The following is a 58,653-nucleotide window of genomic DNA, read 5'->3' as shown; positions in this document are numbered from 1 at the left end:
GGGAAATAGTCATCAACTGTTGAGAGCACACAACTTCCCTTTCCTATATATGTCCATGCCTCTCCACTCCTCTCCAGTACAAGAACCAGATTTCAGCTCTTTGATTACTGGCAGAGGAGAACCATGAACTTAAAAACAAGAAACAAGACTGGTTCCATGTCCTAGAGGTTAAAGCTTTAGATGACTTAGGTTTGACTTCTGGTCACCTGAGCTTGAGTTTTGGTTCTGCTCACTTGAGTTATGGCAGGGGGCCAGGAGCACTCTGCAAAGCTGTGCAGAAGTTGTGGGCTCAATGGCTTGTCCTAGTGTGTCACTCCTGAGGCCAGAGGGAATGTGCATGATGCATTGTAGTTTTAATGCAGCATACTGCCTATAAAATACAGCTGCTTTATGCCAGTCTATGGTAAAATCCTATCAAACGTGCCCCCGCAATCCACTCATTCTTGTGCTAAGTGAATGAATAGAAAGATTCTTCATAACCTGCTAAACTCCTACCCCATCACCACAGTTCTTGCTTCTGCTTTAACAAAGAAGAAAACTGTGGTCATTTTCTTAACGCATTAGTGGCAAAGTCCACAGCAGAATATCACATGCATCCAACATCTCTGCTCTCAGTCAAGTGGGATGCAATTAACAGGAGAACCTTGTTGTTACATGTCTAGAGTGTTTCCCCTGCTCCCCAGCAGAAGGCACAGATCATAGAATCATAGAATATCAGGGTTGGAAGGGACCTCAGGAGGTCATCTAGTCCACCCCCTGCTCAAAGCAGGAGCAATCCCCAGACAGATTTTTGCCCCAGATCCCTAAATGGCCCCCTCATGGATTGAACTCACAACCCTGGGTTTAGCAGGCCAATGCTCAAACCACTGAGCTATCCCTCCCCCCTACTACAGTGTAGAAACTACCATTTTGGGGGATAATGTTACAGGACAGTTGTACCTTGACACAATTGAAACATGGTTTTATCTTCTCCAGAAATACATCTAAACAAAGGCTGTATTCCCATCTCAGGCAGAGGACAATCTTGTCAGATCTGATGACCTGAGATCTGTTCTTGGAGCTTATGATTTCCTCCAAATGCTGTGTTGGGATTATAACCGCATGATGTAAAGTTGGGGAGACCACATTCCTGATCTACGCACTAACAAGAATGTCTCAGAGCATGCTTACAATCTAACCTACTCTACAAATTACTAATGTGCCCATTATTGTAATCTCTAAGAGCATGCACAGTGCTTGTTTTTTTACCTCAGTTTGTCCCCCTCATTCTCATTTCCAGCTCCTCTTGCCCCATTTTCTTCCTGTTCAGCATTTGCTACCTGGCTTTCAATATCATGCAAGGCTGTCATCCAGTGAAACTGCACAAAAGAGCCAACAGAGGTGAGGATCACCCAGCAAAGGTATCAATGCGCCAAAGACTAGACCTGGGCTGTGAGCTGTCTACCTGCCTCTGGTTCACCCAGACCTCACCAGAACATATCTAGAACAAATCCTGTTGCCTACATAACATAAGACAAGAATAGTGGCTCTTTACTTCTTAATACCTATTTTAATAGCAAATCGGCCAGTGAGAAAAACTCTAATCTTAGGCCTGTACGTCATATCCTCATCTCACCACTGCTGTCTCACAGTTCTGTGGCTTTACAATTGTTTCAGGACCTTTCTCAACATCTCAGACACCTCCTCTTGCTCCTCCCCTTTCTCGGAGGGGGTAAGAAATGCTTCAGATTCCTGAATTTAGAAGGACGTGGGGGCATTCTTCTTACTCAGCAAAGGGATAAAGCTGAGAAGAGCAGAATAATATCCCTTCCCAACCTCCAACTCCCCCACTCCCCCATCATGTTTATGGAATTGGGATGGCAAACAAACTTGCCTGCCTTAACAGGACACTGAGAAAAATGACAGACTCTAAAGTAATTGTAAGTTCCAGCTAAGTGCTGCTTCTCTCTCTCCAGCCTGGTTGGGCTATGTGGAGATTTCTGTCAGAGCCACTACCTTCCTTTCCAGGGATCCAGGCTGAGTCTTGGATGAGGTAAAATGCAGCACAATAAGTCTAGTCACTAGACTGGGAGACTCAGAAAATAGACTAAAGTGGTGCAATTTGGCAGATATAACTCTGCTCTTTCTAGTCCAACAACCCAGTAACATGAATGGTGTTTAACTATTTCTTACATTGTTTTGGTGCTTTTAAGTCTCGATTATTTTCTATGGGCCTCTGACTGAAAGGCTAAGTAAGGCATCTAATTGGAGACTGGTTTCAAAGTAGCAGCCGTGTTAGTCTGTATCCTCAGGCCCTACGCTACCAGCACTCCCAGCTATCTTCGAGACACCACTGACTTCCTGAGGAAACTACAATCCATAGGTGATCTTCCAGAAAACACCATCCTGGCCACTATGTATGTAGAAGCCCTCTACACCAACATTCCACACAAAGATGGACTACAAGCCATCAGGAATAGCATCCCCGATACCATCACGGCAAACCTGGTGACTGAACTTTGTGACTTTGTCCTCACCCACTACTATTTCACATTTGGGGACAATATATACCTTCAAGTCAGCGGCACTGCTATGGGTACCCGCATGGCCCCACAATATGCCAACATCTTTATGGATGACTTAGAACAACGCTTCCTTAGCTCTCGTCCCCTAACGCCCCTACTCAACTTGCGCTACATTGATGATATCTTCATCATCTGGACCCATGGAAAAGAAGCCCTCGATGAATTCCACCATGATTTTAACAATTTCCATCCCACCATCAACCTCAGCCTAGACCAATCCACACAAGCGGTCCATTTCCTAGACACTACTGTGCTAATAAACGATGGTCACATAAACACTACCCTATACCAGAAACCCACTGACCCCTATACTTACCTACATGCCTCCAGCTTCCATCCAGGACACACCACACGATACATTGTCTACAGCCAAGCTCTAAGATACAACCACATTTGCTCCAATCCCTCAGACAGAGATAAACACCTACAAGATCTCTATCAAGCATTCTTAAAACTACAATACCCACCTGCTGAAGTGAAAAAACAGATTGACAGAGCCAGAAGAGTACCCAGAAGCCACCTACTACAGGACAGGCCCAACAAAGAAAATAACAGAACGCCTCTAGCCCGCCACCTTCAGCCCCCAACTGAAACCTCTCCAGCGCATCATCAAAGATCTACAACCTATCCTGAAAGATGATCCCTCACTCTCACAGATCTTGGGAGACAGACCAGTCCTCGCTTACAGACAGCCTCCCAACCTTAAGCAAATACTCACCAGCAACCGCACACCATACAACAAAAACACTAACCCAGGAACCTATCCTTGCAACAAAGCCCGATGCCAGCTCTGTCCACATATCTATTCAAGTGACACCATCATAGGACCTAACCACATCAGCCACACCATCAGGGGCTCGTTCACCTGCACATCTACCAACGTGATATATGCCATCATGTGCCAGCAATGCCCCTTTGCCATGTACATTGGCCAAACTGGACAGTCTCTACACAAAAGAATAAATGGACACAAATCTGACATCAGGAATCATAACATTCAAAAACCAGTGGGAGAACACTTCAACCTCTCTAATCACTCAGTGACAGACTTGAAGGTGTCAGTTTTGGAACAAAAAAACTTCAAAAACAGACTCCAAAGAGAGACTGCTGAACTTGAATTAATATGCAAATTATACACAATTAACTTAGGTCTAAACAGAGACTGGGAATGGTTGGGTCATTACACTAATTGAATTTCCCCCCCCCATGTTAAGCTCTCCTCACACCTTCTATGGGTCATCTCGATTATCACTTCAAAGTTTTTTCTTCTGCTGCTACTGATAGCTCATCTCAATTGATTGGCCTCTTACAAGTGGTATGCGTACTTCCACCTTTTCATGTTCTCTGTATGTATAAATATCTTCTGTCTGTGTGTTTCACTCTATGCATCTGAAGAAGTGAGCTGTAGCCCACGAAAGCTTATGCTAAAATAAATTTGTTAGTCTCTAAGGTGCTACAAGTACTCCTGTTCTTTTTAATTGGAGACTTTTTTTTAATTTTTGTTTTGTTAATCTCTTTTCTTTCTTCCCAAGGTTCAAACAGTGGGAGCAAAGGAAAATAAGTTAGTCCTGGGATTCAGTGGGGTGGAAGGAAGGGTGCCCCCAGGTTTGGTATGGCACTTCTCCTTTCTTAGATTGCCATATGACCATTTGTTCTGTTAATACTGCCTTCCCAGTTAACATTAGGTTTGGTGTTTGCCTTGGGCTTAACCTTCAGTGGTAATTAAGACCAAATATTTGCTCACATTAAAATGGCTCTGTGGTTTTCATTCTACCCTATTGAGAACAAAATGAGACTAGCCTGAAATATTCTAGTGTGCCCCAAAGGTCCCAGGAGTGAGGAATTTTCCAATATTGTAGGAGTCATTTCGAGCATTATCATGACATTGCTGTCATGCTGGGGATCATAACCTTGGTAGTTTACAGCTATCCTCAATTAAAGAGACTGCCTCTGGCTGCCAGCAATCAAACTGGTCCAATCAAAACCATTCTTTTTGGCTTTGGGTATAGTACCAAAGGTGGAGCTACAGCTCTGGTAACCGATGAGTGTCTCTGTGTGGAGGGGTGGTTCAGTATTCCTTCCCAGTAAGTATTCACCCTCATCTGTGGGAATTATTTAAGATGCATTCTTTATCAGTGGATGCTACATACTTTATGCATGCAGCTCAACTGCTTATGCTGCAGGTCTTGTAAACACACCCACCAACACTTGGTATTACACATTGCAAGCTTTATGCATCTGGAGTCACTACATGCTTTGTTCAAGTATCCCACCTGCTTCTCTGCCAAGATTCCCTCCCACATCTGGGACTTTTCTTCTGCTCTCTAGCAAGCCTCCTCTAATCTCCTACCACATTGCCAGCTTCTCCTGCCTCCCACTATCAGCTTGGACAATTCTATACTGCCCAGCCATCTATTCCTCTCCCTCCCTTCCTTCTGAAACACATGGCCAGAGCGGGGAGCTGAGTACAGCTGAGCTGAGGCAACTGTTCCTTGTTCTCTTTAACTCGTGTGTGCTGTCAGATGTGCAGAGGCAGCCTGGGGACAACAGATGCTTGAACTGACAGTATTGCCACCCAAGGCAGAGGCATTAGCACTGTGCGAGGTGGAAAGATAGCTTTGGAGACCCACTGAGGAGTTATCACTTTAGGAGGTAGGTGATATTGATGGAGATATACCGAGGTGTCTTCCCTGCAGGAAGTTATCTTTCAGCAGAGAGGCTGATAGAAGCTCCAGTTAAATCACCTGACCTTTTAATTCCATTTATCAAAGCACCTGCGGCTTCCATTTCCAGCGATAAGCCTAGAATGAAGAAAGCATCCTGAGTGTTTTAATAAACACACAGCCCCTGTAAAGAGTAGTGAGGCACCCATTGGCCCCTGGGCTGGAAGAGCCTGGGGCTGGCACCAATTCCACATGTATTTCTCAGATATCAGGAAGTATGAGACTGTTGGATGAACCAAGGCCACAGAAAAGATGGAGTCAGGGGCCTTTTGTTGGTCTTGGGACATTCCACAACTTGAAGTGGGGGAAGCAGGTGAATGGATTCCTGCTGGACCAAGGTCTGCTGCTTTTCTACTCTGGTTTATTAGAATTATAAAGGTGTTTTGGAAGATTATTATTGGGGCTAAGAAAAATGTGGTGAAGATGCAAAACACAAATAAAAAGATAAGCCAATTCCTCTCCACCCAGTGAATCAATAAACCTAAGTCAGGAAATATTCTTGTCCACTCCCTCTTTCCATTGTCTGTTTATTCATAACTTAAATGTATGTAAAGCATGCTGAAACCACTTGTTATTTTGCTGCTCTGCTTCCTATAGATGCAGTTTAACAACTATGAAGTCTAAGTACCTGCATGGTTTGTTAGTTCACAAAGGCCTATGCTGCTCTTTGAGTCTTCATAAATGAATGTAGATGTATAAAGACCTATTGTCTTGCTGCACAGCTTTTGAATTTCAAAAAACTACCCCTTTAGATGTGGGAGGGAAGAAGCAGAAAGATGAAAACAAGTGATTCAACTTTCCCGCAAAGATTCTCCTACCAAACACCACAATCCAGAAAAACATCTACAGCCCCCCCCCTCCCCCCCGCGCGCGCACACACACCCCACTGTGTGATTTCCTACACATCACAGATGAGCCTAGTGTTAAACGGGACCCGCAAGAGACATTTAAACATTGGGGTTGTGCCATTTTTTGCTTAAGAAAGCAAAGGTCTAAAAGGATTCTTCCTCCCCTGCAAAAAAAAAAAAAAAAAGAAAGAAAAAAGTGTGTGTGGATTCCGCTTCTTTTTTTACCTTAGGAATATTAGGAATGCCGAGGCTGTGATCTGGTTTCACTAGAGCAGTGGTTTTCAACTTTTTTCCATTTGCGGACCCCTACAAATATCAAATGGAGGTGCAGACCCCTTTTGAAATCTTAGACATAGTCTGTGGACCCCCCAACGGTCTGCGGCCCACAGGTTGAAAACCATTGTGCTAGACAATCTCTTGGATATTTTGGAGCATGTTCAGGTGGGGTGTGGAACCTCTAACAAGGCTTCTTTGTGGAGTGTTAATTAGGCACTGGAATTAACAAATACCCAAAGACTCTTAAAAAGTGTCCTTTCCCCTCTTAATAGCTTAACTTAGACTTTCTTGTCATGCCATTATGCCACTAGTCCTCCACGCACCATAGAGCCTCCAAGGGCAGACAAGACCGGGATTTGTAATGTAAAAATCAAGCAGAAAAAGAAAGGACAGAAAAATTCCCTTTTGCAACATAAAGAAGCACAAAAGGATTCAGGTTCTTTGCAGGCCACCTTTAAAAGTCTCCTTTCAAAAGAGGATCCTGATTTTGTGTTTCCTGGGATGGGTTCTGTGGGGAAGGGAAGAACCTGAACTGGATTTCTGTGCGCCTGGGATGGACTCTGGGTGCAGCCCCCTGGGAGGAGAGGAAGAAAGCTAAGGGTGGCTGAGAGCTGTGACCCCTCCCATCACGCTCTATTCATTTGGCTGGTAAGGCAGAGTGCCCTGCTTGGCGCCCAGTGTATTCCTTTCATCTTCCCTGCTCTCTGAGTGGCTGCTCAGAACGCCTTCAGGCACACAGCAGCAAAGAGCTCCAGCAGGGAAAGGAGTGGCCTCTGCCTTCCCCCTGCAAACTAATGCTTAATCCTGATAACCAAGGATGACCTCACCGTTTGGCACCAGACCGTCTAAGGAGAGAAGTGCCAGACACACGCACATTAGCACCTCCCCTCCCTCCAAGGGAGTTACTGGGCTCACAGTGGTGCAGAGGGTGGGGCTGCCTGTGGGCTCAAAGGGGATTTTTCCTCCCCTCACCTGAAAGCAGTGCCCTGCTGCAGTGACTCCAAAGCCAGGAAACCCGGATGAAAGTAGCTAATGCTAGGTGTATTCCAACCTTGGTTTATGAGGAAAGGTGGAGTGATGCCCTTTGACCCAGAATCATGAGGAAGCCGCTTCATGATTCAGTCAGGAAGAGAGGACGTGTAGCACCACACCCTGCTTCCCAACTCCTCTGAGGACACGTTTCCAAAGACTCCTGTATGTGGGTGCCCCAAACAGCACAAGTAGATGCAATGCGCCCACATCTGAGTTTTTGGGCTCAAAAAGTTCCCTTTGCATCCATGCAGCTGCCCAGAAAGCAGGGGAGGAGTGAGAGAGAGAGAGAATGTGTGCGTGTACACAACATTCAGCACAATAGGGCCTTCAGCCTGTTTAAGGACACTGGGTCATAATAGGGTCTATGGCTTCTGGACTGCAAGAGGATATGGAAAGGATTCTTATTTAAGGATAGGGCAAACCCATCGTCCACAACATCAGAACTCCCAAGTAGAAGCATCCTTATCCTTCCCTCTAGTTGGGGTGTGTCCCTTGTGAACATCCCTGCCTTTGCCTGAGCAGAAGGTCAACCCACTGCCTCCCCCTATCAGGAGCATTCCCATTCCTCCTTGTATTAGGGCACCTATGACAGGAGCACTTCTGTCCCTGCTTGTAGTATTATATGTATTACACTAGCATCTAGAGACCCTCCAGCAAAGATCAGGGCCCCATTGTGCTCGGTGCTGTACAAACAGTGAGGGAACAGTCCTTCCCCAAAGAGTTTACCGTCTAAACAGACAAGACAGATAAAGGGTGTGAGGAGAAACAGCGGCACAAAGAGTGGAAGTGACTTGCCTTTGGTCACACAGCAAGACATAAGTACAGCTGGGAATACCACCCAGGTGTAACAGTGTCCTGATCATGGGACACACATGCATGTGACCCAGCGGCCTGGTCAAGGCTCTGACTGACTGGCTGAGTGAGGTAACCAGGGGTCACATGACATAGGGTTACCATACGCCCGGATTTTCCCGGACATGTCCGGCTTTTTGGGCTCCAAATCCCCGTCCGGGGGGGAAATCCCAAAAAGCCGGACATGTCCGGGAAAATCGGACATGCAGTGCCGGGCCGGGGGCTCGGGGGCCTGGCCGGCCGGGCCGGGCCGGGGGCTCGGGGGCTCGGCCGGCGGTGCTCGGGGGGGCCCGGTGCCGGGCCGGGTCGGGGGCTCGGGGGGCCTGGCCGGCGGTGCCGGGCTGGGCCGGGGGCTCGGGGGCTCGGCTGGCGGCTCGGGTGCCGGGTGCCGGGCCGGGGGCTCCGCCGGCGGTGCTCGGGGGGCCCGGTGCCGGGCCGGGCCGCGGGCTCGGGGGGCCTGGCCGGCGGTGCCGGGCCGGGCCAGGGGCTCGGCCGGCGGCTTGGGTGCCGGGTGCCGGGCCGGGGGCTCGGGGGCTCGGCCGGCGGTGCTCGGGGGGGCCCGGTGCCGGGCTGGGCCGGGGGCTCGGCTGGCGGCTCGGGTGCCGGGTGCCAGGCCGGGGGCTCGGGGGCTCGGGGGGCCCGGCCGACGGTGCCGGGCCGGGCCGGGGGCTCGGCCGGCGGCTCGGGGGCTCGGGTGCCGGGCCGGGGGCTCGGCCGGCGGTGCCGGGCCGGGCCGGGGGCTCGGGGGACGGGCTGGGGACCTGCGGTGCCGGGGGCCGGGGGTGGGCCGCGCCTCCTCCCCCCACACCCCCCGCTTACCTGCTTCAGGCTTCCCGCGACTCAAATGTTCACGTGAAGCAGGGGAGGGGGCGGAGACTTTGGGGAGGGGGCGGAGTTGGGGCAGGGATGGGGGCGGGGCTGGGGGCAGGGCTGGGGCCCCTTTCGGAGGCACTAAATATGGTAACCCTACATGACAGCTTGGTGGCAGGGAGATGCAGAGCTGGGGTAAGGATCCAGAAGAGCTTTTGGAAAGATCAGGCAGCAGGCCCTGACTTTCAGGGAGGAATTAGAAAGCCTAGTAAAGATTTCAGAGTAGCAGCCGTGTTAGTCTGTATCCGCAAAAAGAACAGGAGTCCTTGTGGCACCTTAGAGACTAACAAATTTATTTGAGCATAAGCTTTCGTGGGCTACAGCCCACTTCGTCGGATGCATAGAATGGAACACACAGAAAGAAGATATTTATACATACAGAGAACATGAAAAGGTGGAAGTAGCCATACCAACTGTAAGAGGTCAATCAATTGTGATGAGCTATCATCAGCAGGAGAAAAAAATTTTTTTGAAGTGATAATCGAGATGACTTATAGAAGGTGTGAGGATACTTTACATGGGGAAATAGATTCAATTAATGTAATGACCCAATCATTCCCAGTCTCTGTTTAGACCTAAGTTAATTGTATCTAATTTGCATATTAATTCAAGTTCAGCAGTCTCTCTTTGGAGTCTGTTTTTGAATTTTTTTTGTTGCAAAATTGCCACCTTCAAGTCTGTCACTGAGTGGTTAGAGAGGTTGAAGTGTTCTCCCACAGGTTTTTTAATGTTATGATTCCTGATGTCAGATTTGTGTCCATTTATTCTTTTACGTAAAGACTGTCCAGTTTGACCAATGTACATGGCAGAGGGGCATTGCTGGCACATGATGGCATATATCACGTTGGTAACAGGGCCGGCTCCAGGCACCAGCCGAGCAAGCTGGTGCTTGGGGTGGCAGCTTGTAGGAGGCGGCATTCCGCCCAATCCTAGGGCGGCACGGATACTTTTTTTTTTTTTTGGTGGTGGTGTTCCACTCTGGCCACCTTGTAGGGGGCGGCAGCGCGGAGGACGGGAGCGCCCTGCAGCAAGCCCCGCAGGGCAGCATGCACCCTTCCCTCCCAGCCGACCGGAGCAGCGCAGAGCCCTCCCGGCAGGCCGCGTGGCCGCCCCCCTTCTCTCTCTCTCTCCCCCATGCTCCCTCCCCCTCCCCCCGCTAGCCGGGGCACAACTGCAGTGCAGGGAGTCCCCCTGCACCCTGGATCTGGCTGCGCCACACGTTTTTTTTTGTTTTTGCTTTGCCATTCTGGCCGCCCCGTTTTTATTTTTGCTTGGGGCGGCTAAAAAGCTAGAGCCGGTCCTGGTTGGTAGATGTGCAGGTGAACGAGCCCCTGATGGTGTGGCTGATGTTACCACACAATTACCGGGGCCCGGAGGTCCAGAAGGGGGCCTGGGGCCCGGCGGTCCAGAAGGGGGCCCGGGGCCCGGCTTCCCGCCCCTCTCGTCAGCCCTGTTTAGCCGGTCTGCCCTTGCTGGAGGACCCCAAATTTTTTTTTCACCGGGGCCGAACCCGCTCTCGGCGGCCTGACTGCTACCATAGCATCCAAGTGCCTCGCAATCTTTAGTGCCTGTCTCCTCACAACACCCCTGTGAAGTAGGGCAGTGCTATTAGCCCATTTTACAAATGGACAACTGAGGATAAGTGACTTGCCCAAGGTTACACAGGACATCTGTGGTACAGCAGGGATTTGAACAATTTCCCAGGCCCAAGGCTACTGCATTAACCACTGGACCATCTTCTTTATTGGAGTGTGTCCTTCCATGCATATAGGAGGTCTTCTCTGTACTTGGCCACCCCTACCAGGAACACACTGCATCTTCAAAACAGGGATAAGCCTTTGGGGAGCATATTTTCCTCTGCAGGACTTAAGGGCTTGTTATTCTCTCTCTCTCTCTCTTCTCTGCTGTTTAATTTTGTGCCTGCTGAGCTTTTTCCTTTCTCTTCCTGTCCCCTCCCCCACAAGTAAAACAGCTCACTTAAAGAACAAAAGCGCCATCCTTGCCAGTGGCGAAAGGGCAACAGGCACGGCAGCCGCTGAATAAAAACACAGTAACCCTGTGAGAGAGTGGGAGCCTGAGTCTCCACGTTATCGTATTGACCCCAGTGCGCCTGCTGATTTGGTAGCGTTTTAAATCTACTTTGCTCTGTTGTAAATGATTGCACAAGGCAAAGAGAACAGAGAATCAGGCTCTGTGTGTGTGTGTGTGTGTGCGTGTGTGTGTGTGTGTGTGTGTGTGAAATGATTGCACAAGGCGAAGGGCACAGAGAATCAGGCTCTCTGTGTGTGTGTGTGTGTGTGTGTGTGTGAAATGATTGCACAAGGGGCACAGAGAATCAGGCTCTGTGTGTGTGTGTGTGTGAGAGAGAGAGAAATGGATTGCATAAGGCAAAGGGAACAGAATCAGGCTCTGTGTGTGTGCGCGTATAGACATCCATGCTATTTTGGAAAATACTATCTTCAGGGAACATGGGTGGGGAGAGGAGACTAGGTCACTCCTAGGGTGACCAGATGTCCCGATTTTATAGGGACAGTCCTGATTTTTGGATCTTTTTCTTATATAAGCTCCTATTACCCCACACCCCCATCCCGATCCCGATTTTTCACATATTCTGTCTGGTCACCCTAGTCACTCCAGACAGGAAGGAGGACCTGACTTGCAAAGGTGCCCTGGTTAGTACATACTCATGAGGCAGCAGGTAATGACAACACAACTATTCATGGTTCTTTGTGACAACTGTAGCCTTATATGGGCAATGGAGATTTTCACAGAGCTCAGCAGAGGCGGAGCCGCGAGGGCCGCTATTTGTACATGTTGCTCCCATGCTACATGCTTGAGAAGCCCACTGACCTCGTTCCCGGGAGAAGCCCTGGGAACCCTCACTGAATCCAGCTGTTCAAATCTCTGAAAGTACAAAGAAACCACCCACCCCTACTTCCCCTCCTTCTTCCCCCACATACCTCTGACAGACTGCAGCTACATAGCAGCAAAATGACCTCATCTGTGACCTGCACAGTATCTGGGGAAGTGGGTTGGAGAGCCCCCAGCATCAGAAATTGGAAACCAATTCCCATCCGGTCGTGATACTGGGTTAACAATCAGAAGGAAAACTTTACTCTTTAGATACTAGCAACAGCGTGCAGAGCTGCAACTGGCAATCTGATCACATACCCGCTCTCTAGTGATCCACCCCTCCCGGCACATGCCTGCAGAGTCCTCATGATCTCCCCGGCCAGATCTGCCATTATGCCCACTTTGACCCTGTTCCTGCTGGCCGACCAAACTGTGTTAAAGACTAGTTACAAATAAATACAAAGACAACAGTCATAGCGAAGCAGGTACTGTTGCTACACGCAGAACATGCCTGACTAGGGTTGCCAACAGTCCCCCATTACAAGGGACGTCCTTTATATTTTTATCTCTGTCCAACAAGATCAGGAGTTGCTGAGTGCTGCAAAAAGCAGCAAGACATACTCCTGGCAAGTGTAGGTGAGGACTGCTTATTCATTAATTCATTATGATTATTATCATGGGTGGTGGAGCCCCTTCCCCCTGGCCGGGGGCCGCAGCAGCAACGTTCCAAGCTCGGAGCCCCTCCCCTGTTCTGCCCCTTCCCTGTGGCCCCGCCCCCGTTCTGCCCCTTCCCCTGTGGCCCCGCCCCCATCCCATCCCCCTCTTCCTCCTCCTCCCCCTCAGGGCCCTCCCTGCTGCAGCCCTGAGACTGGAAAAGCTCTGTGTGAGAGCTCCTCCAGCCCCAGGGCTGTGGCGAGGGGAGATTTTTCCAGGGCTCCCAAATTGGGGCCTGTGCGGTAATCTGCCACTGCCCCGCCCCTAGCGGTGCGAGATTTGGGGAGGCTTGGCTACCCCGCACCTTCATTACACATTGCCCATTATTATTATTAATAATATAATATCCGGCGGCGGTGTGGGATGGGGGTGCTATGAAAACAGTCCCTTATTTTTGAAATGCAATGTTGGCAACCCTGTGCCTGGCACAAAAGCAAAGACTGAAAAGTTAAACCACCTCAACAGTACATACTCTCTACTCCTCCACCCGCAGGCACACACCTACCATAACTATTGTATACTATAAACCTCACACTGCAGCCTTAACTCAGCCCCCTAGCTGTACCAAATGACCCTCTCCCAGCCTACACTAGTACACCAAACACCCACAACTTAATGTGTAGGGGGGGTAGAGTGGTGAAAAGCTTGTGTAGAAGGGGAGTCTGAGGGTGGTCTAGTATGTTTGGTGGGGATACTTTAGTAAAGGCAGTAGGGGAAGGCCAGCTGAAGGACGGAGTTAAAGTTCCAGCCAAAGTGCTTTACAAACATTCATTGATCCTCAGCACCCATGTTGCAGATGGGGAAACTGAAGCACAGTAAAAGTGCTATCATAGACTTCTCTTCTAGCTACCTCAACACTACATCTGTCCAGGACTTGCTCTTATGATACAGGCTGTAGCCTTTAATGCAGGGGTAGGCAACCTATGGCACGTGTGCCGAAGGCGGCAAGCGAGCTGATGTTCAGTGGCACTCACACTGCCCGGGTCCTGGCCACTGGTCTGGGGGACTCTGCATTTTAATTTAATTTTAAATGAAGCTTCTTAAACATTTTAAAAGCCTTATTTACTTTACATACAACAATAGTTTAGTTATATATTATAGACTTATAGAAAGAGACCTTCTAAAAAACGTTAAAATGTATTACTGGCACGTGAAACCTTAAATTAGAGTGAATAAATGAAGACTCGGCACACCACTTCTGAAAGGTTGCCGACCCCTGCTTTAATGGATACCCGGGTTTACACGCCACGGTTGCAGATAATCCAGATTGGTTTAAATTTAAACCAATGAATCTGTGCCTCAAGTGTTCTAACAAATAAAGGCTAAGAGGCACCTGCAGTGGATACACTACGGTGGCATGCCTTCTAGAGGCATCATGAGTAAATACCTTCAAACAGTGCTGTTACCGATGACGATAGAAAGAGTCACATTCTGCAGGTGGAAATGTGGATTGTAGCCCCAGAGCTGTTCATGGAAGCATTGGAGTGGAAAGGTATTTGAGACCCATATCTGAATTAAGGAAAGTCTAATGCCAAACAGATGGGGCTAGAGAAATATAAGGACCATTCTGCGAGAAGAGAAAACGAGAGAAGTGGCACAAATCATTTTTGGTATACATCCCCTCTTGCCTAACAGCATATGTGTCTGTATATGTGCATGAGTGTGTCTTTGTGAATATGTTTGAATGTGTGCATACACAGTATTTGTATGTGTGTATGTAGATGTGTTTCTTTATGTGTTTATATTATACAGGTGTCCGTCTTGATATAGTAGGAGTCTGTGCTTGTGGATATACTGTAAATCTTGGGCCAGATCTTCAGCGGCTGTAAAAGGGCACAGCTCCATTGAAGTCAGTGGAGGTATGCTGGTTTATACCAGCTGAGGCGTTGGCCGTATGGGTGCTGTGAATCCATTCGGTATTTCAGTATGTGCATATATGAATGTCCGTGCATATTGTTTCTTTTCAGGCTGTTCTGCAGCTGAACACACAGAGATCCAGTTCTCTTTTGTTACCTGTGGACATGTTTCCATGCGGGCTAAGATCTAGTCAGGTAACTTCTCAATTACTCAACTGTCAGTTATTACTGTGGTCCAACAACTATGAAGCTCAGAGAGACAGATCATGCCATACTGTGGCTGGGAGGTGGGATGGGGGGAGAGAGAACAGTCTTCCCTGCATGGTGTCACTGGAGAGTGACACATCACCGCTGTGATGTCATAGAAGACACACAAATGATTCATGAAAAGTACAGGAGTACGTGTGGCACCTTAGAGACTAACAAATTTATTTGAGCATAAGCTTTTGTGGGCTAAAACCCACTTCATCGGATGCATGTAGTGGAAAATATAGTAGGAATATATATATATATATATATACACACAGAGAACATGAAACAATGGGTGTTACCATACACACTGTAACGAAAGTGATCAGTTAAGGTGAGCTATTACCAGCAGGAGAGAAAAAAAACTTTTTGTAGTGGTAATCAAAATGGCCCATTTTCAACAGTTGTCAAGAAGGTGTGAGGAACTGTAGGGGGGAAAAATAATCATGGGGAAATAGTTTTACTTTGTGTAATCACCCATCCACTCCCAGTCTTTATTCAAGCCTAATTTAATGGTGTCAAGTTTGCAAATTAATTCCAATTCAGCAGTCTCTCCTTGGAGTCTGTTTCTGAATTTTTGTTGTTGTAATATTGTGACTTTTAGGTCTGTAATCGAGTGACCAGGGAGATTGAAGTGTTCTCCAACTGGTTTTTGAATGTTATAATTCTTGAGGTCTGATTAGTGTCCATTTATTCTTTTACGTAGAGATTGTCTGGTTTGGCCAATGTACATGGCAGAGGGGCATTGATTCATGGAGTAACTAATAATTTAAATGCCATTATTTTAAAAGAAAGAACCCAGAACTTGTCCCAGGTTCTAACTCAGTGGGCGGGAAGGCTGTGGGATAAATAAATGCAAAGCAGTTGTGCTTCCTGTGATGTCCTGGTCCCAGCAGCACAGAGAATGAGCTACTACTGATCACTGTCTGAAAAGCAAACACTTACAACGTCATCGTAAAGATTTTTCTCTCATTTCTCTAGCAGAATCCTAGGCAATTTGACCCCAGGGAAGCTAAGGATGGGAGGGACTTGGTGTTAGTGAAAAGAGCTCAAGGGAAGGGGAAGGATGTGGGATCATTGGAGAAAGGCTTCGGGTCAAGGTTCTGGGCAAGAGAGGACAAAGTGGGGAACTGGGAAGGCTGAGAAGAGCTCAGAGCTGGAACTCAGGGCAAGGGAAGCACAGGCTGAGAAGGACAGAGGGAGTGCAGAGTGGGGATTGTAGGCTGTTAGATACTATGGGGATGGACATGGCATAGAACTAGACAGATGGTACAGATTGTCTCTCCAAGTGAGCAGAGGCTGGACAGGGGCAGGGAGACTACAGGTCTCAGAATACGTGGAGTTTGGAATCAGAGCAAACTGGTACCAAAGTGCTGGCAAGGGGATTGTAGGAATAGAGGGTCCTGGGGTAGAGAGTATCAGAGGGGTAGCCGTGTTAGTCTGAATCTGTAAAAAGCTACAGAGGGTCCTGTGGCACCTTTAAGACTAACAGAAGTATTGGGAGCATAAGCTTTTGTGGGTAAGAACCTCACTTCTTCAGATGCAAGAAGTGAGGTTCTTACCCACGAAAGCTTATGCTCCCAATACTTCTGTTAGTCTTAAAGGTGCCACAGGACCCTCTGTTGCTTTCTGGGGTAGAGAGGTTACCTGGAGCTCAGAGCCAAGCAGAAGCGGGGACCATTTAAAAATGAGAACCAGGTTAAACTGGCCTCTATAAGGATGCAGGGACGCAGTTCTTCGGAGCGCAAGGTGGGGTATGTCAGGCTCTTGGCCAGTTCAGACCTAGGAAGATTGAAAAGAACAGATAGGAAGCTTCTGTAGAAGAAAAACAATAGTGCAATAAAGCTAAGTCACATGCCCCTGGTTTTACATGTGACTCAGGGAAGTTCTTCAGGGTGCAGGCAAACAGCTTCATTCTAGTCTGATCCGGACATGTTAGAAACACTGGCAGCTGAATTTGTGGCAGCTCAGCTTGGGTGGATAGGGAGGAGTAACAACGCAGTTCAGGTGTGAAATGCCAATGTGAAACTGTGGCCATATACCTCACACCAAGAACCTTTAACCGGCAACAATGTGGGGCACAGAGGGAATTCCTAGCTCCAAACGCCCATGCTGTCCCACGTCTTGGATCAACCAGGTCCACTGTGTTTGGTGGAGGGCTGGATCAATGCAAGACTTCAGGCCACAGTGAGCCACCTTGGGCAACTTCTGTTGCAGAAAATGGACGGCAGGAGCCAGAGTATTTGCACAATAACCACAAACCAGGGGAACCCTTGCAGAGGGTGACTACACCAGGATGGCAGTTTGGGAGAGAGAGGGCTGCAGCCACACACCCACCCAGCCATCAGAACCAGTCCTTGGAAGTCATCACCAGAACATTTGACGGTGCTGATTCCCTGTCCTGGGGAGGGGGTCAGGAGCTAGGGCCAACCCCTTCCAATTCTGCAGCTCAGGCAGTAACAGTGGGTGCTGTCCAGCTCGCCCACCCTCTATCCGAGAGCCAGATTCCCCTTCTCCCAAATTCCCGTTGTTGTTATTATTATTATTATTTAAAAGCCAAGCTCCATTGCCTCTGTTTTGATTTTCACTGAGGTTAAAGGGAGGTCAGAGTCGACATCTGTGCTGGAGATGACATTCCTATCTAATTAGTGGGCTGCCAGCAGAGAGGGCCTTCCTGTCCCATCCCCCAAACACAGGAGAGGGCAGAGCCATCTCAGACAAGGGGAGGAGGGAGGGAGACGGACACTCATTCACGGTGGAATTCCCCATCCCAGGGTCTCTTGTTTCCCACAGTCAGGGTGAGGCACAAGTTTGCAACTGTCATTTAGAAATGCACTCAGACAGGAGGGCTAGTAATAAAAGGGAGTGGAAACTAAGAGCTCCTAACTCTGGCTTTGCCACAGATCTCTCCAGCCCGACTCTTCAAAAGCTGCCACTATTTTTGGGTGTCCAACCAGGGCCAGCTCCAGGCACCAGTGCAGCAAGCAGGTGCTTGGGGCGGCCAACAGAAAGGGGCAGCACGTCCGGCTCTTCGGCGGCGGGTCCCTCAGTCCCTCTCTGAGGGAAGGGCCTGCCGCCGAATTGCCGCCGAAGAACAAAGCGGGGGTGGTAGAGCTGCCGCCGAATTGCCGCCGAAGAACAAAGCGGTGGCGGTAGAGCTGCCGCTGAATTGCCGCTGATCACGGCTTTTTTTTTTTTTTTTTCCCTGACGCTTGGGGTGGCAAAATCGCTGGAGCCAGCCCTGGGTCCAACTTAAGACATTTGTGGCCAACTCTTCAAATGCTCACTACCCACAAGTAGGGTCAGATTTTTAAAAGAGCTCCAGTCCCTTTAAGGTACCAAAATAAGGGCCACATTTCCAAAAGTGCTCAGCTCTCAACATGCTGCTCTGTTCTGGAAACCTGACCACGCCTTTGGGTGCCTAAAAAGGAGCTGAGCTCTTTGGAAAATTCTGGCCTCCGGGTGTGTATAGAGACCTTTGCATGTCTATTCCAGTCACGGCACAGCTGCAGGGGCACTACGCACTAGTTCAGACAGGGCCAAGGTTAATTTTCCAATCATGGCACAAAAATCTGAGCAGATTTGTATGACATGGTGGCAGAAGTACCTGAGGCTTTTCTACACTAATGCTAACACGAGTGTCGTTGCCCCATTCCTGGACTAGAGGGACACTAGTGTATACATGGTACTAAGGCCTGATTTTCCACGTTGCTGAGCACCTGCAGCTCCCATTGACTTCAGCTAGTGCTCAACACCTCTGAAAATCAGGTCTGAGGGCTCACATTTTTGCAAGAGTGGCCACCAATTTTAAGCGCCTCAGGCCATGTCTGCACAAGAAAATTTAACCAATTTAACTAAGTCGGTTTAAAATGTGATTCAGTTGAATCAGTGCAACCCACCTATGTGAATGCTCTTATTTCTGTTCAGCAATGCTTTATCTGTTTAGCATAAGCTGATTCCTTACTGAGGTAAGCGAAACTGATATGAGGCACTCTGGAACCAAAATAAGGCCTTGGCTACACTGGCAATTCACAGCGCTGCAACTTGCTGCGCTCAGGGGTGTGAAAACGCCCCCCCCCCCCGAGCGCAGCGAGTGCAGCGCTGTAAAGTGGCAGTGTAATCAGAGCTTGCAGTGCTGCACGCTCGCTCGCAGCGCTGCGAGCTATTCCCCTCGGAGAGGTGGAGAACATACAGCGCTGCAAGAGAGCTCTCGCAGCGCTGGCGGCGTGACTACACTCGCGCTGTAGCCAAGGCCTCAGAGCCTTCACGCAAGTGGGATGCACTGAGTTAACTAAATGCATCTCTAAACCAATTTCACTGAATTGGTTCAGGTTTCTCGGGTAGACAAACCCTTTGTTTCTGGGAGCACAGCTTGAGAGGCACTGAGCCTAATTCTCAGAAGTACTGTCCACCCACCACTTTGGGAGGAGCCGCTTGGCACCTCCGAAAATCAGATCTCTGAGTTGTCTCAAGCTGGTCACCCAGAACCAAGGCTCACTTTGAAAATCTTGGTCTTTGTGTCTCCAGTGGGGCATCCAAAACTGGACATGCCCAAAGTGAGCGGAGACTTCTAAAAATCGGGGCCTTAATCTCTCTGTGCCTCAGCCTACCGGACAGGAGTGTTTGGGGGGATTAGTGGGTGATACTGCACACCACTGGTCAGTGCTAAATGTTATTTTATCACCTCCCTCCTTTCATGGAGAAAACAGGTTTAATTTATCATTTAACAGGAGAGGGAGAAAAGGCCCCTTCTGGCTCTAAATAGCTGTTTTTGTCCTTAGAATGGATCACTCGTGTCCTGAAGAAAACAAGAGAAACAAGAGACATTATTTTGATGGGGTCTGCAGAAACCCAATGTGCAGTGGACCCCTATTGGTTCTGCATGAACGAGGACTGAGGGTGGGAGGGCAGGGTTTCCCGTGATTGGGCTGATCTCATTAGGCTGTACCTAAGAGACCGTTTTACCATCCTCTCCTCCCCCTTCTCTCTCATCTGCTCCCCTTAGAGATAACAGTTAACGTTTCTGTATCGCCATCCAGCTCAATGTACAGTAGCAACTACAGAGACACACCTGGAGGAATGACTCCATTGATCAGTGTAGCACAGGCACCACTGGGGGTGGTAGGAGAGAAGGCAGCTGTGTAACTACCTACAATAACAGCACACACAGGGAGAGACCACCACCGGATCCACAAGCACTTGCATTTAGGGAGGCAGGATCTAAATAGCCACATTGAAACTTAGCCACGGCGACAAGGTTAACACAAAAAGAAGAACAGGAGTACTTGTGGCACCTTAGAGACTAACAAATTTATTAGTCTCTAAGGTGCCACAAGTACTCCTGTTCTTCTTTTTGCGGATACAGACTAACACGGCTGTTACTCTGAAGGTTAACACACCCACCTCTTGCCAAAAAAATGTCACAGGGGCTGTAACAACTGCAAGTGGTCACAGGTCCCTGTTTTTATGACTCATTTGAAGCCTGGCACCCCATGCAGGGTAGGGCACATCAGCACCATGCTGGGACATAAGTACTGACTCAATAGGGAGAGATGCTCCTACTGAATCACCCGCATTTCCTGCAGCATCTGAGTTTTCCTTGCAGATCTTCCACCAAGTATTGGCTAGGCTCAGCCTCAGATTACAAAACCCAGTGAGATCACAGGTGAGTTAGGAGCAGTCAGCCCCAGAAGGCTGAATTCGCGCCAGGGATTTGTGTGTGGGATTACAACAGCCTGGTCCCTGCTGATATCCAGTGTCCACAAACCACCTGGCTGACACATTTAGCCATGTCCATCCCCTACAATCCTATGTGCACTGCACGCCACCGATGGGGTGGGAATCTTAGCAGAAGGAAGGTGGGCACATTGGTGAGGCAGACGCCCTTCCCAACAGCCAGCGTTGCCTCTATCACAGGAAACAAAACTGCATGGCCATTCCTTAGAAGGGAAGTGACCTAGGTTCCTGTCCTTGGGTGTGAACACTCTAGTTCCTCAATAGGGATGGGGAAAAGGAGGCACAGAAACAGACTCAGGAGTGAAAACTGCTGGGGGCAGAGATTGCTTTTTTCAGCCAAGATGCCCCCCAGTGCACTTGCTGTGCTGGGAAGAACAGGGCTGGAGGTTGTGCTGTTGGATCACAGCTACGTTTCGCTCCCACCCACAAACAGGAAGCAGCAGGCAGATCCTTCCCCAAGGCTGTGGAAAACATTGCCAGTGAAACAGCAGCAAAAGCAAGGAGTCAGGAGAGAAGAGATACAGGGAAGAGAGAGTGATTGATGGTATCTGCTTGTGACACATTTTGTGCCACTTCCCAGGGGGACTCTGGGGACCTCACTACCATCTGCCCTTAGTGTGAAGAACCAATGTCTGTGCTGGCCTTGGTTCTGTTCCCCAATATCACCAGCCTCTGGCAACACAAGCACTCCTCTCTAGGCCTCTGCAGGCCCTGCTCATTCTTCACAGATTAGCAATAGGCTCACTCTAACTCCAGTGTCCTCCAAGCATCTCCAGCCCCTGGGCCACTGGACACTCACGGAATCCACAGATCTGCTACTCCCAGAGGAAGAATAGTACACTCCAGTTTACCAGTTCCACCACAGAGCTCCGCTTAACACACAGCACTGAGATTTGTTTATAGCAAAAACAAGTCTACGTTTATTTAACAAAGAACAGAGATTCATATGACAGCAGCAGAAATACTGGAAATAAAGGATTACCGTATATACTCCTTCATAAGCCAAATATTTTTGGTAAAAAAGTGAAGCATCAAAGAGTGGGGGTCAGCTTATCAATGGGTCTACACCAAAATTTGATGATTTTAAGCTCTATGGAAGTATTGAATTGAATATCTAATACATTGTCATTTTGTTTACCTGGAGCATCCGCAGACATGGAGCCCCTCAGCTCCCAGTGGCTGCGGTTCGCCATTCCCAGCCAATGGGAGCTGCGGGAAGTGGCAGCCAGCACGTCCCTCGGCTCACACTGCTTCTTGCAGCTCCCATTGGCTGGGAACGGCAAACCCTGGCCACTGGGAGCTGAAGGGCTCTGTGCCTGCGAACGCCCCAGGTAAACAAACTGTCCAGGCCCGTTAGCAGCTTACTCTAACGGGCCAGCAGCCAAAGTTTGTGAACCCTGAAATGTAGGGTCAGCTTACGAAAGGGTCATACAGTTTTTGCTATTTTTATCTATCCATCTTGGGGAATCGGCTTATAAACAAGTGGGCTAATGAACGAGTATATACGGTACATATAAAAGAATAACATGTACATTAGAGCCTACACTTAACTAACAAGGCATTCCCCTCTCTGGTAAAGGTTAACTCACCCGAAGTTCCTTTCCCAGCGTCAAACAGCCAGACCGGCTGTGATCCACCTTTTATAAAACAAGCCAGCTGGCAGTTTGACCCCCGGGGGAAGCACACCAGGGTGGTCCTTTGCAACCCCAGATATGTCAAAACAATCCTGTGCTCTTTTATCCATAAACCAGCACGGTCCTGTTTTTTTTGCAATCGCTTGTTAATTACTTAATTTTGATTAGGTGGTGGCTCCGTATGTACATAGGTATCCACTGTGAGGTAGACCAGTGGCTCTCAATCTTTCCAGACTACTGTACCTCTTTCAGGAGTCTGATTTGTCTTGTGTACCCCCAAGTTTCACCTCACTTAAAAACTACTTGCTCACAAAATCAGACATAAAAATACAAAAGTGTCACAGCCATTATTACTGAAAAATTGCTTACATTTTCATTTTTACCATACCATTATAAAACAAATCAATTGGAATATAACTATTGTACTTACATTTCAGTGTATAGTAGATAGAGCAGTATAAACAAGTCGTATGAAATTTTAGTTCGTACTGACTTTGCTAGTGCTTTTTATATAGCCTGTTATAAAACTAGGCAAATATCTAGATGAGTTGATATGCCCCCTGGAAGACCTCTGTGTACCCCCAGGGGTACACGTACCACTGATCGAGAACCACTGAAGTAGACACTGCTCAGTTTCAATATAACTAGGTAGATAAATGTCTCCTGCCTGTCTGAAAGGAAGATGTTTGTCACCTCTTGGTGACCTGATTTAACTCACTGACTTTAAGAACATAATTTCTAGTATAGGTACATAACTCCTCACATACTATCCGTACATACGTTTTGCAGGGATTATGATGCCCAGTGTGTTACTGGCTCTCAGCAGAGACCTCTATGCCACCCTTTAGTGAATTAGTATGTATATAACTGACCAAGGGGTTCCCTGTAAAACTCTATGCACCCCATGTCCTCTGCCAGTTGGCATCAAGAAGAGATTTCCAGGTCACGCCCATACAGGCAGCCGCTCATGTAATTCCCTGCCGCTGAGTGGGTTTGGGGTATTTTTTAATGGAGCTCTGAGGGTCCCCCTCAAAAGGGCTACATCCTTCTGGCCAAGGACCTCATCAATATTAGTCTACAACCACCCCAGCTGGAGAAGAATCACCTCCCCCCAGCATGCTCTCTGTGCAGCACTCCCACCTCCTGCCAAAGAGAGCTGGACTGGGAATAAAGCCTGAATCGGCCTGCATAGCAGTGCTGAGTCCTAACCCCAAGACTATTGGGCCTTCCCAGTGCAGCAGGCCAAGCCCCTGCTGGCCTTGGGAGGAAGAGATCAGACCTAGAAAATGACTCTAGATCTCCTTCATGGCAGCGCAGAGCACGAACGCTAGACTGCAGCTAGGCCTGAGACCTGTGGCTGAAGCCCTGCTAAGAAGAAAGCAGAATTAACAGGAGATTTTATTTGGTTGTTTCCTGCCACTGGCCAGACTGTAAAAATCATAACGCAGAACAATAACCCCTCACGTCTCAGCAGCTACCTGAGGAATTTCCGGCAATCAGTGAGTTGAAGGACAAGGACTGTGCATGTTTTTTTCTGGGTGTTTTTTTTTTATCTGCACGATTTACATGGTGGATAATCCCGTGTCCCCTGCAGAGCTGAGCTCTTGCCGTCAGAGAGGAGGATGTGCTAGCCTCTTATGCTGTGTGTTCTCATTTTTCAGATAACTTGCTCCGAGCAGCAGGAGGTGCTTTGCTGTAGGAATCCTGAGTCACTCTTAGCCTCCTGCAGAGAATATTTCACCCATGTTTGTCATTGCCTTGCGAAAACACTCACCCTACACCCAAGTTACAATGTTGCTGCAGGACAGATTGCCCAGCCAGGAAATTATTTGATTTGTAATAGCCCCATTCAGGACGAAGCGGCCACTGATCACGCTTGTAATAGTTAAGGTTGCAAAGTAGTTTGCATTATATCCCCCCCCCCCCCCCACACACACACATACGTCTTCTTTTCAGATAAAAATTTTCCAAAACATTCATTTTATGGGCAGAAATTTGCTATGCTTGGTTTTTCCTCACAGGTGAATATTGATGGAAAGTTTGGGCCAAAACAATTCAGTCATTTCTGAGTTATGGCAGGGTGAAAACAAAAAGCCATTTTTGCACAACTATATATAAAACAAAATGTTGGACTGTTACAACTGTTTCTTTTCCAGCATCACTCAACACTTGCTAAACTTTGAAAGATTAAACTTGGCATAAGAAGCGGCCCTAATGAGCAGAAAGGGCTCTGGCAATTTGCTTAAAAATTCAGATAAAAGAAACAACAGTTATATAAACATTAGAAAATACGTTCCAGCATGTGCGCCGTATAACACTCCAAGAACAGTGACTCTGCCCTGTTAGCCAGGACTGTGGAGCCAGTTATCTGTGCAGGGCCATGCGCTCTGAACCAGTGGTTAAAGCTGATCAAAGCCAGAGTGGGAGCTTACCCACTCTCTTGTCACCACAGGTCTGGGTGTTAAGTGTTGAAGCAGCAGTGGGAAAGAGAACATATGTAGCCAAAAGAAGTTCCTGCCCTCCCCCTCCCCCCAGGAGGCCCCATCAGGCTGTGCTCCTTGTGCAGAACTGGTTTGGGAACATCAGTAGTTTTCCAATCTCTGTGTCCAGCAGGATAGAGAATCTGTGTTGATGTAACATAAACAAGCCTAGGAAGTCTGCGGGCATTGTCCCTGGAAAGTGCTGATGCATTTTAGACAATGTTAAGTTGATTTAAAAAAAAAGTTTTATGCAAAAACCTTGTTTGATGTATTCCTTCTCTGTCCTTCTCCCTGGGGGAGACGTAGCTGGTGTACTGGAGGGGAGTACGGTTCTCCCACAGAAGACGAGCTGGCAGGAGATGGATCTTCCCACAAGAAAGGAGGCAAATAGGATGGGGTCACCTCTTCTTTTCCCATCAACTGCAGCTGCTCTACGCACTGGTAGAAATGGCTGTGCGCTTCCCCATAGTCACCAATGTTTAAAAGAGAGCTCTAGGGACACTCCTCCATAAAAGCAGAGGGCCATGAGCTGCCAGAGGGATGTGGGCAGAGACTAATGCATTTTAATTTAGTTTTATGACAAATATCTTAATCATCGGGGTCTCAGGTTTGGCTCAGTAGTTAGAAATTGACATGTTCATCTGAAGCTGTAGGAGCAGCACCACAATCCCCCGTGACAAATTCCCAAACTCCCTCCTACCTGAAGATAGGAAGCAGCTGCCCAGTGGGCTGCTAGTGTTATTTCCTTACTCCAGCATCTCCCTGGAAGGACGGCAGGCCTGGCTCCCTCCCCAGCATCCTTAAAGGGCATTTCTTCCCAAGAACGAGGTGAGATGGAGGGATGCATGCAGCCTCTCCCCAGCACTCTTGCTCTCTGGGGGGGTGGGTGTGGGTGTGGATAGGGGGGGGAGAAGCACATTCTGAGGCTTGTCTCCCCTCCTCGAGGCCTCACATTTCCACCATTCATTTCCTCTAGCTGGAGGGGAGGGCTGGAGGCTTTCCTCTTTGGTGTTGCCATTCTACCTGCCTTTCCCTCCTCCTATCCCATTGGGTCCCCCTGGCTCCCATGACCCTGACTGCTGAAGCTGCATTGAATGACAAGACAGAGGCAACTGCTTACTACTCTGATTTATCTCCTCTGACCTCACAAGGGAGCAGCAGATGTGGGGGAAATGAGCCACACTCCCAGACACAGCAGCTCCTTGTGGCAGGACACCATAACTGCAGGTGAGCTTTCAGGTGGCCCCAGGCCACAGGCTAGAACGGTAATTTCCAGGACAGGTTAGTAAAAGGCTGAGGTCCTGGCCAAACAGTAGCTGTTTTCCAATCTGTAAAATGGGGATAATATTTATTTACCTACATCACAGGACAGATTGCAGAGTTTTGCAAATGGTGTTGGTCTCTTCTGTTGAGCCTTTGCTTTGTAACCACAAAGTACTAAGTGTTATTACTAGGTGGCAGGAATGCTGAGAGGATAAACATCTCCCTGTCCTGCAGCCTCCCACCGAGCCCAGAGGGGGTGGAAGATGACCAGGGGACAACGTTTAAAGAAGGGAAGGACAGAAACATTTTATGTAAAGAGAGACACTCATGTAGGGTTTAATTTAAAGTCCATGACTCCTGTATTTTAAATATATCTGTATAGTTATAGTACATACACACACGACTGTGGTGCAGCCACTGGTAAGACAGAGCACAGCAAAGGTTTAAGAGAACAGAGCAACACCCGGCATGTTTCAAAACAGGAAGTGAAGAACACAGCAGCCCTGCTGCAATAGAAACAAAGGGAAGCATTTGAACCACGGATATGGCGAAAGCTGTTAGTGCTGTGGAACAGCCTTTTGCATTAGCCCCATTGCAACAGACCATCATGTTTAGTGTGTGTGAAAACTGCCATAGAACTCCCTGAATCAGACCATGTGCAAACCTTCCTGACGACACCAACGTAGGGAGATTATTATTAGCACGTAACAGAGACAATAAAAAAGGGATTAAAATTAAAGTCCTAGACCCAGATCTTCAAAGGTATTTAGGCTCCTAACTTGCCTCAATGTCAATGGAAGTTAAATACCTTTGGGGTCAGGCCCTGCTGCCTAAAACATCTTTGCACTTCTCTGTCCCTTTCATTATTTTTCTACTGTGTCAGAGGTGTGCCCAGGCATTTTGGGACTCCAAAGGGGAATGAGATGCACATAAAACACTACCCTCTTCCTGCCACTAAAAGTGGTGTTTCTTAGGGATGGCTAAAGAGGGAAATCTCTGAGCACATCAAATACTTGGGTACTCAGCAGTCATGTTACAGAAGCAATTGTACATATACCCCCATCTTAAAGTTTGCCAGTAACTCTGTGCTTTGATACTGGAATACCACAGAAACCCTAAGCTAGACTTTTCCCTTGGAAGGAAGCGATAAAATAGCTAATTTATACTGTCTCCTATACACACAATGCAAAGTCACACTTTGTTCAAGTCTGTTTTTTCCTGTTCTAGGGTGATGGTAAGGCATGAAAGTTAACTATTGTCGGAACATATGATGTTGCTCCCCCATTTTTCCTGCATATGCTAGCAAATGGACAGTCTTTACTAGAAGTGAAAATACTGTAGTGAATTGCTAGGGGAATTTAAGGAAGCATGGCACTATTACCAGGATTACCTTCCATTTCAAAAAGTTGGCAGGGGCTCTTTAATGAGCATAATTGGTTAAGAATTGTTTTAAATCTCCTTCAAAAGATGTCAGATCTAGCAGCAGAGCTATAGAGCAACACAGCAGAGCATTACTTCAGCATTGGCCCAAAGCGAAGAGTGCCCCCTACTGGGCCACTGGTATCACTTCCTATGGTGGATCAGCCAGTGTTGCCCAGCTTTGAGATAAGAACAAAACTGCCAGCAGTATTGTGGCTACAGCCCAGCACTTACAGACTTTGATCACCCCTCCTTAAAATTTACTGCTGGTTATAAACTGTAATGACACAACTGGAGGAAAATGCCTTATCCGGCTGTAATAACATAAGTGTGCTGGGAGAAGATGGAGTTCAGAGCCAAGGCAGGGTAAGGGAGACTGAAGACAAACAGAAACAAAACGCATATAAAGGCATTAAATATTGATAGTATTCTGAGGGGCATGGCATAAATGCACTGAAATTAAGCCTGTCTGATATAAAGGAAAAGCCAGGCTGCGGCAATGGGTTTCACCCATTCACTGATAACACTAATGTGCAGTTGTTCCAAGGCGTGTTGGATGGGAGTAGTTGAGGGGAGAGGTTAGGGAAGGTGGCAGCAGCTGCTGCTAAGCAGGTAGGATGGAGGCAGGTGTAAGGAACAAGCAGAAAGGGCAGGCAGGGTGGGGAGAGGCAGCTGGGAGGAACTGCACTCAACTAGTTATGAATGTATAAACTCACTACCATCATTTAAAGGCCAGGCTAGTTAAAATCCAAAGGTAGAGACCCCTCATAGCTTCCCTCCACACCGCCAACCTTTTTCTCAGCACCTAATCCCTGCAGCCTCGTGAACCAGAGTTCAGTGGTAAGAACAGCTTCAATTATGCAATCAGGAGTGGAAGCTCTCACAGATTGCTCATGAGATGGGGAGTAGAGGAGGGGTGAGAACAAGCTGTGGTTCATTACTGGCAGGATCCAATGTTCCTCCTCAATCAGGAGATGTATCAACTTTCTGGGTCTCAGAATCCAGCAGCACCTGAAACAAGTCAGACTAGTCCATAAGCCAGAGGAGCTGTGCTGGGAGCTGCACAGAAATAATGGTATTAAAACAAGCAAGTGCATTAAGTTTTAATACTGATGAGACACTCCCAACATTCTTAAATCCCACCTTGCACTCCTGCCCCACTGTTTCCACCTGGGGAGCCCCCTTGTCTATGCTCAGCTATCACAGTAGCAGCACCCCTTACGATTCCTCCCTCCTTGGTGGGCAGGTGAGAGTTGCCCCACGATTTCAGAGACGGGGTTTTTCTACAGAATTACACAGAAGTGATTAATAAAGTTCTCTTTATTACAGACCTACAACCCCCCCAGCCCCCCCAAAAAACAAAAAAATGTTTCTCTTCATAAATCAGCAGCAGGGGAGAGTGTGGCATAGGCTCAAGGAGCCACAGAGGATTCGGACTTGTCCCAGCAACAGGAGGAAAAGGATGCAGGTATCATGGATGAAGTGGAGCAATCCCCGATTTTAACAAACCCACCCAGAGCAAATATGTGTCCACATCCTGCAGAGAGTAACCACCCATTGCTCTGGGTCTGGATAGGACAGACACTGATAAACACACCTCTAATTCAGCAGTCATCCTGCTTTCCCCACTGCCAGTTCTTTGCAGACAGATGGAAGCCCAATTCCAGCTTCTCCCACCCTCAGAATTGCTCAGGACTACTGCTGCCCAAGAGAAGAAGGTGGGCCACACACAAAAAAGGGCACAGGTTCTACAAGGCAGTTCAGTTTTGCTTCATGCCTCTCCTGGCAAGAGAGCATGCAACATGACCAAATCCAGAGGCCTGGGTGCAGGTTTCTCATGTTCAGGCTCCAATGAGTTTCTTAAGGAAAGCCTCCAGCTGATCCTCATCCTTTATCCCCACAAACTTATCCACAACATCTCCGTTCTTCATAGCCAGCACAGTCGGCACAGCTGAGACCTGGAAGGCAGAGAGGGCGCAAACAGACACACAATAAGCTATGCTGGGAGGAGCCCAGCTGCACAATGGCTTTGAAGGATGACCTGCAAAGCAAAAAGACAAAGAAAAGGCTTGGGCCTTCTGTATAATTCATAAAGGACTGAAAAGTTTTCAGGGTTTTATTTTTCCTGCTTGCTTTTGACATTAGAAATTCAGGGCCTCTCTGGTCTAGAACAGTGGTTCTCAATCAGGGGTCCGGGGCCATCTGGGGGGGGTTGCAAACAGGTTTCAGGGGGTCCACCAAGCAGAACCAGTATTAGACTCACTGGGGCCCAGGGCAGAAAGCCTAAACCCTGCTGTGCAGGGCTGAAGCCCAGGGACCTGAGCTTGTTACTTGGGGCTGAAGCAGAAGTCTGAGCAGCTTAGCTTTGTGGGGCACCCTGTGGCATGGGGCCCGGGGCGACTGCCCTGCTCCTCCTCCACTCTTGGAGAAATATTCTTGTGTTAGCTCTAGACTGTCCATCCCCCCCAGCCTCCCAAATCCATCTCTTTGCTTCTCCCTGCTCTCACAGGTCATGGCTTCACTGACAGCAGGGTCAGAGACCACCAGCTGCTGAGCCTTGATGATTAGGTAGGGGAAGGAAAGCCCTCAAACTGAGCTGGCAGCCAGCTACAGTGCTTTGGGTGTTACTCTCTCAGCTGATCCCCCACAAGCTTTGTTCAAAACTAAGGAAGTAACAGTGCAAAGGATGGCACTCAGGATCAAAGCAAACTCCCCTGGGCACTCGGTGGGCGGGGGGAAGATGACGAAACCTCGTGGCCATCTTTTGGGGAAGGCGTAACGAGACTCAGACCAGCATGGAATAGCAAGGGAAAGAATTTGGTAGTATTTTAGAACAGCCAGGCACATGCCTCCTGCTACTTCATGGCCCTTATCTGTATAGCGCTTATCTCCTGGAATGTGTCCCATCCTTATCTTGTAGGAATGCATCCTGGGAATGCATCCACTCAGCGAGTACATTCCCAGCTGCACTGTCTCTTGCGGCCATCAGGAATCTGCCACCCACACAAATCCTCCCCACAGGAAATCCCTTAGCAATATGGCTCCTCTCTCACCAGCAGTTTGACATGAAAGAGGTTTTGTTCGCCCTGTCCCTCCCCCTCACCCATCCAGAACTGTTCCCTAAGAATATCCTCCAGGGCTTTATACAGACCAGTTTTAGATAATTCAGGCACTGGGGCTCCTCCTGCCACTTGCCCAATGCCTGTTTAATCTGTGTTCTTTAGCACCCCCTAGTGACTAGTTGCAGAAGTGCAGTGTAGCCCTGGAAAGCTGCTCACTGCACATATGGTGCAGCTGATGTGCCTGTGTGTGAATTTTTCTCTTTTTCAGGAAGAAGGAAGGGATATAACGAGGAAGCACTGAGCTCGCCTTAATTATGCCCTCCTGGGGCAACGTGGTTGTTATTTTTCAGGGATATCTTCCCCATGCCTCTAATGTAGATTAAACAGCAAGTGGAGTTACACGTGAGGCTATTTGATAGATGAGTTTGGGTAACAAACCATCTGCTTTAAAGGTCACATGATGAAAGCAAGCACTGGTCCAGAGCTGAGGAGCATTCACTTAATGCTGAGTTACAAGCCTGTGTGCGTGGGCCAGCATGAACCTCACGTGCACCTGTGGCTCAGCCCTCCATCTCCTCCCCCACACGCACGCGGAGGAAGGGGACAGCTATAGTGGCTTTCAGCTACTCTGTGCTTCCAGATGCTGAACTGCTCCAGGGGGGCGGAGTGGCCCCCAGCATAGCTTAAAAAAGTCCCATGGGACTGTCTAACTTGCCACAGCATTCCAGGATGTCCTATGGGCAGCCCCATGCCAGGGTTTGTCAGGAACACCTCGGGTTCTGCACTGCCTGCACCAGCAGAAATCTCCCACAGACAGAACCAGGCCTGTTAGGGCCCATTTACGCCACTCCAGTACTTTTATGCAGCATAGAGAGGCCAGAGAAGAGGTGAGGATTTCACCAGTAAGTTTAGGAACAATGCAGGGAACTCCAGAAAGGAACAAGCTACTACTTGCTGAGATATCTCCAGCCAAAGGAATCCCACTGCTATCTTTCCAAAACTACCACACCAGCCAGTCTATGCATTGACCAGCAGCAGCATGGGAGAAGAGACTGCGCTTTCCCAGATAGGATTAAAATGCATGCTGGCAACAAGCCAATGCAACTGAAAGTGAGAGAATCCCACACAGAGCAGAACAAAGCCAAAGTACTCCCCTCTCTTTGCCCTTGTGGTTAAGAAGGGAAGTGACAGTGGGGGGAGACCTCCTGAAAAGTGGGTGTTGGATGAGAAGGGACTGAGAATTGTAGGAGAACGAATTCTTGTCTTGTGCAGAACTGGATCTGCAAGGTTTCTAGCAGCAGGAAATGCTTCTGGGACGTGTCCTCTGCTGGGACAGCCTGGAGCCAAGGGCAGGCAGAGACCCATGTGAAGGAATGCTCAGGCATTCCAAAGCTCTCCGAGGGGGTCTCTCTCCATTCTCCCCCCCCCCCCCCCCAGAATCCACCGCAGAGAGGAGGTTGTGCAATCTCAGGCTGGGCAGCCGGCCAGGGTCTGCGTGTGGAGGGGAGGGAGAAACGTGGGAGGAAACTAGTTTCCTGGCAGCTAGCAGGGGAATTGCGGGAGTGAGAAAAGGGCCTTGAAAATCCCAGGACACAAGCAGAGAACAATTTGAGAGTCCTGGATCCCAGGTGGAAGGGCCCTCGGTTCCTGTTGCTAGAAGAGGATGCTGCTAGCAGGGTAGTTCAGATTTCCTGCTCCAGTGTAGGTTGATTTCTGATCCCCTACTCTAAACACCATAGCCTCCTCTTCTTTTGTGCGGACCTACAACAGCATGGAGCCACTCTGGCCATCCCCTCCAGCTTTTGCACTCTCACTGCCTTGGCTAGCAACTCTTCAGAGGGAGGAGCAAAACGAAGCTACTCTAACCCTGAGCTCGGGACAGCACAAACCAAGAACCAAATGTCCTCCTCAAAAAAGAAAGCCAGAAACTGTAAGGATCAGAACAAAACTCCCCGTAGCATTTCCATTTCACCATGGTCCCACTGCTGCCCAGCGAGGAGTCTGAAGCACTAACAAAAGTAGAAGTGTATCATCTGGACAGCACAGGGTGCAGGTCCACCAGGGACCTAGGATCCCCAGCACTTTCTGCAGAATGGGAATTTAACAGAGTTTGCCTGTGTCTACATTTAAGGCTCAGGAAGAGACCCTATAATCCAGCCCTTGACTACAGCATGAATACTTACATCCTCCCTGACAGGGTTATTTGCAAATCTAAAATTATCATTTCAGTTATCCAGTTTGTTTGACAAGATTTCCCTGGGCCAAATCCCCATTAAACTGGGCAATTCTCATCCCTCAAACTTCCCTTAGAGGAACAACACTTACAGGGCTGTAATTTTCAGCCTTTTCCTAGTGCCTTTAAATACTGGTTTTTCAGTTGCCTGGGACTGCTCTGCTATAATTGTAGCAGAAGTGCTACCAGTTACCATAGCAAGGCTTGGAACAATAATGATTAACCTATTTGATCCCTAATCTCTTATCTGTGGACAGAACAATCCTTACCCAGTGCCTGGTGTACATCTCTTGGCTTCAAATACTTCATTGCACTGTTTAAGCAATCACAACCTCTCCCAGGGGCCGTCAGGGTTGGATGGAGCAGGAGTCCTGGGGGGGGGTGGGCAGATAGGAGGTGGGGCCCCTACCCTAACCGGCTCTCCATACAATTTACAAAACCTAATGCGGCCCTCAGGCCAAAAAGTTTGCCCGCCCCTACGTTAATCCCTAAGGGGAAGGAGCACAGCTCTCCTCTCCAAGGGGAGAGTGAATATTAATCCTTTTGCTGCGGGGTCTTATTGCAGAATACAGCAGCAGTGTTCTTTGTCCACTAGGTACTGGGGAGACACCAGGTCCCTACAACACAGAATACAAAGTGTACAGTGCTCACTTTGTATTTATTTTTCATTACAAGTATTTGCACTGAAAAAAATAAAAGATAGTATTTTTCAATTCACCTTATACAAGTACTGTAGTGCATTCTCTATCATGAAAGTTGAACTTACAAATGTAGAATTATATACAAAAAAACTGCATTAGAAAATAAAACAATGTAAAATTTTAGAGCCTGCAAATCCACTCAGTCCTACTTCTTTTTCAGCCAATCGCTCAAACAAGTTTGTGTACATTTGCAGGAGATACTGCTGCCTGCCTCTTGTTTACAATATCACCTGAAAGTGAGAACAGGTGTTCTCATGGGGCTGTTGTAGCTGGTGTCTCAAGATATTTATGTGCCAGATGCGCTAAAGCTTCATATGTCCCTTAATGCTTCAACCACCAATTCCAGGGGACACACATCCATGCTGATGACGGGTTCTGCTCGATAACAATCCAAAGCAGTGCGGATTGACACATGCTCATTTTCATTATCTGAATCATATGCTACCAGCAGAAGGTTGGTCTTCTTTTTTGGTGGTTTGGGTTCTGTAGTTTCCACATCAGAGTGTTGCTCTTTTAAGATTTCTGAAAACATGCTCCACACCTCGTCCCTCTCAGATTTGGAAGGCACTTCAGATTCTTAAACCTTGGGTTGAGTGCTGTAGCTATCTTTAGAAATCTTGCATTGGTACTTTTTTTGCGTTTTGTCAAATCTGCAGTGAAAGTGTTCTCAAAATGAACAACATGTGCTGGGTCACCACCCGAGACAGCTAGAACATGAAATATATGACAGAATGCCGGTAAAACATAGCAGGGGACATACAATTCTCCCCCAAGGAGTTCAGTTACAAATTTAATTAATGCATTATTTTTTTTAAACGAGCATCATCAGCATGGAAGTGTGTCCTCTGGAATGGTGGCCGAAACATGAAGGGGAATATGAACGTTTAGCATATCTGGCACATAAATACCTTGCAATGCTGGCTACAAAAGTTTGTCTTAGCGATTGGCTGAACAAGAAGTAGAATGGAGTGGACTTGTAGGCTCTGAAATTTTACATTTTTTGTTTTTTAGTGCAGTTATGTAACAAAAAAAATCTACATTTGTAAGTTGCACTTTCACGACAAAGAGATTGCACTACAGTACTTGTATGAGGTGAATTGAAAAATACTATTTCTTTTATCATTTTTACAGTGGAAATATTGGTAATCAAAAGTAATATACACTTTGATTTCAACTATAACACAGACTACAATATATAGGAAAATGTAGAAAAAAATCCAAAATATTTAATAAATTTCATTTGGTATTCTATTGTTTAATAGTGCGATTAAACCTGTGATTAACTTTTTTAATCACGATTAATTTTTTTGAGTTAATCGCGTGAGGGAACTGCGATTAATTGACAGCCCTACTGACAAGCCTTTCCTTATTATAAAGATACCCTCGTGCCCCCTCCTAGCTACCGCTGGAGCAGAGTCCTCCTGCTCCTGGCCCATACCTCATATTCAATGGCCAGGTCTGTGTGATCATCAATGTCCACTTTCGCCATCAGTACCTTCCCCTGCTGCTTGGCCACCATCTTCTCTAACCTGGGGCCCAAGATCTTGCAGGGGCCGCACCACCTCACAGGGGAGAAAAAAAGCAGGCATTACACAAGGAACTGCCGGGCAGCCGTAGTTTAGATTCACACCATTCATGGTATTTCAGAGGCAACCTGATCATCACCTAACCCCTCCTCCCTACACTGACCTTTACACTATGGGAAATTACCACAATTTAAACACCAAGGGTGAACATTAACCAACCACTTTTGCAATTGTTAGACTCAGAATCACAGTCCGAAAGTAACACAGATTCTGAGACTGTCTACACTATGGAGCCTATGCTGGCATAGCCCCTTAGCATAGACACAGCCTACACTGAGGGTACGTCTACACTACAGCGGCACAGGTATAGTGTTGCTGCTGTAGCATAGATGCTTCCAACATGGACAGAAGAGGGTTTTCTGCCAACGTAGATAATCCATCTTTCAGAGGCAGTAGCTAGGTCGATGGGCGAATTCTTCCATCAAACTAGCCGTGTCTTACAGTGGGGGTTAGGTCGACTTAACTATGCTGCACAGGGGTGACAGTTTTCACAGCCCTGAATGATGTAGCTAGGTCAACCTAAGTGTCAGGTGTAGACCAGGCCTGAGAAGAGGAGTTTTTCTCCTGGTGTAGGACCACCACCTCCCTGAATGACATCAGCTATGTCAACAAAAGCCCGCTTCTGTTGACATAGCTGCATCTACACTGGGGATTTTGTCAGCAAAGCTATGCCAGTCAGGGGTGTGGGTTTTTGATACCCCTAATGCAGCTATGCCAACAGAACTTTTAAGCATAGACCAAGCCTGGATTGCAACACAGTTTAGAAAGAGGCTTCCATAAGAAAGGCATTATTAAATCAGGGGAGGGTGGGAAGAGGCTGCTATTCAGTGTTAGCCCATTACTCTTGAAACACCTCCGTCTCCAAAGTGATTGCTGTGTTTACCTAAGGGCTCTCTTCCACAGCAAAATCACTGTCACGGAGAGGCTGTATCTATTTAAAAAAGAAAAAAAAAACAACAACAGAGACTACCTGTACCAAACTCTGGTATTAGGAAGAGTTTGAATGGAAGGCATTGGTGCTAGTCAAAGTGCTGAGTTCTTCCTCTAACTGCACTTGAAGTAATACTGCCCCACTTACATTGATCTCAACCCCACCTATCCTTTCAAAGAAAAGAAGAATAAAATTCCCAAACCCTTACATCATGTTTTAGATTGAAACCAGAGCTGGTTTTGCTCCCTATGCTACTCCCAATAGCTCTTGGTTTCTCTACCTGCAGACATACAAGTTGATCCTCCTTCTCATGGCCCCAGTCATCATTAGTTTCTATTTCAGTTTGTTGCTCTTGTCCATTTAGATTGAGAGTTTTCCAGACTCTATGCTCTGTATTTGTACAGAACCAAGCACAAAGGGGGCCTTTATGTTGCTTGGGGGCACTAGGTGCCATCAGACAAAAATGAGACAGAAAATTACTATTATTATAAATTAGCAGATAAAATCTTGGAATATTTTCGTTGTTAGTCAATGGCAAAAATCTTTATCAATGCCAACTGCTGAGGGTATTTGTAAAGGCTTTTGCAAACAACTCATTGCTGGTGAAAGTCTTTCCCCAGTGTAAACAGCGTTCAAAAAAAAATGGGACAGACATTATTTAATTTGATTATAGATGAAGCTATGAACTTCTCAGCAACTACTTCGGGTCACCCAGGAACTAGTAGCTGCTAAAGAAAACATGAAGGTAACAAGAGGAGTATTTGGGAAGGATTTAAAAATTGCATGGAGATTAATTTGGAGGACACAGATCACTTGTAATACACAGCTTTCATGCAGCAATTTGTTTTAGTTGTCTGTTTGGGCCTAAATGTCAATAAAGAAAACATAACGAGTTTGTGCAGCACATTTAATGCTAGCAAGTATCCTTATGACACAGTAAGGAGAGAACCTCATGAGCCATAATGGGAGAGAGCTGAACTGTAGGGCAGTAAAATGTAGCAATAAAATAGATTCTGGTGTTTGTCGCTGTAAGACTGTGGGTTGAAAAAGGTGGAAGCCAAAATAATATTAAGTAAATAAAAGGCTTACTAAGACCGGGGTTGTTATGCTTGTCCATTCTGTTACTGTGATGAAGTGGGACTCTTCTGTAATATTCTTATGAATGATATGCATGGCAGTGACTTACTTGACTAGGGATTGCCACCCTATAGGTGTAGAGCAGGAGATATGAGGTGTTGGGTCACCTAACTGTCTGGGGCAGTATGAATGGGTCCTTGAAGGGACTGACCCATATCATTGGAGGATCCAGAAAGACTATGGGAATCCCAACAACTGAACAATTGACAGTGATCCACAGAGAACTCCACACAAAACTCCGGCAGGTGGAACATGTGAACTCAGCAAGAGGAAGACAATGGACCAAGAGATGAGAAAATGCTAAGATACAAGCTGGTCTTTGGAGAGACATGGGACTGACAGACAAAGAGACAAAAACATGGAGAGAGTGGAAACGGATTCCACAGCCGCTTTACTGGCTGATTGCACTGGCTTGGCCAGTATGGATTATGTCTTAACCTTTAATTCTCTATGCTAATTTAAGGACTTTCCAGTGCTGTGTTACATTTGACTAATAAACCCTACTCTGTCTGGTGTCACTGCAAATACTTGCTGAGGTGCACTGGTCCTGGAAGACAGGAAATGTCTCTGATAAGGAGTTATCTAAGTTGGACTTGCTGAGTAGAGCTCAAGAGCCCAGACACTCAGTTTTGGAGACGCTGAAGCTGTGTGGCCGACCTTTAAGGAAGAATGGGCCCCCTTAGGGATCTGGCACACTGACAAGGTTCCTGTGTGTGTGTGGTGGTGGTGGTGGGGGGAACAATGCAGGATCATGTGCCTCCCCATATTTCTGCCAGGGGTTGCTAGCCCTGCTCCGTCACATGGGATGGCTGGACCCCCTCCCTGTCAGGCAGCTGCTGGGGGGGCCAGTGAGCTGAGCCCTGTGGGGAGAGGCAGGAGCAACAGCTGCGAGCTGCAGGGAGGGGCCGCTGAGGTTGCAGGGGAGGGAGGGAGGACACCTGCCTGGTGGGGTGCCATGACTCAAGCTGTTCTGGGGCAGCCAAACCTTTAAACTGTGTCCCCCACCCCAATCAGCTGGTATATGTCATCTCTGGCTGCAAGGGATCGTTTAAAGCTGGGGCATAGCACAGATCCCATGGATCCATGACAATTACACAATCTATGTTAACATCTCAGTGAAATACCCTAAGCGTTACGTTTTGTATAGCATTCTGTATTGTTGACCAAACTTGCTAAAACCTTATACTAAACTCAAGAGTATTTCGCTATGTCTGCACTACAGAGCCGATGCCAGCACAATCCCTAGTGCAGAGGCAGCCTACATGACAGAAGATTTTCTGGTGGTGTAGGAACACAACCTCCCTGAATGACAATACCCATGTTAACAGAGAAACTCTTCCTTCAATGTAGCTGCTTTTACACTGGAGGTTCTGTCAGCTTAGGTGTGTCAGTCAGGGGTGTGGCTTTTCCACTCCCATGAGCAATGCAGCTATGCTGATATAACTTTTAAGCGTAGACAAAGTTTAGTTCTGTGTCACGCAATAGCTTCTGAACGCTGCATTTGATCAATTCCAAAACTCCAGGGAACGTTCTAAACATCAATGGTCAGAACCCTATTGATTTTGTGGTAAAAAAAATAAATAAATCAGGAAATCAGAAGGGGCAATGTGGGGGACACATGAAGCCCTGCCAGCTCTTTAGCCCAGTCACAACCACTTCTGCAATTATCTACAGCTCAAAAGAACTGGTTGATGGTAGCCATTAATGTCTTCCAGCATAACATATCCTGTCTCACCTCTGCTCATTCTCCCAATAGAATTTAACACATTGATATCCTGAATGACTTCTCTCCCAGAAAGAAAAATAACGGTGAGGAAATAGGGCTGTGCACACAGCCTCTGGCATGGTGGGGGAGGAGAGTGGGGGACCCTGGTATGTGGGGAGGGAGAAAGGGAGACACAGAGAGCTCCTAGTTTGGGAGGGAAGGTGGGAATAGGGGCCATGGGGTAATGAGTGTCCACATAGAATTCTTGCCATGGGGGGAGAATGGGATACTGCAGGATAGATAAGAGAGTGATGGGAGGGGGGCACACAAAACCCTTGCTGAGGGGGAGGCTGTGGAATGCTTTGGAATGGGTGGAGGGAAGAATGGGGGAAAATGGAGAAAAGGGGCCACACAGAGTGTCTGCCATGTAGGGAAATGGGAACAGAGAGCTGGGGGAGGAAAATGAGGGGCACACAGTAACCTTTTGCTGGCAAGGCTTATTCTGTTCTACGAACCGGTATGAACTATACTGACAAAAGTGCTTTTGTGGAGATAGACGCTGTCTCTCCACTAAGAGGGTTTGCCGGTATAGCTAAACCGGCAAACTTGATTCAGAGTAACAGCAGTGTTAGTCTGTATCCGCAAAAAGAAGAACAGGAGTACTTGTTAGTCTCTAAGGTGCCACAAGTACTCCTGTTCTTCTTTTTGCGGCAAACTTGAGTAAGTGTAGTTCTATATGAGGCCAGGTCCAACCCCTCCCCTCTCATTCCTGATGGCCCTCCCCGAGACCCGTGCCCCATCCAACCACCCCTTCTCCCTGTCCCCTGACTGCCCCTGGAACCCCTGCCCTTGACTGCCCCCTGCCACCCCATCCAACTCCCCCTCCTTCCTGACTGCCCCGTCCCGGGACCCCTGCCCCATTCAACCCCCTGTTCCCCCCCGACCACCCCGCCCCCTATCCACATCCCCAGCCCCTGACCACCACCCCGAACTCCCCTGCCCTCTATCCAACCTCCCCCCCGCTCCCTGCCCCCTTACCGCGCTGCCTGGAGCACCGGTGGCTGGCAGCGCTGGAGCTGGGCCATGCCGTTGCCACCACGCAGCTCAGAGCACCCAGTCAGGCCGGGCTCTGCAGCTGTGCTGCCGCACGAGCTCACAGTCCTGCTGCCCAGAGCATTGCACCCAGTGGCGGTGAGAGCGAGCTGAGGCTGCAGGGGAGGGGCCGGGGGCTAGCCTTCTGGGCCAGGATCTCGGGGGCTGGGCAGGATGGTCCCGCAGGCCGGATATGGCCTGCAGGTTGTAGTTTGCCCACCTCTGCAATACTCACTGTGCATGAAAATCTACCACCACCGGCTTTTGGCTGTTCACAACTCTGTCCTGGAAGTCAGACCCATCCTGGATGTTAAAGGTGGCCCTGCAGACAGGTGTGGTAGAAAACGTCCTAATGGAAGCAGGTACAGTGATCTGGGTAAGAGGGACAAGTGATCTAGGGTAGCATGGTGCTGCTGACACCTTGGAGAGGATCGACACAAGTGGCACAGAGAGCTTTTGGGGGGAGATGGATAGAAACCTCCTCAGCACGAGCCTCTGGGCCATCTGTATAATGAAGGGGAAAAGGCATTTTGGATCAGCCCATGCCATAGAGTAAAGGGGAGCAGAGAAGGAACATTTCTGGATATTATGCTTCTGAACAGCTCTCCAGCTCCAGCAATTCCACTGCTGCTTCCCTCCCGCTTCCTACAGCTCAGCCAATGCCCCTCCATGCCATCCCTCCCCACCACTGCTCCTTCTCCATGCCCTGCCACCCCATCTGTGCCATGCTAGCCTCCCAGTGCTCCTCCTTCTTATCCACAGCCCCTACCATCACAACCCCTTCCTCCCCAATGCCAGCCCTACTCCGCGCTCCCCTCCCCCACCGTGCCAGTCCTGCTCCGCGCTCCCCCTCCCCCACCGTGCCAGCCCTGCTCCGCGCTCCCCTCCCCCACCATGCCAGCCCTACTCCGCGCTCCCCCTCCCCCACCTTGCCAGCCCTGCTCCGCGCTCCCCTCCCCCACCATGCCAGCCCTGCTCCGCGCTCCCCCTCCCCCACCGTGCCAGCCCTGCTCCGCGCTCCCCTCCCCCACCATGCCAGCCCTGTTCCCCTCCCCCACCATGCCAGCCCTACTCCGCGCTCCCCCTCCCCCACCTTGCCAGCCCTGTTCCCCTCCCCCACCATGCCAGCCCTGCTCCGCGCTCCCCTCCCCCACCATGCCAGCCCTGCTCCGCGCTCCCCCTCCCCCACCGTGCCAGCCCTGCTCCGTGCTCCCCTCCCCCACCATGCCAGCCCTACTCCGCGCTCCCCCTCCCCCACCTTGCCAGCCCTGCTCCGCGCTCCCCTCCCCCACCATGCCAGCCCTGCTCCGCGCTCCCCCTCCCCCACCGTGCCAGCCCTGCTCCGCGCTCCCCCTCCCCCACCGTGCCAGCCCTGCTCCGCGCTCCCCCTCCCCCACCGTGCCAGCCCTGCTCCGCGCTCCCCCTCCCCCACCGTGCCAGCCCTGCTCCGCGCTCCCCCTCCCCCACCGTGCCAGCCCTGCTCCGCGCTCCCCTCCCCCACCGTGCCAGCCCTTCACTCCCCGCTATCCCCCGTGTCCCCCGCCCCGCAGGCGGCCGGCGCAGTCACCCCGCACGCTGGGCCCAGCGGCAAAGCGCTGTCCCCAAGTTCCCCCCACTCACCTTCTCGGCGGCGGAGGTGACGCAGACGCTGCCTGGGAGCTGATTGGCTGGGGTGGCGAAGGACGACCCTGAAAAACGGATTGGCTAGGGAAATAGAATTTTTCACGGCTTCCCGCTGATGGGCCCTTGAACAGCAACTTCGGGCCGCTGTTTTCTAAGTCTGGAAGATGATTGGCTGGCGAAGATGTCCTTCAGGACCCTGCGCGTAGTTCTAGGCTTTGGTTGGCTACCTTCAGAATCCAGGGTGGGCTCCTGGGTGCTGATTGGCTGCTGAGAAGGGCTGTTCAATAGCATGACCCTTCTACCGTCCTCCACCCACTTCACCCGTGAACTGCCGAGCTCGGCAGTGCCTCCCCCACCCCCACCCCGTGAGCATAGGGCGCGCGCCTGCTGCATCCGCTGCGCGCAGACCTTGCACGAAAGGGGGGGGGGGGGGGCGGGGAGAGCGCAGCTTGTGCCCCCTGCCCGGCCTCACAGCGCACACCCTGCCCTGGAGTGGGCCTGGCCATGTGACACCTTGCTGGGCTGACCAGGCAGCAAGTGTGAAAAATCAGGACGGGGACTGGGAGGTAACACAGACGCCTACATGAGACCAAGATATCAGCACTGTCCCTATAAAATCAAGACATCTGGTCACCTTACACTGTGCCCCCCTGAGGCCAGTGCAAACCAGCTCACAGCGATGGGTCAGTGAATCGAGGAGGCATTTGACAAATGGTCCCTGGTCACTACGACTAAACAGCTTAAAGAGGAGCAGATGCATTGCTGCTGTTGCTTAATTCACCCTGCTCCTCCTTTAATATTTAGATCTAGAAACGTGGGCCTGGATGCATCAGTCAGGACTGGGATCCCATTGTGCTAGATGTACAAACATAGATTGTCAAATTCAAGTGCTTCAAAATCATGAGTCAGGTCCTAAAAATAATAAGTTGCTTAACAATCCCAAGTTTTTTGTTTTTCAATATATAGTGGATTCTTTTTATTTCCCTTTGTGTTTCTGAGCCTTCTTTTCAAGCTTTGCTTCACAACTATGACTTTCACTGACTAAAAAGTATGCTGCAATTCTGATGCAGACTCTTGAGTTCAGGAGATGGAGGTTTAAGAAAAACAAAACCTCCATAGAACACCCACGCTAAATGATGTTGGCAACCCAAAAGTGTCATTCTTCCTTGTGTGTCAATACAGAACCTAGTACCCCACCACAGTGGGGTATGTGCAGCATCACAAGTGTAGAATGGCCAGTATGTTTCAGATTGTCTCTGTGGCGGGGTGATGGCTCACAGGCATGGCGTCTTGTGCTGTTCCTGGGAATTAGCTCTGTTTCCAGCTCTGAAGTGCCCTTTGCAGGCCCGTGTCCCTCCTGGACCCCGCTGCCCCCTGGCAATACCCCCACCAGTCTCTATGGGTCTCCCCTCTCTGGGAAACCCCCAGCACTTTAATCCCCACTTTGCCTCAGTCTGGGCTACTAACAGTTATCACCAAGCCCCCACTCCCTGGGGCAGACTGCAGTGTAAAAGCCACTCATCATAGGCAAGGGGGTTTAGACCTACTGCCTTCCTCTGCCTCCCAGTACCTCTATGGGCCTTGGAGCAGGCCCTGCAACCTGGGGAGTTGCCAGCCTGGAGCTCCTCTGGCTCGCCCCAGCCCTACTTCACTCCCAGTATCCTTTCTGCAGGCAGCCACGCCCTGCTCTCACCCAGCCTGGAGAGAGAGAGAGAGAGAGAGAGAGAGAGAGAGAGAGAGAGAGAGAGAAACTTTCTTTTGGGCCTCTGGCTCACAGCCTTTTTATACAGGCCAGCTGTGGCCTGGATGGGGCATAGGCCAGCTGCAGCTGCTTCCCCAGTCAGCTCAGCTTAGCAGCTCTCAGCCTCAACCTTCTCCCAGGGCTGACATTAACCATTTTTCTGCTGGAGTGGGGGAGCCGCTCCACTACAGGCTCCAAAGAAAATGAAGGATGATGTAAATATCAGATGATTATTATCCTGCCTATTGTCTTTGTGCCAACAGACTGATAAGCCAACCCTTAGCTTACTACCTCACTGTACACTGAGGCTGCCACCTGCAGTGACTTCTGCTACAAGGTGCAAAAAGGCAAAAAATTTCAAGCCAATGATAGTCATTACCACAAATAAAACCTTGCTAATTGTGGCACCTTCATTCTAGCCCTGTTTATTCACCTGACAGATGGCAAGAACTGTCCTAACCTATTGTTTTTGTTGCCCACTGCTTTACAGTGGGTACAAGCTAGGGTAGTAACAAAGCAAAGTGATCCCAGTTTTGTGCAGTGAGCCCAAATCCATAAGTAACTAGTCCCTGCTAGTTGCAATACAGCAGCATCCCCCTACTTTGGAAACAACACAATCTATTCTCTGTCTTTGTTAAACTAAAAGATCTAAAAACTGTCAAAGGGCAGGTGGGGTGGGAAGTGTCTTTCATAGCATGGCGGGGAAGGGCTTTATAAAAACATTTAGCTTAGATGAAAGGTGTTGTTGGATCAACAGCTTTGAAGATTGAAGGCACCTCTTTAGTCTCAGATGGAGCAGTGGTCTCACACACACACACCCCTTCTAGAACAGTGGTCTCCAAACTTTTTTGATCGCGTAACCCTATCAATAAAAAAAAAAATTTGAGCATGCACCCCCCCTGCCGCGCCGGCTCTACCATTTTTGCCGAAGCAAAAAAAAAATTAAAAAAAAGGCGCTCGGACTCCCGCCCGAACTGTGTCCTAGAGGGTGAGAGCAAAGGCAGTGCTGTGATTAGGGAGGGTAAATGGCACTGGTCAGATGAGTATTAGCCTTGCAATTTATTTGTCCTACAAGCTCCTTTTGTCCAAAATCTGTTGGACTGGATTAAAGGAGGATTGAACATGGCAAGTATATAGGGGGTAGGATGTAAGAGTGGCTTGTTTTGCTGTTAATTGCTTTTCTCATACCAGTGGTCAGTCTACCTTTGCATACTTTGAATCCCTTACTCCCTTTATGGGCTGGATCCAACGCTCACTGAAGTTTGTAGAAAAGCTCCTATTGATTCTCATGGTTTTGGCCATACCTGCACCTATACCTATCCCCTCTGAGCAAAGGGTTAAAAAGCCAACAGTGGGAGCGATGTAGACATTTTTTTATACTGCATTGGAAGAATATAACCCTACAAAACATATACAACCAATTACAAGAGGCAGCAATCCACTTCAACAGGAGATACAATAAAATTAAATTGGGCATCAGTATTAAAATGAAATTCTGCTATGAAAAGTCATTACAAAAATGGCACCATGAGAGTTTGTGTTTATTGCTCCTTTGTGACATCCAGATCCAACTTGTCTGCTTTACAATTAGAATGGTTTTCCTAACTATCATCCCTGCTTGGGATTCCAGACGGACAATGGATTTGGATTGGTTCAAGCGCCACCAAAGATGAAATTGGAACTTAACAAATGTTATTGTTTACATGTGAGTCGGAATGAGCATGATTCATTCTGTCAGTTGTTCTGGCTCTGCATGGGTGGCAGGAGTAAACAGTAAAACCTTCTGACATTGAAGTTAACAGATCTGATTCGGACACACAACAGGGAGCACACACTGGTGAAGAAGGTGTCATTTGTAGTCACTTTTCAGAGCAGAACTGCAATCTAAGGGAACCCACATACTAGGAATTTACAGTCTTACGATCTTGTGCATGGATATTACAGAGGGTGCTTTGTGTGGGTGTGTGTGTGTGTGTGTGTGTGTGTGTGTGCACGCATGCATGTGTGTACGTACAGTGGGCCTGCTCTTGGCTTTAGTATTTCATAGACAATGAAACTGAACCTTTAGGTCAGACAGGCCTGTTAACGCTCTCACTAGCCCTCCTAATTCCACCCCCCTTGGATAGTCCACATGTAGGATTCCCATGGTGAGTTGTGTGGGCTGCTTGGTGAATACAGATTTTTCAACCACCTCCCTCTGTGCCAGATTTGCATCTAGTGCAAACGGATGTAGTTCCATTAAAGGGAGTGGAGCAATACCAATTTACACCAGCTGAGACGCCAACCCTGTTTCTCCCGGTAGCAGCTACTAAGAGGATCCTTTGACAGCAGCAGCATTTTCACCAGTGTTCCCAGTTAAGAATGACACCCCTTCCAATCCTTCACTCATCTCAACTGCTCCCCAATCTCTAACAGCAAAGAGCTATAGGAACTGGGTCTTTTATACAAAGAGCAAGAAAATTTAAGGGGTCCCTGGGAAAGGCTACTTAGGGACCAGCTAATAGGGAGAGATTATTCAGGTCCACCCTCTCCTCCACCCATCTTACCAGGAAGCACAACTGCAAGGTATTCTCATGGATATGGGGAGAGCAGGAAGACTATTCCCACCTGCCCCTCCTCTACCTCTCAGAAATCATGGGGACATAGGAAGACTGAACTCAAACTCCTTGCCCTGATTAGTGGTTTCCAAGAAGTGAGAGGTCTGTGCCTACCAGATAATGAGCAATAAAACGCAGATAGACAATTTACCATACAACATCTGAAAGCTGTAAATAGAAACATCTGGGAAGAAAACTAGGAATACACATTTTAAATAGAGTGAAATGCATTGGAAGCTTTTTGGAAGGACATAGTGCAAATAGGACAGGATTTTGCTAAAAAATACAGGGACTATCCCTTCTAAATAGGAGCAGCTGGCAAAGAATACCAACTCCACCAAGTAAAGGAATGGATTGGCCCTGCTACCCTATCTACTGACAGTTCACATTGGGTCTAAGCTTCCTAGGCTAGCTGCTCACCATTAAAGAGGGAGGTGGCTTTTGGGACCCCTGTCCAGGGAGTGACATTATATTACCCTGCACTAAAACTGAATATACTGGCATGCACTTCATTGTCTCCATCAAAGTGCATGACAAATTTTGCTTCTGAAGGTACCACTTCTGAATTCAGTGAACATACAAATCTCCAAGTATAAACAAGAATGTACTGGACACAGCATCCAATGATCAGAGTCTCCAACCTGCCCTCAAGACATGTGACTGTGTCACATCAAAACCGAAAATATTTCATTTTAAGCCATCTGTGCATCTCTTCTCTCTTTCCCTCCCCATACCTGTGATCCCTAGATGTTGCCCCAGACATTGGTCCAGAAGATAAATACAACACTGTCTTCAAGCACTGTGGGCTCTGCAGGGACAAAGGAGAAGCCTCCGCCACACTGAATCTCAGCTTCTCACTTATCCTCCAGAGCACATCGGTTCCATCAGTCACAACAGATCTGAGCAGGTCTTTGGCAATATGTGGACAGCTGGAGGGATGGGCAGGAAGCCAGTGGCACATGAAAGAGGTTGGAATCCTGCTGCAGATGTGTGTTACGGTATTGTCACAACAGTCCCCAGGGGTTTCAGTATGAATTGGGAAAGGTTAAAGTTCATCCTTGGTAGTCACAAGATAATGTAGGGGGCTACCTGGTAACACGTTTTCCTTCAGCAACTGGTCATGTGAACCTCTCTGGCCACCAAGCAGTTCATCTGTAAAGTGCATATCAGTGTGGTCCTCCAGTAGGCCGGCTTCCACTGCATGGTGCCTAAGTCTTTCGTTACCCACAAGCCCTTGCATTCGCATGTATCCCTGCTGACAAAAGGGAGGCAGCTTCTGGTGAGTCAGAGCAAACAGGAAACAGGACTCTACAAATAAAACCAAAACAAGATTATGTAGAAATGCTCTGTAAATGCTTAATAATTCAGGGTCTTCCAACAAGTCAATCATTCGGAACTAACAGGATAAAGGTCAGGGACAGTGACAGCACTTCAACAAGCATCCTGGCTTGATTAATCCAGAGTAATTAATTGTCTCCCGCAGAATATGTAAATTCAGAGAGGGAGGAACAGAATTTGAGATTGAAACCCGGTTCTTCAATTTGGTAGCTCGGAAGTGCTTCCCTCTGTGGCCCCATGACATTCATATATAGGTTTCCTAACCCATTCTCCAGCTCAGGAGGTGAGAGACTGTAGTTTTCCAGCTTTGGTATCACAGAGTTCTTTTCTCTCATCCCACAAGCTGTCCCTACTGTTTCCAACTGAAAGTAGCTGTGGTACTTGTCAGCACAAATCTCATTTCAGATGGAGGAGCGGGGAAGCTGCAGCCTGTGGGGTATTGAATCAAGACCTAGCAATACACTTCCAGGAGACAGGACCTGCCAAGGGGCACCCTCCTGTCCCTCCGCCTCTTGGGGCAATTAAGATCAGAGGCCATTTTGGAATGGGTGAGCTCCTGATATGACCCAGCACTTCTTCCTGTTTCATGGAGTGCATCCAACTAGTAGTAAGATTTCCCAGCTGCCCAGTAGTCAGAGGAATCTTTCATGTTAACTAAACCGTTGGCCTGCTACAATCCTATCTCAGTCAGATATGTCTCCCATCCCCCATTTCCAGTTAGCGTCCAGGTTACCTGCAAAGAAGCTGCGCAGGTCAGTGTCCAGGCAATTCTCCAGGAAGCGTCTAAGTGGGAGGATATGGGCGTTTGGGGCAGTCCAGTCTGTCAGGAAATCCTCCACAATATGATGGACAGCATCTGGGCGGGGGAGAGGCCAGTCTGGAGGACGGAGCCTCATCTCACGCACTGTTGACAGAACAGATCATATTAACCAAGGAGAAAATATGCTTTTGTCCTCCTTTTCCAGAATCAAAATGGAATTCGGAAGAGCTCAAGGAGATGGGAAATTAATACTGCAGCAGCTATTCCAGCTTCCAGTCCTGGCCCCCCTAACTTTCAACATCTCGGACACTGCACCTCGTTCTGATCTGCAGCACAAATCTCAGCTATTCCAGTCCTGGACTGACTCTCAGCTCTGTCAATGCCCCTCACTCCTGCCCTGCAGCACCCCCTGCTTTTCCAGTCCTGGATGGATGGACGCACACACGACACCCATCATTACTATTTTAGCTCTGATCCCTCTGAACCAGCCAGTCATGCCAAACTGTGCTTAGGCTTTGTGTTATTATTAACCAAACTCACTTCCCTTGTGACCCATGCCAGAATTTGAAGCTAGGTCCCTGGAGGTGAAATGTCAACACTCTAATCTTTGGATCCTCCCAGGGAAATTCATTGTGTGTGCTTTTTTATTTGCTTTGATGTTATGCTGCTTTTAAATCTTGCTCTTGGCTTCTTTCGTCAGAGCTGGGGGTTCTCCTGTCAGTATACGATGTCTCAGAGATGGGTACACCACAGGACAGCAGTTGACTTTGGCAATGACACTAGGCACCGCAGTACTTACACAACTCAGAAGTCACATGGTGTGATGTTGCACTCTATAGGATTTTAGGAAAGTATGCTGATGATTATGAATATAATGTAACTGGAATATGCTTCATGCAAAAGGTCTCTTGTAAGGTATCATTACAAAGCTTATAATCTACTGAGTGTAGTCATCCTATTTGTATGAATGTACCACTGTTGTATCTGAAACTAGAAAGATGAAATATAACTCTGAGGGCCTGTTGTAATTATGCAAAGTGTGGGCCATTAATGGTGGTTTGGAATCTTGATAGCTCCCATCAACCAGGACAATTGACTGCAGATGGCTCTGTTTTACTTGTAACTCTTCCTGTATACGTGTGCGCTGGCAGGTGGGTAATGAAGTCTTACAGTGACATGTGATCATGTCACCTGAACTGGAATCCATCTTTATAACCTGGTGCTTTTCCATTGAAAAGGAGGGGGTGGGAACAGGGGGAGCGGAAAAAAAAAAAAAAAAAAGGCGCCACCCGCTGCGGTGCTTTTACCAACAGGGCAGCGCTCCGGGTCTTCAGCAGTACTTCGGCAGTGGGACCTTCACTCGCTCCGCAGGCCTTCAGCGGCGTTTCGGCGATGACGCTTCAGTGCCGCCAAAGACACCCGGAACTAGTGAAGAGCACGTCTCCAAAGTACTGCCGAAGACCCGGAGCGCCGCCCCGTCAGTAAGAGCGCCGCAGCGGATGGCGCCTTTTATTTTTTTTTTCGCTCCCGGGTGAGTAAAATTAAAAAGGTGCCACTTGTGCTCAGTGGGGGAGCGGCTGCTGCCTTGCTCCCCCTAGCTACGCTACTGGGTGGGAACCCAGAGAGGGACAAAGTACTCCCGCCTTATGCAAAAGATATATAAGTGGGTGGAACAGAACAAAGTCAGTGGGCCATCATGAGAAATGCCCTAGCTACCACCTAAGCTGGAACAAGGGTTGTACCAGGGGAAAGGATTGTGCCCAGACTAGAAAGCCATCCAGTCTGTGAAAGAAACTTATTGAAACATCTCTGAGGGTGAGGTTTTATCTGTATTCAGTTTTATTACTGGATTAGGCTTAGATTTGCGTGTTTTATTTTATTTTACTTGGTAATTCACTTTGTTCGGTTTGTTACTACTTGGAACCACTTAAATTCTACTTTCTGTATTTAATAAAATCACCTTTTACTTATGAATTAACCCAGAGTATGTATTAATACCTGTGGGGGGCAACAGCTGTGCATCTCTCTCTATCAGTGTTATAGAAGGCGAACAATTTATGAGTTTACCCTGTGTAAGCTTTATGCAGGGTAAAACGGATTTATTTGGGGTTTAGACCCCACTGGGAGTTGGGCATCTGAGTGTTAAAGACAGGAACACGTCTGTAAGTTGCTTTCAGTTAAGTCTGCAGCTTTGGGGAATGTGGTTCAGACCCTGGGTCTGTGTTAGAGCAGACTGGCGTGTCTGGCTCAGCAAGACAGGGTGCTGGAGTCCCAGGCTGGCAAGGCAGGAAAGCAGGGGCAGAAGTAGTCTTGGCACATCAGTTGGCAGTTCCCAACGGGCTTTCTGTGATCCAACCCATCACACATGGCACCAGGCAAAGGGAAACCATGCACATCACTTCCATAAGATACTGGATTCTTCTGGACAGTTGAAATGTTCCCCAACACTCCTTTTCTGCCCCCAACTTGAGGTTTCAACCACCACCTGGCCACTTGTCACAGTTTCAGGGTAAACGCACCTGTATTTCCCTCTCTGTGGTCCCTCGAGGGCACCCACTTAAAGATTTCTTGCTCCCAACACCAGTTCATATCAGTCTTTAGACCAGAAGGAAGGCCCTGAATCGGTTTAAGCTTGGGCTATTTATCCAAAAGTCCTTTATTTGTCTGTTGGTCAGTGGATTTGAACCAGAATATGTGAGCCTTCCCAGGAAATGTTACTTCTCTGGAGATGTTATAATCAGGGATTTCCCTAAATCATCCTCTACTGTTTTCACTTCCTGGAGGAGCTGTTGTAGCCCAAAGATATTGCAGGAAGTTGCCATATCTGACATCACTCATCAGTGATGTTTTCTGGATGACTGAAGAGCAGCGCTGATGAGTTCCAAAGGTACTTCCCTTCCCTCTTCCATTTCTTTATTTTGTATTCTTATTATTTGTACTACTGTAGGGCCTAGGGGCCCTAGTCCTAGACCAGGACTTCATTGTGCCAGGTGCTGTACAAACAGATGATCCCTGACCCAAGAGGCTTCCAAGGATCAGACAAGAGACAACAAATTAATATACACTGATGGGGTGGGTCGGTTACAAGTACACCATGAGCACCTACAGCAGTGGCTAGTATACCACTGGGGAACAACTTCAAAGAAGCAGGGGAAGATGTCTAGGATGGACTCAAAATTTCCTCTTGTCCTGAACCATCCTTAACTTTCCATCTTGTACATATGGGATAATCAGGGTAGAAGGGTGAGGAGGGATGCTTGTCAGCTTACCTGTGGGGAGTCGTTTGTAGTAATAAATAACAGGATGCAGGAAGTTAGACTGCCAGGCATGTTCTGCTTCCCCCACTGCTCGATTGTAGTAGAAGACATCCTTGTCAGCCCCAGAGAAATTCTTCCCATACTCCATGATGACAACGAAGAGCCCGTTGTGGGCCTTTCTCCCTGTGTGCAATTCCAGCTTTGCCAGGATCCCGACTGGATACTCCTCCAGGTACTCAAATGCCGTGGCATTCCTAGGAGTCACAACCACATTCATGAGATCTTTCTACAAGGAACAATCTAACCAGTCAACAAGGGGTTAAGGCAAATATATAGCACGCAATATATCCTCATTGGCTGAGGCCACTGAACACCATCAGATGGTAATGACTTTCAGTCATTATCATCTGGTTTGGACCACACCTAGTGATGTAGAGATTTAAAAAGCTCAATATCCTATTACAAGTCTCCATTATTTCCAGACCAAGGGACCCTTCTCCCCAGGGCTTAAATTCAGCCGAAGCCATCCGGCGCAGAGTCCCAGTGCACCCCATGGGGCTGGAGCTCTGATCCCTGGGGCTCTGGGAAATATTTGGAGAGAATTTAAGCCCTGCTTCTCCCCATCCAAAACTGAGACAGCATTTCTTGTTGAAAGCTTTTCACCAGGGACATTCAAAGGGGAATCCAGAAATACAGTTTTGACTTCAGCAGGAGTTTTTGGTTTGTTTTAGCCCCTAAAGAGAAGGGACTTATTGATGGAGTAGAGTGCCGGGAATAATTACTCACTCACTCTCTCAGCAGAATGATGTCACCCAGGACACTGAACATCTGGTATAGTCCAGACGCCTCATTCACCCGTTTGATGATGGAATTTGTCAGCTGTGTAATGGGGTAAACTGATGATGGCCAGGGGACTCCGTGATGACGATGTTCCAACAAGTGATGGACAGCACGAGCTAGGACAGCAAGTCAAGAAAGAAAAGGCTCACTTTAAAATACAGCTCACACCTTTAAGATACTGAATCGCACAACAAGGAGACACATACAAGTAACATCAGGATAGACAAGACAGATACGAGACTATAGCAAATCATGTGATCTCGACCTCAGCCAATCGCCACTAAGAATTCTCCCCAGGGTTGCTTACACTGAGTGGACAGTCCTCAGAAAGCTGAGGTGATTCTAACTGTCTGGAAAGTAAGGGAGTTCTCTTTGTGAATCATTTCACCAGAGCAGCAGCCTCTCTCAAGTATAAGAATTAAAAAAAAATATTAAGGCCTCTGTCCAAAACTCTGCTCCACAAAACAGACCTCTCACCCACAACCACTCACAAGACAGTATACGTGATGGCAAGAACTTATGCATTGTGTTATATAAATAAGAGATAGAAGGCAAGAGATAGGAAGACAAACACGCAAACAAAGACAAAAACAAAAAATGACATAACTAAAGACAACAGATATGGGCCAAAATCTTTTCCACAGCCTGTCCTTCACCCCATACCTTGCTATGCAATCACAAACTGGATATATCACATTCTCACAATGAGGACTGTGTGATATACTAAAGACTGAAGGTGATCAGGTAACATTCACTAATCCACTACTAGCCTGTGAATTGTTCCTTCCCACCTCAGCCCTTCTTTCCCAACTTTTGCCCATTCTGTACATCCAACGCTCACTTGTATATCGGAATCCATGGATAAAGCCCCCAGCAGATTTCCTGAAGTCGATAGAGTGGCTAGCAGTGCCCAGAACAAAGAGCCCCCGGGTGCCTCTTGCCTCATAACTGGGTTTGATCAGAGGATACTTCTTCTTATTCCCTTTCCCTGGCATCAGTCTAAGAGATCTGGGTGCACAAAAAAGAGCAGATTAAGCCAGTCAGGAAGGGGAGATTTGAGGGTAGGTGGCTGAGCGTGTCTGGAGGGGCATAGGTTATGCTCTGGTCATTTTGAAAGATCTCGCTTCCTGCTTCCACTGCCCTCAAAAGGATTCATTCCTTTCTCCAGCCAGGAGCACACCGAGGGAATTTTATTAGAAACCAAGAGTATCCATTTTAAGGTGGTTTTGGGTGGGGTCACATTTGGGTCTGAGCCACTTGACACAGTAACACTCCCATTTAAGAAGAAAGCAGAGTTACTGAGATCATTTCCAGTCTGTATTAGGAGACAAGCCAAGGCAAAGAGTGACGAGAATATGCACTGAGGGATGAAGACTAGAAAAAAGCTTTGCTGTATGGATCTGGATCTGTACACCACTGATGCAATCACCAGCTGACAATACCCACGGGACATCAGGGACTCAGGGCCTTCAGCTCCAGAGACATAGGCCTCTCCCCAGGGAGCCAAGGAAGCAGGTCTGCAAATTCAAACAACTCCACTCACTCAGGTCTGACCTCCCATCTGGTAGAGAGCAGTGGTACATGCTTTCTCACACACCCACATACATAATCTCACTTTCTCTGTTCCTTCCTCCTCCAGGCCCCGGTTCACCCTCACCTGTTGTATATGGAGAAGTCAAACTTCCAACCCAGGCAGCGGATGACACGGTCGTAGGGTGCCCGGGTGGCAAAGTTGTCCAGCTCATCCTGCGGGAGAGTGATGGATTCTGCACCTGCACTGCTGTTGCTGTTCTCCAGATAGAATTTGAGAGTGATGTGCAGCTTCCCTTTCTTGTCCTTGACAATAGCCAGATCTTCCAAGTCACCCTCAAGGAGCCCATCCAAAGACTTCAGCTGGTATGTATCTAGGAGGCCATTGTTAATTGCTCTGAGGAACAGGGAGAATATAAGAAAGAAGAGGGATCTGGGGTTCAAAAACTGCTCCTGGAAACATGACAAGTGTATTACGCTTCCTACGATTCTGTCACGAAGCACATGATAGCTATCCCACAATTGGTGCATTTTGTGTCTGTGGGAATTTGGTGCTGGTGAGATGTGCCAGATTGACAGTGCTGGAGACAGGCATCCTTTATGTACCACCCAAGCAGGTACAACGTAGATAGTGGCAATGCAAGCTTCCTTCATTCTGCCTCACCAGTACACCTCACAACAATAAAAGGAGAGCTCAGTCTCCATTCTATCTTTGGCCCCCATTCCCAGAGTATCTGAGTGTTTCATGGTCATTAACGTGTTCATCTTCCCAACACCCTTGTGAAGTAGGGCAGTGCTATTATCCCCATTTTACAGGTCGGGAAGCGAAGCACAGACTAAACTTGCTCAAGGTCACACAGGGCATCTGTGGCAGAGCAAGGAATTGAACCTGGGTCTCTTGAGCTGGTGCCCTAACCGCTGGACTATCCTTCCATGGTCCAATCAATCATGGGCCTCCCTTCTGAGATAGCAAGCAAGAGGCCAATTAGTGATTGTAATGATGACAGATTTTATGATTGTTTCCATTAGGAACTGTCAGAGACTCCCCCTACCAACTCATTTCACAGCCATGAAATAGACAACTTTCAATAACTGCAAACCTGGCTGGATTAAAACATGGGCCTAAAGGTGAAAGGCCCCATATCCCATTACTAATCCTCCAAGCCATTAGTCTGCTGCACCAATCTGACCAGTCTCATCAGCCAATGGCAATTTCACTTGGTTAATATTCAATTCACATTAAAACCATGAAGGAGAGCAGCCTCATACCTTAAATCTCCAACGTAGTGGGTGGCCCAAGAGAGGCGAACGCGGGAGCGGCTCACCATGTGTATGAAATTGGTGACGCCCAGAATGTTTTCTGCTGTCTCAAAGGCAGAGTTCCCCCGACCCAAGATCAACACACTCTGGCCAGCAAAGTCCTCTGGGTTGATGGACACAGATTCATAGCCCTCAACATATTCCGAGCCGGGGAAGTTTACCACATTGGGAACCCATGTTCCAGTGGCTACCAACAATAGGCTGCAAAGAGACATGATGAGAAAGCATTGTCAACATTAGGGAACATAGGAATTGCCACGTAAGATCTCATCCACCATCCACCTCCTGTAGTACAGGATTACACTACTGCTACCTTGTTCAGTGTAATGTTCTGCAGCCTGCCATACTGACCCAGCTGTTTAATGCATTTTCATTGCTCAGTACTACATAGCATGGGTGGAAGCGTCATCCCAACTTCAATTACTGATCTGCTTATTCTCCATACCATGAGGGTCAATAACCCTTGTAATTTTATCCTACCAAAGGCCATTGCAGATGTTATGCATAAAATGTCTAATCTTCTCCAAGTCTCCCTAAGCTTTTTGTATTAAAAAAACCCAGTGCCAGTGAGTTTCACAGGTTAACTATATGGCGCATGGAAAGTATTTCCTTCTACACATTTTAAATGTGTTGCCTTTTAATACAATATATGGAGTGCTCCATGTCACTTTATTATGGGACAGAAAATATCTCAATTTCAAAAAATAAACTAGATGATAATAAAGCAAGCAGAATCATCTCACAGGCCCTCTGTTCCAACTGTTATTTAATGTTAGGGCAACATCTAAGAGGTGGAAAGGAATATCAGGTAATCCTGACTAGCAGCACTGTCTACTGTTCCAGTTCTGAGCTGTCCACACAATTCTATGACAGCACCTCATTCCTAACTGGTAGCACCCCATTATTCCAGTTCTGCCCCAAATCCATCCTTCAGACAATGCACCTCAGTCCTGACCTGCTAGTCCAGTTCTGGGCTCCTAACGAGTAACTGGAATCATATAATGGGGTTTAGAATACAACCATCTCAGACTCAAAACTTTCATGGCTTTATGCCAAAATGGTTGTTTACTGAAACTGCTTTACCACGGGAATAGAAATAACACCCCTGTCAGCACTTCAAACTTCTGCAAACTACGTGTAGCCAAGTACATTTTCTCGCAGAGGCTGTAAGCCACTGATGAAGTTGGTTAAAGCCTTGAGTCAGTTGGACATTTATAAAATAATGCCTCATGCTCTCATTAATGATTTGGATATAAGCAGGCGGCACAGTTTCTCTGTTGGCATGTTGCTCAAGGAAGGTGGCACTTTTTCAAGAATTATGTCATGTCACCTACAACCCAACAAGTAGCTATGTACTAGGCTCATGGAAAGCTGCATAGCCGACCAGGCTCACTTTGCTGGTTACCTGCATCTGTAGTTCTGGCTGTTATGGTCTGTAAGAATGAAGTAATGGCCATTCCATGCCTGTGAGTCCCTCTCCAGTCTCACATGGATGATGGCAGTGTTGTATTGAACCCGGAGCTCCAACATAGAAGCAAAGTCTTCAAGGTAATGCACCATGGTGTCAGCCTCAGGGAAGAAGTCACGAGAGTAGTGTCGGAAAAGCAGTCGGCTATCATGGCTGAGAAGGGAGTTCCAGTCATGGCGAAGATTGAACTCGCTGTTGGACTTGCCAGTGTGTCGTTTATTGATGCTGATGAGCTTGCGATGGCGTGGATAAAGGGCAAAGAAGCTGCCAGGCGCATGGCTACGTTCAAAGACCAAATAGTCCCGGCCTGCACGTTGGAGGAAATAGGCCATCTGCAAGCCTGAGGGGCCAGCACCAATGATGCAATAGTTGTGGTGTTTAAGGGCGGAGGCACCGTCAGTGCAGGAAGAGCCCATGTAAAAGGTAAAGGTTAGGAGCAGGCCCCATGCACACTGGGCAGCAGGCAGGGCCATCATGGGAACAGCCAGGCCAGCTCTGTTCAAAACAAAATCCAGTCACAAGAAACTTGCAAGAGCCCAGTGGGGTTACAAGGAAATCACTCCAGCGCTCAGTTTTGGGGTGAATCCACCTTTGCATGGGCACTGCAGACCCACCAGGCACTGCTATGAATGCACCTAGTCCACATCTTGCCACCTCCTTGCCCAGTCTCTGGTGCTAAACCCTCACCCCTCCCTGGTACTCCTCCATCTTGGCAGATCCCACATGACCAGGGAGCACCCCCCCCCCAGTGAACTTCCCCCCACTCAAAGGAAAAAGTGGGTGTCACACACCTCCTGCACACACACTGCCCCACTCCACTTCAGCCAATGGGGAGCAGGGATGTGAAGCCTCCAGTCAATAGGGTGAATCACCCCCCCCCCGCGCCCCACTCCATCCCAGCCAATGGGGAAAGGGGACGTGAAGCTTCCAGCCAATAGGGAAATGGGGTGCCACTGCTCTGCTAAGCTCCCTCCATGGGGAAAGGTGACCCGACCCTCACTGCTAGCCAATAGGCACAACCCCACTGACACCCCCCCCTCGCCCAATAAGGAAAGAGGCGTGACCAGCGTCCATATGGTGCGTAACGTGATGTATTGACACACCTGACCCGTCAGGCTGTAGCGAATCGATCCAGGCAGGTCCCGTCCGGCCGCCCCGTAAACACCAAACTTGGACCATAGAGTCCTAGCGACTGTGGTCCTCCTGCGGCGGACAGACTATACCCCACCAGCGAGAGAAGTTGCAAGAGAGGCTATTCCTCCCGAGGGGCAGGCGGGTACTGAGATAGGATCGGCGCTACTAGCTGCCCGGCGGAGCCGTATCACGTGATATAGGCGAATCGCTTCCTATCAGAGCCGCGCTGTCACACCCGCATCACGTGTCGGGGGTGAAGCTTCCCAGCGGGAGTCTTAAAGGGGCAGGCCCAGATGAATTCCCCCGCTGGCTGGGAGGGCGGGGAGCTGAGTCAGGCTAGGCAGAGCCCAGGGCGACAGGGGTGGGGGATGAGCCAGGGCCAGGAGGTGCCCGGGTGAGCTCCAGCCTGGGGCACTGACACCTTGGGTTACTGTCACAGGGCTGAACCCTGCAGCCAGGGCTGAGCGATCCCCAGGGCAGCCAGTCCCCCAGACCTTCCCCCTAAAACAGCTGCAGTTCTTGGCCTTTCCTTTCGCTGCCCAGTGTTGTGATAGGAAACCCCCCATCTGACAGGCTTCCACCCCCTCTGCACGGTGGCATGCGGAGTCCCGGCACTACCACTGCAGCTACCTGCCACAGAGGAAGGCAGGCTGTGCCCACACTTGTTGCTGCAGCTCCATAGGGCGGGGAAAGGCTCCGGCAGCTGTGCACTGTAGAGGGGAAAGGCTCCAGCAGGGTAGGCAGTGGGGCACTATTGCCCTGTCAACAATAGCAGTGTATACATGGGAGGCACAGCTTGGGTGTGCAGAAAGCCATTTAGAGTATATACCCTGGGGTTCAGGTGTGTAGGGCACTCTACTCCCCTAAGCCGTGCTTCACTGTCTGCACTGCTCTTTGTATCTGTGCAAGCTGGCTGTGCAGTATCTGTACAGTACATGCCACTGTAAGTGTGACCCTATCTCTAGCTGGTGCTAGACATGATAATAAGTGTCCTTTTTGGGGAAATGGGAAAGAGTTGAGATGGGCTGGAGTTGTTGCTGAAGTCTGATCCTGTTTCCTTTAAGACAAAATAAGACCACCACACAAATGGGGAGAATAGCAGCAAAAATAAGACAATGCAGCTTCTGTTTCTGGTGCCAACTTTCACTTGCAACCTCACTGCTGCAGAAACACGGGCACAGCACAGTGTCATCAGCAATGGTGAGACAGGCTTTTAAGGCATTGCTTTT

General features: G+C 48.4%; 2 protein-coding genes across 3 annotated transcripts; both read right to left on the bottom strand.

Annotated features, from left to right (window-relative positions):
- Positions 1-28,671: 28,671 nt before the first annotated feature.
- On the bottom strand, positions 28,672-41,745 carry TXN2 (thioredoxin 2). Its single transcript, XM_054032253.1, is given in 4 exon segments — positions 28,672-29,327; positions 34,804-34,927; positions 40,052-40,320; positions 41,437-41,745. Coding segments are annotated over 4 exon segments (804 nt in total). The 5' UTR covers positions 41,731-41,745; the 3' UTR covers positions 28,672-29,210.
- A 2,791-nt stretch (positions 41,746-44,536) lies between these two features.
- On the bottom strand, positions 44,537-57,618 carry FOXRED2 (FAD dependent oxidoreductase domain containing 2). Of its 2 annotated transcripts, none has more exons than XM_054032236.1 (9): positions 57,394-57,616; positions 56,228-56,785; positions 54,772-55,023; positions 53,630-53,899; positions 52,814-52,980; positions 51,923-52,088; positions 51,145-51,386; positions 47,849-48,019; positions 44,537-47,085 (listed from the first exon to the last, which is right to left on the bottom strand). In XM_054032236.1, exons 2-9 carry the CDS (start codon positions 56,764-56,766, stop codon positions 46,823-46,825), a joined length of 2,070 nt encoding a protein of 689 aa, XP_053888211.1. In that variant the 5' UTR covers positions 56,767-56,785; positions 57,394-57,616; the 3' UTR covers positions 44,537-46,822. The 2 variants fall into 2 exon arrangements, with proteins under 2 accessions (XP_053888211.1, XP_053888218.1); XM_054032243.1 differs by having other exon boundaries at positions 46,909-47,029; positions 57,394-57,618.
- Positions 57,619-58,653: the final 1,035 nt, after the last annotated feature.

Source organism: Malaclemys terrapin, chromosome 1, assembly GCF_027887155.1.
Source record: "Malaclemys terrapin pileata isolate rMalTer1 chromosome 1, rMalTer1.hap1, whole genome shotgun sequence".
NCBI lineage: Eukaryota > Metazoa > Chordata > Testudines > Emydidae > Malaclemys > Malaclemys terrapin.
This window is presented reverse-complemented; position numbering and strand designations above follow the sequence as displayed.

Coding starts and splice junctions, on each gene's coding strand:
- FOXRED2 (XM_054032236.1), bottom strand. CDS start 56,766: ATGATGGCCCTGCCTGCTGCCCAGTGTGCATGGGGCCTGCTCCTAACC. Junction 52,089..52,813: donor CCATGGATTCCGATATACAA/GTGAGCGTTGGA, acceptor TTGCTGTCCTAG/CTCGTGCTGTCCATCACTTG. Junction 47,086..47,848: donor CCTGCGCAGCTTCTTTGCAG/GTAACCTGGACG, acceptor TTTTATTTGTAG/AGTCCTGTTTCCTGTTTGCT.